The sequence below is a fragment of the Camellia sinensis genome, chromosome 2 (genome assembly GCF_055761805.1).
Source record: "Camellia sinensis isolate YWXY chromosome 2, ASM5576180v1, whole genome shotgun sequence".
Lineage (NCBI taxonomy): Eukaryota > Viridiplantae > Streptophyta > Magnoliopsida > Ericales > Theaceae > Camellia > Camellia sinensis.
This window is the reverse complement of record NC_138962.1, coordinates 79383773-79455861: the sequence shown is the minus strand read 5'-3', so window position 1 is coordinate 79455861 and position 72089 is coordinate 79383773. Positions and strand designations below refer to the sequence as shown.

The 72089-nt window shown below is 36.7% G+C and overlaps 3 protein-coding genes across 3 annotated transcripts; 2 read left to right on the top strand and 1 right to left on the bottom strand.

Moving 5' to 3' along the window:
- Window positions 1-6185: 6185 nt before the first annotated feature.
- Window positions 6186-10739, top strand: LOC145814625 (uncharacterized). The gene is made up of 6 exons (XM_082911528.1): window positions 6186-7233; window positions 8023-8434; window positions 8520-8825; window positions 8929-9017; window positions 9598-9846; window positions 10615-10739. The coding sequence occupies exons 1-6, from the start codon at window positions 6186-6188 to the stop codon at window positions 10737-10739; spliced, it is 2229 nt and encodes a 742-aa protein (XP_082767654.1).
- Window positions 10740-15515: 4776 nt separating this feature from the next.
- On the bottom strand, window positions 15516-22196 carry LOC145820138 (uncharacterized). Its single transcript, XM_082914893.1, has 8 exons — window positions 21985-22196; window positions 20831-21189; window positions 20112-20380; window positions 19872-19963; window positions 18823-18872; window positions 18430-18473; window positions 15845-15868; window positions 15516-15747 (listed from the first exon to the last, which is right to left on the bottom strand). The coding sequence occupies exons 3-8, from the start codon at window positions 20208-20210 to the stop codon at window positions 15604-15606; spliced, it is 453 nt and encodes a 150-aa protein (XP_082771019.1). The 5' UTR covers window positions 20211-20380; window positions 20831-21189; window positions 21985-22196; the 3' UTR covers window positions 15516-15603.
- Window positions 22197-40796: 18600 nt separating this feature from the next.
- Window positions 40797-41493, top strand: LOC114291222 (uncharacterized). Its single transcript, XM_082911515.1, has 2 exons — window positions 40797-41166; window positions 41297-41493. Exons 1-2 carry the CDS (start codon window positions 40797-40799, stop codon window positions 41491-41493), a joined length of 567 nt encoding a protein of 188 aa, XP_082767641.1.
- The last annotated feature ends 30596 nt before the right edge of the window (window positions 41494-72089 follow it).

Below are 72089 nucleotides of genomic sequence, written 5' to 3'. Positions count from 1 at the left end.
TTTAAAGAGATTGCAATAGAAACTGATTTGGAGTCAGACATATGAAATTTATTTAATAAATCTTCAAGATATTTTCCTTGAGAGATAAATATTTCTCCCTTTGACTGCTTCACTTGAATACCAAGAAAATATCTCATGAGTCCCAAATTAGTCATCTTGTACTCCTTCATCATGGCTTTTTTAAATTCTTCTACCATTGATGGTTTAGTTCTTGTATATATTAAATCGTCAACATATAGGCAAACTATGAGAAAGTCTTGCGTACCTCCTTTCTTGATGTATAGTGATGGTTCATTTTAGCTTCTTTGAAAACCATTTTGACAAAAATACTTGTCAATGTTGCTATTCCAGGCTTGGGGTGCTTGCTTTAGTCCATATAGTGACTTCCAAAGTCGGTAAACCTTGTCTTCTTTTCCTTTGATTATGTACCCTTGTGGTTGTTCAACATAAACTTCTTCTTCAAGCTCTTCATTGAGAAAAGTTGATTTGACATCTATCTGATATACTGGCAGCTCATTTTGTGCAGCCAAGGCAAGAATGGTTCTTATTGTCTCCATGCGAGCAACTGGAGCAAATGTTTCATTAAAGTCTACTCCAGGTTGTTGTGAGTAGCCTTTTGCAACTAAACAAGCCTTATGCTTCTAGATGGAGCCATCTTTTTTATATTTGGCCTTGTAGACCCATTTAAGTTCGATCACATCTTTGTCTTTGGGTAGGTCAACAAGATCCCAAGTGTAATTCTTTTCAATAGTTTCAATTTCTTCATCCATTGTCCTTCTTCAAATTTCTTCTTTCATAGCTTCTTCAAAAAACTGTGGCTCACAAGCAAAAAATGCTACATCGCAAGTTTCATATATTTATCTTAAGGAACGTACCTTTCTTGGTATTGTTTCAGATTCTTCATATGAAGAGCTTCTTGGAGAGTCATTTCTTGGCCTTGGGCTTGGAGTGTTATATGGGCTTTGGTTTGGACTTGCTTGGTGAGTTGAAGATCCTTTTCCTTCTATTGTTTTATTAAATTCAATTTCTTTCTGCTCTAGGATGGAGTAATCATCCCATTTCCATGCTGTCATTTCATCAAATATGACATCTCTAGAGATTACCAATTCGTTTTTCATTAGATTGAACAGACAATATCCTTTTGATTCGTCGCTATATCCAATGAATATATATTTCTCTCATTTCTCATCAAATTTTTCCCTTTTTTGGGAAGGAATTAAGGCATAAGCAAGGCAACCGAATACTTTGAAAAGATTTACCTGGGGCTTTTGTTTGTGCCATGCCTCATATAATGTTTTGCTTTGGACAACCTTCGTGGGAGATCAGTTTAGAATATAAATAGCAGTATTGACAGCTTCAGCCCAAAATTTGTTAGGAAGACCTTTGCCTTTTAGCATGCTTCGTGCCATCTCCATAATTTTCTGGTTCTTCCGTTCTGCAACTCCATTTTGTTGAGGAGAGTGTCGAACTGTGAGCTGTCTTTTAATCCTATTTTCTTTACAGTAATTCATGAATGGAGTATAAATGAATTCTTTGCCACAATGTGTCCTCAACATTTTGATTTCTTTGTCACTTTGCTTTTCCACCAAAGTTTTAAACTGCAGAAATACTGAGAAGGCTTTTGATTTGAAACAGATTTTTGAACTTGCTATGGACCACCATATACTAGGTGGCCTAGAGACAAATGGGATTGTCAACTCCCTTCGGCACCCAGTTGTGCACTAAGACACTTTTCTGAGGTTTTTACCAAATCGATGTTGTTTTGAAACAGATTTCCCAAATGCGAATTGTTTTGAACGTATTTCCCAAATCCAGGTTGTTCTTTGAAGTTTGTGTTTTAAGAACAATGTGGGTTTGAGAATCATGTTCAAAACAACTTGTATTTGTGAAAGTTGTTTAAAAATGGCATGGGTTTGGTAAATAACTCAAACTTGCCAATTGTTTGCATCACATGAATGTATGTTGGGCATCAATTAAAAATTGTGTCGATTCTCTTCATATTACAAGCAAATGTTGATACATCCCTTTCCCATGAAAAGTTTTATGGTTCATGACAACAAAAGAAAGGAATAATGGGACACAACTTTCTTATCAACAATTATGCTTAATCCAGTAACACGTACCAAAATCCAATGAGTCGTGTTGATTATGACAGAAAAACCAGCACTAGATTGGAACACCAGGAAGAGAATTGCAATAGGAGCTGCAAGGGGTCTTCTCTATTTACCTTGTTTTGTGTGTTAGTGAGAAGACCTGAAACCATCAGGACAAAGCCTCTACAATATAAGTAAGCTAAGGAGCTTAAAGTGACACTAGAGTTCCCTTCTGATGTGAGTTTTGGAGATTTAAGGTACCTTTTCTTTGCAAAAAATTTCCGTCTAATTTGCTTATAATTTTTTTTTTAATTTTTGCTCTGATGATTAAAATCCTATTTATGCTGTTCCCAGCATTTAGATCAACATATGTTTTGAATGTAATTAAACACTCAAATTTGAGAGCCCCAATTACAACTACATTATAAAAAAATGTTTAAGAGCCCCAATCATTTTTAAACATCTACAATTTTTACATACACTAGCATCACTTGGATGGGGTAGTCGCGGCCATCCTACTATAACCTGCTGCTCATTCAATACCCCATCTCATCCACTATGGATTTAGTAGTAGTATATGGAAAAATAAAAACAAAATAACAAAAAAACTAAACAGAGGATATAACTAAGGTTTGCATTCAAAGTAGTGGCAACCATTAAAAGCACTAGGAGTCTGGTCTCTCAGATTTTAGTAGCCCCTCCTGATGATGATAACTTTCATTCTGAAGGTAGAGACTGTTGGCCACGAAAGAGTCATTATGGGAGTGTGTCCATTTAATTAGCTTTAGTTGCATACTCTAATGCCTTTAATAATGTAGGCAGAAATAGTTTGAGAGAGAACCACAAACAATTTGCCTTAGGATCCTGTGAACTACCACACATCCCAAACCACATCTTGTTGATTACCCAACAATGCCCTCACATAAATGTATTGAACATATACTTCCTGTGCCATGAATCATTTGCGTACAAGGGTCTTCTTAATAAAATTCAAAATACAAATTGTTGTTGTGTCCCCAGGATTATCAGTTAACAAATCTTCTTCTCCCCTCAGCACGGGTTAACAATATAATGTCATGAACTAAAATTATGACAAAAGTGTAGTTTCTTGTCATTAATGCTAGTATGACTTGCAGAAATCAAACAGTAATTAATGACTGAACATATTGATATCAGAAACTTCTCTCTATCGTGACATAAAATAATTTTTTGTTATTTTTTCATGCAATTATTTTATGATTCAATCTTTAAAAATATTAAGAAGTTACATCCGTCATTTGTGATGAGCTCATGAGCCAGATAGTGGCATATTTTTTTGGCTGAAAAGTTAATCCGTCCAACAAAAAGTGTTCTGCTATATTTTTCTTTTGCATATTTTTTTGGCTGAAAAGTTAATCCGTCCAACAAAAAGTGTTCTGCTATATTTTTCTTTTTAACCTGATGGATTTGTATATGGAAGGAGGCATGTCCCTACACATTATTTTATGCTGTTGCTCGTTTTCATGTCATGTGTGACTTGGACAGTTCAAACTGAACTTTTCAATATTGAACTGTCAACATAACAATTCCAAATTTTAAACTAACCTTTTTGTACATTTTGAACTATCAGTAGCATCATCTTTCAATTTTATCATTGTTGAGAATTTTCTTTCTTGATCAGAAATTTGCTGCCTACATTTTTTTGTTGAAATCTGCCAGGTTGTGACGGAGATAATTTCCCAAGTGTTGTGCATGTATTGGCATGCTCATTAAACTAAATAATTTAATGAGCATGGAAGAAATTATGTTGCTAGATAACTGATGCCATGATTTTGTATTAAAATTTCCACTTACAAAAGATGATTTGAGCATTAAATTTTATACTCAACTTAGACTTTTATATGCAAGTTGTCAGCTCTTGCTAACAGCAATGCTGCTTTCTGATTTTAGGTGACTAATACACCATGGGGCGAAAGGGTATCATTTTTGTTCAATCCTACTACTGATCTAGTTGCAAAATCACAGCATATTAGCCCATTCATGGTAAGGTTAAGTGATTGGTTGGCTTGTATACTACTTGTTTCCTTCCTTTATTGCCATTTTGCTTTTACCTTTTGAGTAATTAACATGATGGTTCACAATATGAATTGTATATAATGTGGAATTAATATGATATACAGATATCTCTTTGCACTCATGTTATTTCAGTTTGTTTACAGGATTGCTTATGCACTTATGATTCATACTTCAATAACTTGGGCCCCCTTTTTGTAATCTTATTAATTCCCCCATCAAACTTAATAGCAATTTGAATTTGGGCATATCATGCTTTCTTTAATAAACACAATAAATAAATAAATAGTTACATTGCCAATCTTTTAGCTTTCAGCCACTTCTGTGCATTCACAGCGGCAGCAAAGTTTTTTTTATTTTATTTATTATTATAAAACTTATGTGCGAGGAAATCTTTTTATTTGACTAATATATAAAATAATATCATGAACATGTGAATGGATAACCTTGATGTGATTATATCAACATGCTCCTTTACAGCAGGAACAAATATTTCGTTGTAAAATGTAATTATATCAACATGCACCTGCCTTGTTTTCTATTTTCAAAATAATGTAATGCTTTTGAATAACCTTTGCTTGTGTGCTCTGTTTTGCTGGGTTTGTCTTTGCTCTGCTCAGTTGGTTTGCTGCTGTGGATGGGGTGGGTGTGGGTTGTTTGTTTATTGTTGATGTTTTGGTTGATGTTGGTCATGGTTGCTGGGTGAAGTTTAATAGGTCTATGGGGTGTTTGGTTTTTGGTTTATTCCAAATAATGGTAGTTTGGGGTTTTGATTCTTTGGGGGTTTTTTTTACTTGCCTTATTTTCTTGTTGGGTTTGGTTTCTCACCAACCCTTGGGATCGAGCTTGTAGATGATTGGGCTCTCTGCTTGGTGCCAATCTAGTTGGGATTGAGTAGTTTGAGATGATGCTTTGTGCTCTTTACATAAAGTTACAATTATATGTCTCCCTCTAAGATGCTTTGTGCTCTTTAGAAATTAGTATAATGTTTGTTAAATATAAATTAATCTTGCACCAAGACTAGCAAATGCCCCTATTAATTAATATAGAATTGAAGAATCATATTAAGGGTATATATTTGGAATACTACTTAGAAGGAACAATCAATCCTTGTAATTAAATTAATTATTTTGTAATATGAAAATAAATTTGTTCACACACTTTTTTAGTATATGAACAATCTAAAAATTTATTATAGTTAACATTTAGTTTCTCTTTACATAAAGTTACAATTATATGTCTCCCTCTAAGATGCTCTGTACTCTTTAGAAATTAGTATAATTTTTGTCAAATATAAATTAATCTTGCACCAAGACTAGCAAATGCCCCTATTAATTAATATAGAATTGAAGAATCATATTAGGGGTATATATTTGGAATACTACTTAGAAGGAACAATCAATCCTTGTAATTAAATTAATTATTTTGTAATATGAAAATAAATTTGTTCACACACATTTTTAGTATATGAACAATCTAAAAATTTATTATAGTTGACATTTAGTTTCTCTTTATATAAAGTTACAATTATATGTCTCCCTCTAAGATGCTCTGTGCTCTTTAGAAATTAGTATAATGTTTGTTAAATATAAATTAATCTTGCACCATGACTAGCAAATGCCCCTATTAATTAATAGAGAATTGAAGAATCATATTAAGGGTATATATTTGGAATACTACTTAGAAGGAACAATCAATCCATGTAATTAAATTAATTAATTTGTAATATGAAAATAAATTTGTTTACACACTTTTTTAGTATATGAACAATAATCCATATAATTATAGTTGACATTTAGTTTCTCTTTACATCAAGTTACAATTATATGTCTCCCTCTAAGATGACTTCACATAGAATTGTTCATGTATGTCACATTTGCTTATGAATGCATGCCAAGTTACTAGTGAAATTAGCCAACTACATGCAATTAACAAATAGGCAAAACATCCCGATCTGTTATTACTATTTCGTTCACTTCATTATTCCAAGTTGTCGTCCATTCCTAGGTTCATCTTTCATTGATGTGTACTGTTGCAATAATGGACAAGAGTTGGATGATGATAAAAGATAGACTAAAAAGTAAAGACTATCTTGAAGGTGTTCATTCATTTATTGAGTTCGCTACGAAGAATTTAGGGCCGCAGGATGAAATCCGTTGTCCTTATGTTGATTGCTTGAACGGCACAAAATTTAGTCGACACGTTGTACGGTTGCACTTGATTCGAAGAGGAATCGCATGTTCTTATCGAACTTGGGTGCACCATGGTGAACATGTTCCCATGTTTCGTGATCATCCTACTATGCGAAACGATGATACTGAAAGCAACAGATCTGGAATAACAACCAATCACGAAAATGTGGGTGAACTTCCTACCATGTTAGAAGAGATTTACATGAGTGGTCTCATGGATGATCATATCGACGAAGAATGTACTAGTTTGGAGAGGCACAATTTGTTGAAGTTCATGAAGTTGTTCGATAATGCTCAACGCAAAGTATATCCAGACTATGAAAAGTTCTCCATCTTGTCCTTCGTAATTAAGATGCTCCATGTGAAGGTGTACAATAAATGGAGCAACAAATCTTTCGATATGGTTATGCAAGTTTTCAAAGACATTCTACCAAAGTGTGATGAAACTGTTCCATGGATCCTTTATGAAGCGAAAAGGTTCTTACGTGAATTGGGTTTGGGATATAAGGCCATTCATGCATGCAAGAATGATTGTACTCTATTTTGTAAGGACAACGCCACGTTGGAGAATTGCCCTACATGTACAGAGTCTAGATACAAGTTGAACGACAAGACGGGTAAAAAAATTCCACACAAAATACTGAGGTACTTTCCTTTGATACCGGGGTTGAAGAGATTGTACATGTCAAAAAAAATAGCCGCACATATGAGATGGCACAAAGATAAGCGTGTGGATGATGGAGTCTTACGACATCTAGCTGATGGTGAGGCAAGGAAGGACTTTGATAGGTTGCATCCTACGTTCTCTGCGGATCCTCGGAATGTAAGGCTAGGGCTTGCCACGGATGGTTTCAATCCATTCGGAAATATGAGTACATCGTACAACATTGTGGCCCGTAATTTTAATGCCTTACAATCCACCCCCACGAAAGTGTATGAAAGATCCATTTGTCAATATGTCATTGCTTATTCCTGGATGATCCACACCTGGAAGAGATATTGATGTTTACTTGCAACCATTAGTAGAATAGTTAACTAATCTGTGGGGGCATGGTGTGCAAACATATGATGCCTCAAACGGCCAAATATTCACAATGCATGCAGCAGTCATATGGACCATCAATGACTTCCCTGCATATGGTTCCTTGTCTGGTTGGAGTACAAAAGGTTACTTGGCCTACCCTAACTGTAACATGGATGCTTCATCTCAGAGCTTGTGAAGTAAGATAGGGCATATGGGTGTTCGGCGGTACTTACCTAAGAACCATAATTGGCAAAGAAGTAAGCTATTCAACGGTGAAATTGATAATCTGTCCAATCCTGTAGCGTTATCGAGAGAACAAATACTTGAGCAAATTAGTTTGGGGACGTACAGGCTGTATGGAAAGCATCCAACCAACCAAAAAAGACAAAGGACTAAAAATCCAACTCCGAATTGGACAAAAAGAAGCATTTTGTTTGACCTACCCCATTGGAAAACACTTAAGCTTCGACATAACCTTGATGTCATGCACATAGAGAAGAATATATGTGACAACTATTGAGCGTAGATGGCAAGAACAAGGACACATACAAAGCATGTTTGGATCTGGAGGACATGTGAATACGAAAAGAGTTACACTTGATAAGGCATGCGAATGCCTCTTTCGAGAAGCCTCGGGCATTGTACACATTGTCCCCGACAGAGAGACAAGGGTTTTCTGATTTCTTGAAATCGATTAAGTATCCTGATGGCTATGCGGCAAATGTATCCAATTGTGTCACCGCAAATGGTAGTAAGTTAGTTGGCCTCAAGAGTCATGACTGTCATGTCCTTCTACAACGACTTCTTCCTATTGGGATGCGAGGATACCTTTCTACCGAGATTGGGACCACATTGTTTGAGTTGGGAACTTTTTTCAAACAGTTGTGCTCAAAGACATTGAGGGTGACTGATTTGGAGAAATTGCAAGAACAAATCGTACTTATACTTTGTAAGCTTGAGAAGATTTTTCCTCCTTCTTTTTTTGATGTCATGGTCCACTTGGAAATTCATTTGCCTTATGAGGCTTTGCTTGGAGGGCCTGTGCAATATCGATGGATGTATCCTATTGAGAGGTATAAGTACGATGGGGGTGTTTTTTTTCATTTAAATATAGTTCAATATGACCATACTAACGATCAGGATGATGTTTACATGTAGGATGCTCGAAGTTCTTAAAGGATTTGTGGGCAATAAAGCTCGGCCAGAAGGTTCCGTTGTGGAGGGCCACACATCGAAAGAGTGTACGACGTTTTGTTCAATGTATTTGGATGGAGTTGAAACGATGTTTAACCGGGAAGAAAAGAACTATGATGGGGGTGACAATGGCTCGGGGTTGGCGATTTTCACTCAAAATGTTCATCCTTTTGGTCAACTCCCAAGGGCAATTGATGTGTCCGTAGCTGGCCGCGAATTGGCTCATTGGTTTATCCTACACAATAGTTTGGAAGTGGACGAATATCTAGAGTATGATTCCTCATCATATATGCAACATTCATTTTCTACATGGTTTTTATTTTTTAAAGTCTCCATTATTCAAATTAATTATGAATTATGTTGTATTAACTAGGGAACACAAGCTCGTGTTGCAACAAAAATATGGAAGTTCATGCAACATTGCAACACTGCAACACGACAATGCAAAGAATTTCTTAAATGGTTCAAAGATCGCGTAAGCTTAAACTCGTTAGTGTATAGTTTGCATAGAACCTTACATTATTCCAAGTTTGAATTAACATCACATACTTTCTTGTGTAGATGAACCAATTCCGAAATCAAAAGTCACCCGAAGCAACCGATGAGATGTGGTCATTAGCCAATGGACCTAATTCCTTAGTGAACACATATGAGGGGTGCATTTCTAATGGCGTCCGATTCCATACTATCGACCGTGATAACCGTCATAAATGTCAAAATAGTGGGTTGGTAGTGGAAGGCGACCACCAAGGCCAATTGATAAAGTTCTACGGCTACCTTTGTAAAGTGTGCGAACTAACATATTTGTTTGGACATCGAGTTGTTTTGTTCCAATGTGAATAGTATAACACCGGTAGTAGTCAAACTTTGCGTGTCGAACCACATGTGACAACTGTTGATGGAAGAAGTCGATGGTATAAAGATGACTCATTTGTGTTCCCAAGCCAAGTTCAACAAGTTTTCTACGTTCATGATACGAAGTTAGGGCTGAATTGGTGAGTCGTAGAAAAGTTTCAACATCGACGAATTTGGGATGTGCCAGAGCTGGATGTGCCAGAATTTGATGAAGTGTTGCAAGAAGATGAAACCACTACTGTTGTACCAATTGAGCCTATTGATGATGATGTTGTTTTGTGTCGGGATGACATTGAACCTAAAATTATTTCAATGGAAGTTTCTCAGTCCAAAAAGCGTGTACAACCCATGGGTGTTATGGATGATGCTTTCATCTGTGATGACGATAATGAACTAACAATCGCCAGTGATGACGAAGAAGAAGATGAGATAGAAAGTGATTTTGATACAGATACGGACCTAGAGTTTTAACTCACTTTGTTGTGACATTACTTTATGTGTTCTCTAAAAGTACATTGTGAAAATCAAATTCATAGTAAAGTCATATTTTCCATTCAGTCTGCTTTCCCATTGGGCATATTTTCCCACAATCTATGGCAGATTTACTCATTTGCTCTGTCTCTGGTTGCTGACTTGGAGAGGTTGCTGCTGTTTTTTTCCACTTTGCCTGCTTGATGCTTGACTGCTATGCTTAGGTGGTAGCTAATGGTGTGATGGTTGATTGACTGAGTTGGGATGTTGTGTTGGTTGCTAATAAGAAGTTTGTTAGCCATGTTCTGTTGGTATTCATGCTTGACTTTTTCTTTTTAATGGTTGCTTAATTTGTTGGTAGTCATGCTGCTGTTCTTATTTTTTCTGTTGGTATTCATGGTTAATCTGCTGGTTAATCTGCTGGTTACTTAATTTGGGCATGTGTAATTTTTTTTTTACTTTTAAATTTTTATAAACTTGAAGTTAGGTCTTTCTTTTTGAATAATTCTATACATACTACCAATCTTACTTTATTAGAAACTACAAATACAAGAGCCCAACTGTGATTGGTTGTCCAAAAAAATAATGACATTTAAATATCCAATGATATTTGCACATTTATGTATGTGAGGTTTATGTAAATGTATGTAAATGAAAAATGTGAGGTTTATGTAAATGTAAGTGATGTATGTGACGTTGAGTACTCATGTATGTTTGTTATTTTTTTGTGTAGGTACCATGGTTCCTGGAATCAAGACGGGGCGACGGAAGAGAGAAACAAGTGCCAACGTATTATCAGCCTCTGAAGCATGTGCACCCAAGATTGGCACCCCGTTGACGTTCTCTGATGAGACGTAGCCAGGTGGCGTGGGTAAGAGCATTGAACTTAGTTGTTTACAAAAAAAAATATTTCCTTTTTTTTGGGGTGCATAAGTCAGGTCTTTAAGGCAATCAAAACCCCATAAACAGAAAGAAAAAAAGTCACCAAAAAAAAAATGATGTACTTAATAGTGCCCAACCCTTCAATTCATTTTGTTGGAGATATTGATTGGTAAGGACAGGATTAGTTGTGCATGCTCATCCAATTATCTCCACCTTCCACCCATGTGTATTAATATTAACATCAATGAGATCTGCAACCATATGTACTGAACAATTTGGGGATGGTTGGGAAATAATCCTGAAGGCAGAAAAGTACAGATCAACAGAACAACAGATGAAGAACAGTGTTGCAGCAGAGCATCAGATGAACAGCAGTGTTGCAGAATAACAGAATAGCAGATGAATAGCAGAACAGATCAACATAACAAAATGCTCTTGATAAACTCACAGAGGCCAGACAGCCAACTTCCTCGCTTCCTCCATGCATCTCCTCTGCCCACAAAAAACATCACAGATGATTGAGCAGAAGGCTGAGCAGAACAGATGAACTAATGAGTATTGCAGCAGAGCACCACTAAAATGCACCGTTTGATTTGGTTCAAATTGGATACAAAGTCATGAATGAAGTAACTGTTCCCAATTGAAGGAGACTTCAACCTAGGGTTGTACACTTATAATTAATAGTATTAGTTTGATAGTCACTTATAGTTACTTATTAGGTGTTTCCCTTTTCTTTTTTTTCTTTTTTTTTTTTTGTAATGAAGCATCAACCAATACTCTCACATATTTCATTAGCAATGCTTGTAATTTGTGACTTGCTTAACCTTTTCTACCAGGGCGAAAAAGGTCAACTCGTGTACGAGGACCTACATTAGGCAAAGGAGTGCAGAAAAAAATAGCACGAAAAAAAGGAGAGAAATTACATGTGTATGTCAATCGGGTGTTGAACGCAATAACAGGAGGGAATGCCACTCCAGCGATGAATGAGTTAGGATTGCAAATTAGACGGTTGTGCCCTCTTTAGAGCGTGAAGTCATGGAGAAAAATTGATCAAAGTACCAAAGATGCCGTCGTCCAAGGTGTGCTAGTATGAGATTCATCTTGCCATAATGTCTTTATTAAGTTATTTGTAATTGCTCAAATTAATTGATGTACTAATTCTCTTATTATGTTTGTAAGACAAGTTTGTTATCGACGATGATTTTGATAATGATGAACAAGCTCAAGAAATCCTCGATAGAAAGGCATATTTGCTATACAAGGACTGGAGGTATAATCTAAAGCAAGAGTTCCTCGAACTTGAGGAAAAGGGTGTTGATGAACCCTATAGTCATCCACCTAGTGGAGTGAGCTTGGAGGACATGAAATATCTGATTGATGTTGCTTGGAAAGACGAATCTCACTTGGTAACAAATTAATTAGAAACCCCATTCTTGAAATTAATTTGTGTTAATATGTAAAAATTCTTTACTAATTATTTTTTTTTTGATATATATTTTTTTTCTTGTTAGAAACACTCTAAAGCTGGTAAAGCAAATAGGGGTATGCTTCCATATAATCATACAAGTGGATCACGATCATTTCCTATAACAATGTCGCTTATAGTGAGAAATTGTTAATTTAGTAATGTAATGGATGATTGATTGTTCCTTTTTTTTTTTTTTGAATATTACTATGTACTACTTCATCAATGGAAAATTTTCAAACCAAATAGGCAAATGAGGATGGAGAAATAGATTTTCCTGAATTTTATAAGAAATCACACAAGTCCAAGAAGATGGGAGACTGGATTGACCCCAAATGTGGTGAGCTACATGTGAGTATTGAATGTTGAAACCAATTTTGTTGCATATCAATTACTAAAGTTGTTTTCAATTCCTTCAACCATCTTGACTTCATTGTTTTTTTGCCATGATAGGATGATATGGTGAATCTACAAGTCGTAGCTACCAATGTGGGGTTGCCATTTACCCACGAAGAACTTTCAAGGCAAGTGCTCGGGTAAAAAAAAAATTACTTGCGTGGATGTGGGATAGGCCCACAACCCTCTTCCACAGCTTCTAGTGCGGCACGAGCACGTGATAAACATATAGAGGCAATGAGAGAGGAACTGGAGGTTCTTCGTGAGGACCGTCAAAGAGATCACGAGGAGTTGCTGAAGAAGAAAGAGGAGCGCCAAAGAGATCACAAGGAGTTTCTCAAGGAGAAAGAGGAGCGCCAAAGAGATCGGGAGGACATTATGAGGGAAAGAAAGGAGCTGATGAAACAAGTCGAAGAAGAAAAAAAAAAGCACGGGAGGCACAACAAGTACAACTGAATCATCTGAACGACGTGGTGTCACGGCTCACAACCCTCTTGGAGGGTTCAGATGGTCATCCTACTATTCGGTAAACATACTTTTATTGGTAAGCTAATGCTAGTTCAACAAAAATATGGATCATATTGACATAGAATTGTTTTCTAAAGTTGCTATGCAATTTTTTTGTTGTTATGTGCTTGGAATAGGTTTTGAGGCATAATGTGAGTAGACTTAGTAGCAGACAACCTGGTGTTTCGATACATTACACAAAGGACCGTAATCTAATTTCCATAAGGTAACGACATAAAATTTTGCCGAAATATTTTATTAAAATTTCATGTTTCATATTTTGTTAAAATTTTGTTCAATAGATGACAAGGAACATGCATGGCATTCCTCTGAAATAGACCCCAAAAAAATGGAAAACATGTCCATTCCTGATCAAATACTGAAGCATCCCCCTAAATATTGAATGGATTTGTTTTGAGTTGTGTGTGGTCCTCTTTTCATATAGGAGGAAACAATTAATGTTCCACCTGGCACCACATGTTTCACACAATTATTTTAAGCCGGTGCAAATAATTTCTTGGCTAGTCCTTACAATTTTTCTCTTGGTCGAGTTACCATCAAACTGACGTGTTTTGGTCGAGTGTGACTGGCATTCTTATGTCATTGACATGGTGAGATTGTTGTGGAAGAAGATAAGATCATAAGAAGAAGGGAATAGAACACATGTCATTGCGATTTTAACTACACAACTAACTACTTAAACTAAAAACCTACTGCTTTATCAGCTCATTTAATAGCCGCATTACTGCTACCTAATAAACAATACGTGGGATGCCAAGTTACTAGCCAAGAAATCATACAAGAGTTTGATCATGAATCAACAGCTGCGTATGATTTGTAATTGAAGAATCATTAGCCTGTTATATATTTCAACTGTAATGTTATATACATAAATAGATTTCTCATCAAATAAATTTTATTACCATACTGAGTATTGGTATTCTTAGAGCTAAAAATTATCAACCAATTATCTTCTTGACACATCACCAGGTCTAACAAGTGAACTTGTATATTATTTTCTTTATCATATAAATGTAGCACGAATTCACGATAATAAATAGACACGAGACTCATGTTTTTATATCCAGTGATAAAAAAATTAAGTAAAAAAATTTGCTTATATATAACATTTTTTGTTCAAAGTTCAAAATAGGTTTTTTTTTTTTTTTTGACAGCATGTTAAAAATGGTTCAAATAAAGATGTTCCTCTAGTTGGGCCTGGACTGATTAGAACTCTCATTGCAGCAATAGGTACTTCGTTGTTGGGTCAATCAGTAGTCTTAGTGGCCTTTCGTTTGTCCAAATTGAAAAGGCTATTGAGATTCAAAGCGCCTCTTTTTTTAATAGGCTTTGCTTCACTCGTTATGTGGACTTCATTGTCCAATCCGGGCCGCTTGCTTAAACATGTTTGGGCTGGCCTTTCAAAACGTTGGGAGTTGGCGTGAAAAACGCCATAAACTTAGCCGAAAAAGGCCTTTGAGGGCCGAAAATTGAAAGCAGCCCCTGAACCGCTGTAGGCATGGCACGGGTAGCTTTCTCATGTCAAATAGGACCTGTGGGGACATATGGGACATAATTAGCATGCGTACGTTGGGAGTTGTCATGAAAAATGCCATAAACTCAGCCGAAAAAGGCCTTCGAGGGCTGAAAATTGGAAGCAACCCCCGAACCACTGTAGGGATGGCACGGGTGGGTTTCTCATGTCAAATAGGACCTGTGGGGATATACGAGACGTAATTACCACGCGTGCGTCGGGAGTTGGCGTGAAAAACGCCATAAACTTTGCTGAAAAAGGCCTTTTTGGGTCAAAAATTGAAAGCAGCCCCCGAACCACTGTAGGGATGGCACGGGTAGCTTCCTCATGTCAAATAGCACCTGTGGGGACATACGGGACGTAACACTGCAGGAAATTCAGCTTTTAGCGGCGTTTAAAAAACGCCGCTATAGGTGCCAAAAACGCCGTTAATTCTTTTTGTGGCGCTTAGCACCAAACGTCGAAGCTGCAGCCGTCGCTATAACATTAGGGCGCTTTAAAAACGTCGTTAAATGGTTATAGGCGGCGTTTTAAAAAACGCCGCTAAATGTGATACATAACGTTAAACTGACGTCATGACTGTTTTTAGCGACGTTTTAAAAACGTCGTCATTGCTTTTTTTTGGATTTTAAAAATATAACCGTTGACTGTATAGTGACATTTTCAAAAACGCCATTATATCTTTATTTTTTTAATTTATTTTTTTTAAATTGTGCTAATTCTATGTGGGTGAACCAAAAAATACCTGTAATAAAATTGAAAAATAATACTAATATGAATCAATAATTCCTGTTCCTATTCAAATGAACATTTGTCAAAAGATAAACCAATTATATGAAAAGCTGCCAAGTAGCAAATACAACATTAATTCACTTTTCTATTCAATTTAATATACAATTACCATTTAACTACAAAATAACATATCCACAAATTATGTTTTAACATTCGCCAAAAAATAACAGGAAAAACATTAAGACAAACCCCCTGAGTTTTGATTTAATTTGATGTCTTGTCCTTGATACTAAATTCACTGAACCCAGTTGATATAGCATAGAATCTGTAATCTTCACTGGTCTGGATGCCTGTATCAAAATATGGAAGCCAAATTAGGTAAAGTGCATAAATTAATAATGGTAGAAGTGTTACAGCTTAAAACATAAGATGTACATTACAACTCACCATCTGTTGAAGAAGGTTTTGTACCTGGAAGAACAATTTAAATAAATTAGTCATTTCTGAAGCTTTGAAATTGTAGAAAAAGTCAGAAAAAAAAATATTTTAACATGCTTCTTTCAGATAACTATTGTTATTCTTTGAGCCATCGTCAGTAGGAGACGAGGACGTAACCTTCAAAGACCCACATGAAATGGAAAAGCACTGTTCAAAAATGTTTTCAGTGTACATTAAGATGAACCCATCAATTGAAACACAAAATGAAAATAAATCCGAGGATGAGCTCCCAACATCTGAGATTGGATCCCCACCAACAAGAGACTGAACCTTATTCACTGGGGAGATAAAAATTGAAATTATTCCCATGCTTACACTGAAGCAACTTTGTGCACAAAAATCTTCAGAAACAACTCCAAACTGTTCATCAATCTGTGGATGATCAGCAAAAAATATATGCAGAAGCAAGCTTGTTAATGAGTTGAATGTTCTGCATATAACACTCCAAATAAGTTTTAGGAGTATAAGGACCCTACTGAAGAATTTGAAGCGACTGGTGACTAGCAATTTATTAGAACAATTCTTCGTCTGTTGAATACTTAATACTGCTCTATAACGAGCTATTCGCCGTGCCCATGCAATAGCCTCAGCAGGCAGCTTCTTTTCAATTTCAGAAACACTCCTCCATTGTTTTTTAACAGCTATTGCAAATATGTCATCCTCAGACATCTTAACAGAAGATCTTTTCATAATGTCGTCCACAGGATATCCAACTAATATAAGTAGATTCTCATAAGCATTGACATACTGTAACCACAAACACACAATACCAACCAATTTATACAATGACCATCTACGAGTAGAAATCAGAGAACTGATTCTGCTTGCAGCTATGTTCCATAGGTGACTACCGTTTCTAATAGAATTGGATTCAAAGGATGAGAGTGTATAAAACACTAAAATAATAGGAAGCTCTACCGGAGAAATTGAAAAACTTAATTCTGGAACATTAAGATTGAAGTCCATAAGCTGAAGATCTTTCAATTTGAGGCGAGTGAACAGATCCAATAAAAGTATAGGACAGCTGATGTGATCTCTTCTCTTCAGCCCAATCTGAAAACCTTTCAGATCAAGACTGAAAGAGCTCTCTTTCGAAGGAGCAAAAAGTGAACTGATAAGCCCTCCCAGAAAACACCAACCCTCAGCATACAGAGATTTTGCATTAAGCTCCTTAGTCTCACACAAACATCCAAAGGAATCATTTGAGACAGGAAACTGAACTAGCAGATGAATGTCATGCATCTGCAACTGACAACGTTTAAGTATAACATTAAGGAGAGAAGCCTTCTGATTTCTTGAGGGATTGATGTCTGATAACTTTTGCATAACTTCATGCAAAGAAACACCCTGAAACCCAATAAAGACTCTGTGACTACTACTGCATTTTGCGACCAAAAAAAAAAAACAAGCATGTTATAAGAAACCTAGTGTTGATTGTACTCAAACATGTATAAAGGTCTCATAGTCAATATTAGTTCAGTATTGAAGAATATTTAGACTTCGATTTGCATGCATTAATGCTCCAGCTAATTGAATGGAAGTCGATTATAGGCTAGAGAGCAGTATATCTTTTCTTTTTTTTTCTAAAAAAATCCACATCCTGTTTTAACATATAAAGGCAATTACATTTTATGACACCAGTGGTGGTTGTTTCCTCCTCCAATTTTCTTCCAGCATTGAATCACAAAGGTTCAATACGAACTGATATCACCATATTAACTTATTCGCACAATAGGAAGTCAACTCCATTGTAGTCTCTGGCCATTTTTTTTTAAGAGCTTTATAAGCATAAATGCTACCTATACCGTATGATTAACTTCACAAGACAGCCTATATAAATGCATCTTACTTTTTTAATTAATCTTATCTTTGTTACCAAAAAAAAAAAAAGGATAGAGAATTATCTACTTTGTGGTCCATTATTTGTTAGTTGTTTAAATGTTTATAACTTTCTCACATGATACAAGTAGCTCTCACATAATATATTTGTACCTTAAAGCTTATCTTTATTCCTTACCCATGAGAAGTTGCTTGTTCAATAATGGTAGAATCTGTAATCAAATTATCTTAAAATTAGCTAGAACCATTTGCAATCTCTAGTTCCACAAAGCAGATTTTGACTCTACTAGTACTACTCTATTCCAAATACATGTCTAAACCAAATAAATAACTACTGATCACTCAATAGATTGACAAATATTTGCATCAAACCATAATAGTTGACACTTGCAATAACATAAATGGTGTTCGTCGAACTAGTCCAATTCTTAAGGACACTTGCAAGATAAATCAAGAATGATTTAATTTCAATTATCAGGATGATCTGAACTTGGTAATTTTGGTCTAGCATATTAAAGAGGACACAATTAAACTTTTATCTTAATGCATGTGCATAACTCATCTATCAAATGCACAGAAAATGCCGGCACTAATGGTATACAAACAAATTGTCAACTTTAAATGGAATCTCACAGAAATGAAAAGCTGCTACACAGTATAAGACTGGAAGGTTTAGTGTTCAGATTGTATACTACCTGGAACCAATTGGGGTTCTCTGGGCTTTGCTGAGCAGCAAGAACTACAACAAAATTGGTAAGTACAGAAATCAGATCCTCAAGTTGTGATATTTCCTTACCTCCAAACTTTTTAATAATGGCATGCCGAGGAACTCCAGCTCTAAAAAGCATATATCTGAAATTGGTAAGTACACAACTATTTCCAATGAGAGATTGTAACAGAAAATTCAAGGTGTTCTCTCTGCTCTAGATATCAAATGGTGACAACAGCCTCCCGTGTTGCCACAAATGACTTGTACTAAACACAGAAATTTAACCAATATATGCACAGCCAATGCAGTATGTAACAAGATTTGAATAAGAATAGAATTCAAGCATCAATCTAAATTCACATGATAATGATAGACATACCCTGGTTCTGAAACATATACAAGGCCACAGTGGAAATGAAAATTTCTCGCCTGTCACCAAAAAAACAAGAGAAAACAAGTTAAGACATATTTACAACAATAAGCAGAGCAGGTTATCTTAACAGCAGATAAGCTACAACTAAAAAAACACTGGTATCCAACCGAAATTAAATAAAACATAATTATATTTTTTTTCCCTAGCATCAAATGAGAGAATATGAAATAACTAACATAGAATGATATGCCTGAATGTATTAGAAATGAGATCACCTTGAAAAATTGTGATGGAATCAAGAATACCCTTCCCACCAGGGTAGGGAAATCATGTGCACCAAAAGCTACAAATTTGTGCAGGTCATGTTGCCAAAATGCAATGGTGCTCCAATCATTCATTTATTGTAATGACAAGTGATGAAAACATTACACAAATATGTGCCTAGTTTTATGAGCTTAGAAACCATAAAATAAATGCAGTAGAAAAAATTAAATAGAAGGGATGAAATATATCTCTTTGTAATGGAAGAAAATAGATGAATAGGTAACATTTTCATATTAACGGAACATCTGAAGTTATAAAAGTAATGATAAAGATAAAAATTCAGATAAGTGTAACACTTGTTAGCATACAAAAGCAACTTGAGGTGAAATCCTCAAATCTTGGGCCTTCAAGTTTAATACCCAAGTCTTCAGGGCATCCACAATCAACCAAATACCAATTAGATTCATTTTTTGTAACTATATCAGGAGGTTTTATTATGCATGATGTACTTACTCTGCAGAAATTTATAAATACAATTTAAAGTCTATATTCACTATTAAGTGTTTCAGCATGTTTCTACCAGTTTCCAGGTTTGACAACACCTATACATAGGTACAATGAAATAGGATTCAGATAGCAGGATGAACAGAAAGTTGGAAAGAAATCAAGTTTTAAGCACTCTCCCTCTCTGAGTCTCTCTTTTGTTTTTGTTTACCATGTAACCGATCATTGTGCCTTGTGGTGAAGAAGCATAAAGTATCTCCAAAAAACTACAAAGCACTTAAACTAACCTGATATCTGGATCCTTCAAGGAGGTGATGATCTGTGATTGATACCTTTTAATAATGTCCTGAACATCTGAGACCATCAACATCCGGATCTCCTGCATCAGATCAATCCATAAATCATGCAACCGATGAAAACAACCAGATCAAACCTTCCAAATTCTGACATTTGCATACTACAACTTGGCATGCTTTGAACATAAGTTGCATCAATGAGATAAGAACTGTTGTGTTCCCGTAACTTACCAAACCAAGATATTGAATATTTGGCTCACGAACAGCAATGAATTTCCCAAGCAAGGCAACACACTGAGACATCATTTCTTTCTCAGCATCAAGATGCATGACCTGTGAAGGCGATTAGAACACATAAAACCACAAAGTTCTGTATTTGCAGTTTCTTGAGCAATGTTTGTTTTTGAATCAGCTGGAAGCTGGTGCACTTGGACTGCTACACTGGGGGCAACCTTGGAAACATTCACTGAACCTTTATTGGCTTGCTTGCTATTCTTTTTCTGAAAATCAGCATGATTAACAGAGGTCATGTAACGATTTTAGTAAAGAAAAATTAATAACATTTGTAGCAGAAAGTCCAAGCCATCCAGCAAATCTAACTATTAAATTCAGATATTTGAGTGGGAAAGTTCATGGTCACGATGAACTTTTGACTCTGTTCTAGTTATTGCTGTCAATGACCAGAAGTTCAATAACCAATTTAGTCTTCTCTATACTCAAAAATGCCGCTCAACTCAACTATCCCAATTTTTTGGTAATGCTTTTATATGCTCGGGCAATCAAAATATCTATCAACGATTCAACATTTCATTTTTTTTTTGTGCATTAAAGCAGCCATTTTTTATCTCTGTTAATGAGGAACAAACATACTTTCTTATTTAATTTTCTTTCAATTTACAACAATTTCTTACATTAATTATATAAATTCAGCAAAAGGGTAGTGTATAAACCGGAATTTTAGCTGCAATGAGGCAGTTTTTATAGGAATTTTCACAACAAACATTTGTGACATCCTTAAGCACTGCCCTCCTCTTATGCTGAACAGGTGCAGCAGCAGAAGCACTGCTATTCATCTCATCTAAAGCTGCTCTTTTTGAACTTGTCCGTAAAACCTGCTTTTGACCTTGCTGCTTCAGTGCTTCTGAAGGTGGAATCCCTCCAAATGCATGACAAGCAGCAGCTCGAGCTCGTGTCATTCTAACAGTAGGCTCCCCAACATTAGCAATAGCAAGATTTTCTTCCTTCATGTTTACTGGTCTTAGAGAAGAGCAAGGCAAGGGTTTCTAAATTCAGATAAGACTCATGAAACCTGCAACAAAATGCATATCGGGACAAAGTGAAATAAAGGACAAGCTGCTGAAGTGAGAAGGGGCTCCAGAATAGGGAACTCATAGGCTGCTAAAGAAATATCGTAAGCGAGTAAAAGTACAAAATAAAGCATAACAACCTAGAGCATCTAATTTTCCAGATAATCAAAGTAATGTTTGTCTTTAAAGACACCAAAACAGATGCACAACCATGTAGAACTGGTGTATAAAAAGCTACACACTGCTAGGGAGGTAAAGAAATGGTTCCAGAAAAGACTCTGAATCTAATATAATGAAATAAAAGGCAAATATCTTAAATTCAAAAATCAAGAGTGAAATAAAGCCATTAGAATCCAGTGCTGGAAAATATTGTTTTCAGCTCCTGAAACTGCTAAACATTGCAATTTGATGATTCTAAATGAAAATGATGATCTCCAATCAGTGATTTGCATACTCTCAAACGGCCAAGGAAAGGCCAGTGACGAAGGAACTTTACCCCAATCAAGACCTAGAAGAGACAAAGAAAGACATTTTCTGTTAAATGCAAGAAGAAATTACTAATCATTAGTCATTTTTTCGCAATCAATGGCACATGACAACTATTCCAATTTTAAAAATCATTACAAAACATTCTAGATCGATTCTGTACTCTACAGATTACACATTTCAGATGCAGGGAGAAAACATGAAATTAAGAACAGTATAACAAAGGATAACTCATTATAAAGGTACAATCAGGATGAGATCTAGAGAGAGAGAGATCTAGAGAGAGAGAGGGAGATAGTGGAGCTGGCTACCTCACCGGTGCAGATGACGGTGGCGATGGAGCTTCGAAATCGCTCTGAACAGCTGATTGATGTCGATCTGAATCTTCGAAATCACTTCGAAATCGCTCTAAACAACCGGTGGAGCTTGTGTTCTTTGAAGCTCTCTTCAAGAACAGAAGATTTATCTTTCAAGAGACGAAGCTTCTTCGTGGAGTCATCTCCACTGTCTTCTTCGTCGCAGAGAGAGAGAAGTCTGCATATAAGATAAGAGAGTATAAGAAAGAGAGGGCTCAGATTAAAAAATAAGGGTTTCAAAAACAGGGGCGCGTGTATGTACGGCATTCGGAGGCGGTTTTAAACGCCTTTAAATACAAAACGGTGCCGTTTTGGTTAAACAAATATGCGACGGTTATAAAACGTCGTTAAAAATAAAAAAAAAGTGACGTTTAATAAAACGCCGTTAATTAAACGCCGTTAAATCCCTAATTTCCTGTAGTGTAATTAGCGCGCGTGCATTGGGAGTTGGCGTGAAAAACGCCATAAACTTTGCTGAAAAAGGCCTTTTTGGGCAGAAAATTGAAAGCAGCCCCCGAACCACTCTAGGGATGGCACGGGTAGCTTCCTCATGTCAAATAGCATTTGTGGGGACATCCGGGATGTAATTAGCATGCGTACGTTGGGAGTTGGCGTGAAAAACGCCATAAATTTAGCCGAAAAAGGGCTTCAAGGGCCTAAAATTGAAAGCAGCCCCCAAACCACTGTCGAGATGGCACGGGTTGCTTCGTTGTGTCAAATAGCACCTATGGGGACAAACGGGACAAAAACAGCACGCGTACGTTGGGAGTTGGCGTGAAAAAGGCCATGAACTTAGCCGAAAAAGGCCTTTTGGGCCTGAAATTAAAATCAGCCCTCGAAGCACTTTATGGATGGCATGGGTAGCTTCCTCAGATCAAATAGAACCTGTGAGGATACACGGGACGTAATTAGCACGCTTACGTTGGGAGTAGGCGTGATAAACACCACAAACTTAGCCGAAAAATGCCTTTCGGGGCCAGAAATTCAAAACACCCCCCGAAGCACTCTATGGATGCCACTGGTACCTTCCTCATGTGAAATAGGACTTGTGGGGTTAGATGGGATGTAATTAGCATGTGTACGTTGGGAGTTGCCACGACAAACGCCATAAAGCTTATAAATATATGTTAAAGCTTATATATTACAGCTTATAAATATATATGTTCTATAAGCATCTCAATATATTTAGTTTTATGAAAAATATATATATATATATGTTTACACTTTAGACTAAACTTGACTTGGGGCTCATGCCTAACTTGGGAAATTTCTTTACACTGCATACTGAAGTTGAATAAACTCTCAACTCAACCGAACCCATCAGAATTGTAACCTATTTGTGACTTTCGATCATGATTGCCAAGATTTTGACAAAACCAACATATTTAAGTAGACTTTGTTCTATAAGCCAACGTAAATGTTACCCAGTACATACCTTTGCATTGAGTTTTCAAGTGCAGTAAGTTGTACTCTAATACAATATTGTACACAGTACATACCTTTCCATATTTTCAACCATATTGTCATTGTGGAGATTTAGATCTTAGATTTTCTGTAAGACCAAGTGAGCACCATGTTGGGGTTGGAGTGTGAAAGAGCGTGCACATATGATAGATAAAGCTGAAATGCGAAGTGTTGTAAACTGATAATAAAAATTTCATAATCCTCTCTCTATCTCATTTTATGTGTCCCAGTTTCAATAGTGAATTTTTTTTAACAAATACTTCCTAAATTCAAACTAACCCTAAATACAATTTCAATTACAATTGACATCCTTGCAATTTGTGTTCTGTAGATGGTTGTAACTTTTTGTTGAAAATTTTTTGTTACAATGGAACTAATGGGTGTAATTTTTGTTGTGTAGATGGTTTTTGGCATTGACATGTGGATCTTCTATTGTTTTGTCCGGAAGATAATTCACAATTTTGCAACTTTGGGAAGTTTTTGGTCATCCTCTACTTTTTGTGTGGAATTTGGATGAATCCTACATATAATTTTTGGCGGGGTACATAGTATTTTTGGAACTTGTATTAATTGCTCTGGTGATATATATAGATTACCTTTTGTCATGGTACATATTACCATGGTAATTTGTACCATGCCAAATGGTCATTACAATACATAGTATAGTAAAAATGTTATGTATAGAGGACATTGTTTTGGTAGGATATTTGGAATGTATGACGTTATTATTCGTAATTGGAATATATTAGTTGGTTTGTATATAAGTTTACATTGTAAGGTGTTCTTTTTTGTTTGATGGTTGTAAGTGAAACATGCATTACAGAATAGGTGATAATATATATATTGATTTGTTTGTATACCTATTACAGGTTGTGGTGAATACATACAGGTTGTGAATAAATTCATTAAAATGAAAAAAACAAAACAAAAATAAAAAATAATATTTTTGGTGACAAAACAATTGGTAGCCAAAAAAGGAAATAAATATTTTGGCGACTAAACATTTAGTAGCCAAAACAAAATGAAAAAAAGTTTTGGCGACAAATTGTTTAGTAGCAAAAAGTAAAAACACTTTTGGTGATTAAATAGTTAGTAGCCAAAACAAATTGAAAACAGTTTTGGCGACTAAATATTTAGTCGCCAATTAAATATGTCATACGCGACTAAAATCTGTAGTAGCTAAAGAATAATCAACCTTTCCGCGACTAAAAATTTAGTAGCTAAAAATAACACTTTTGGCGACTAATAATTTGGTCGCCGTAGATTTTTGATTTTTTGGCAACAAAAGATATAGTAGCTGAAAATGTTAGTTACATGATTTGATGCACCCTATGGGTGACTAAGATGTTAGTCGCCAATGTCACTCATTCGCGACTAAGCCACTTTTAGTCGCTAATACCCGATACTTTTTCCTACCAACATATTAGTCGCCATTTGTGTTGGACCTTTGGCGACTAAATTTGTTTCGGTCGCCACTACCTTCGCCGATAATGTACCCGCGACAAAGCCAGCGACTAAAATTTTTGGTCGGGGAATCGCTTCAGCGACTAAAACCAATGCTTTCACTACTAGAAAACAGGGCTTTTGAGTCGGCAGCGTGCCGTCGCAAATAGCGTATTTGCAGACGCAAAAACTTTTTGCGACGGCATTTCGACAGCAACTCAAGGGATGAAAATGGTGGGGTCGCAAAAAGTTTTTGAGTCGGCAATCTACCGACGCAAAAAGTTTCAATTTTTTGAGACGGTAGATTGCCGACTCAAAAAGTGGTTAAATGTTTTTAAAAAATTTAAAACATAATTTTCTCATTGAGGCTCCCAAGTTTTGAACACACTTCATTTGGATGATTTGACCCAAAGTCACCGCACTAAGTCCACTTCACCACCATACCTCTTTCAGATATTAAATGAGATATATATTATTTATAGTATATACACTCAATATTAATATAAAAGTATATGTATAAATAAATATATTTATTAAATATAATCAAGTAAATATATATATCTTGGCTATAATTTTTTTTTTTGCTACGGCATCAGTTGCCGACACAAAAAGGTATAATTTTTTGCGTCGGCACAAATTTGCCAACGCAAAAGGTCTATACTGACTCAAAAGGACTATCTTTTGCTTCGGTAAATTGAACCGACTCAAGTAATGCTATCAAATATTAATTTTTTGTGTCGGCCAACGGTGCCGACGCTAAAGGTTTGGTATTTGAGTCGGTAACTCTGTGCCGTCTCAAAAAGGCTACCTTTTGCGACGGTAAAATTTGCCGACTCAAAAAACCGACTCAAAAGGCCCTTCCTTTAGTAGTGTTTTGGCGACTAAAACATTAGTCGCCAAAAGTGTAGTTTCTTGTAGTGTAAGTTTAGATAAATTTTTGGATTCCTCGATGGCAGCAACAATATGCTCGAATTTTTGAGGTAAACTTCTTAAAACTTTTTCGACAATTCTCTTGTCATTAAGGTTGTCTCCACAACTTCTAATTTGGTTGACAATTCCAGCAACTCAAGAAAAAAAAAAACTCATTAATAGATTCAGTATCCTTCATTGCTAGATTGTCAAAATCTCTCCATAATGTTTGTAGTTTAATGGAGATGACCTTATCAAAACCTTGATATTCACACTTTAATATATCCAAAGATTCTTTAGATGTTTTTGCACCCATGATTTTAGGAAAGATAGATTCTCTTACCCCTCATTGTATGTTGAGAAGAGCACTTGCATCCTTTTTCTTGTTCGTCTTGTACTGCTTCCGACGTGCTTCTATCCAAGTTGCAAGTTCTTCATCATCTGCTGGTGCCTCAAAACCATCTTCAACTAGTTCCCACAAGTCTTGTGAGACACATAAAGTTTTCATTTGGATGCTCCAATATTCATAGTTCTCTCTCTCAAATCTAGGGATGAGAGTTTGTGCATAGTTGAAAGTGGAAGAGCTTGCTTCCATGCTAAAATAGTATTTGAAGGAAGAGGTTTGGAGGCTTTAGAATAGGTGAGGGGAACCTGGCTCTGATACCAAAATTGTTGGGGTGACAAGGTATATTTGATAAGAACTCAGGCAAGCTAGGAAGGGAATTATAGAAGAAAATAAGGTAGAAATGCAAATATAAGAAAACTTCTTTCTTATTATGTTGAGTACAAGTCAACATTCTTGCATACATACATTTACATAAGCTCATGGCTTTATATAGAGAACATCATCATCTTAACCTCTTCTAGAAAGGTTTGATATTTTCGAACGTCATTATTATACATTTCTAAATATTTCTATCATTATGAAATATTTACATAGATTATTTCAATCTACTACATATTTCTAGATAATTCTAAATAAATATTTTCATAAATTATTCATTAACTACTTTAGATTTTTCTAGATAAATATCTTTATAAATTATTCATTAACTACTCTAGATTTTTCTAGATAATTATCTTCATAAATTATTAACTACTCTAAACTTTTTTAGATTACAAATTATATTTTAACAAAATATAACTATCGTACACCACTCTCTCCATCACACTTTGATTTCAAATCGTATCAAATCCTAATACGCCCTCTTTCTTTCCCCCTTTCTCTCTCTTCATCCAAACCTAAAGTCACTGTAAATCCTCTCTCTCTCTCATGATTCCATGAAGAATTAGATCTCCATAACTTTATTTGCCATTAATGTCAGGGAATTCGGAGCCAGAACAACCCTCGAATCCCATCACCGTCAAGGCGGCGACGCCTAAACACAACAAGGAATCGTCTGGAAGGTCGGTGAGTTGAAGCTGAGGAAGATCCCTTCGATTCCATTTCGCAGAAGCAAGAGCGAAATGCTAGATCATAGTGACGACAATGAATCAAAATTCAAAGAATAGTCTATAATTCATGTTCGGCTTTCAGAACCTTGATCGTCATCGGATAAACCACCATTTCCACCGCAGCTGACTCGTCGATGACCTTCTACTGAAGCGTGGAAGATGTGACGATGGTGCTGACCGTGAGATCCAAATCATAAGTTCTTTCCTGTTGCATGTGTTATTCCCTGCAACGATCTTCTTCATTTTGCATCTGTGAATCTTGATCATCTCAGTAAAACTGTAATTTTTTTTTCTTTTTTCTATTTCTGTTTCATCTATTATGAGTTATGGAGATTATCATGGGGATTTGGAATGTATTAGTTTTATGTATATCATTTATAATTTGACTTCATGATTATAGTTTAACATGTCATTCTACATGACCTATCTTACAAAATGGTTAGACTATTTACATGTCACTGAAGCTCCTAGATATCGAATAATGGGATACAGTATGCTATTCACCACAATGGGGTACAAAAATTGAACAGATAGGTCAAAAATTTGAACAGATAAAACAAATTTGAAAAGATAAAAATATTTTGATGTATACGATCAAAATTTGAACAGATAAAGGAAAAAAATTGAACATATGGGAAAAAAATTAAATAGATAGATATAAATGTGAACAGATAAGGGGAAAAATGGAACAGATAGGGGAAAAATTGAACAGATAGATATTACTTTGTACAGATAGAAATAATTTCAACAGATAGTCAAAAATTAGAGACAAAATGTCCTCCAAAACCAACAAAAGAACTTCTCACAAAACTATTTCACAAAAGGTAGACTTCTCACCAACAAAAAGTATCTACTGAGCCTAATACCTTATACACTTTTCAGATTAGATTTATCACCAATTTTTTTTTTAATAATTACTAACAAAAATATATATCTAATGATTTATTATATTTCAAGTCTCAGAAAACTTATATAATTTATGTTTTATAAAGGGCACTTGTTCACACTTTGTGTGAGCCAATTTCACTAGTAAAAGGATATATTAGTATATAGTGTTGGTCTGTGGATTCTGATAAGTAGTGTTTAATCAACCTAAGATTTAATAGAGGGCTTGGAAGGAGGGGCTCCAAGGGAAGGGCCTTTCCCCAAACTAGGGATAGCCATTTTAATCTGATATGTGGGGGCCTGTCCATACTCCTCCGAATGTGACAAATTTTACTCGTCCCGACACTTATGTGGAGCGGGGGTGGATTATGTTTTGCTCACCCGCAACGGTGGTGGGGCAGAGGTGGGTATTGCTTCGCCTGATCAAAACCCGACCCGATATAATTAATAATATATAAATAAATAATATATGTATATATATAAAAAATATAATTAGATATAAGAAAATAATTTTAAAAGTCTCACTGTTTATATATATGCAAATAAAAAAAATTATTTAGTGTGTTAAGAATTTAAATGGTTCTTAATTTTTTTGACTATTTAAAATGTGGGGGAGGGGGTGGGGTTGAAAAATTCTACCCGTAACGAGGGTGGAGTTTGTCGACAGTGACAGGGGTGGGGAATGGCACACCCGTCCTGTAGCCATCCCTACCCCAAACCCTCTAAAAGGAGGGCCTCCTCCTAACCGCCGAATTTTTTTGTGTACTTTGGTAATTTCATAATTGCTTTCATGTTGCTCTAATTCTATATTTATAAATAGATGAATGAGGTGTTTCTTATAAGTTAGGAGAGTTGTATTATTTTCTGATCATAATGAAAATTGCAACAGTTGTGGATGTACCCCTATTCTGGGGTGAATCACATAAATCCTTGTATTTTTGTGTGTGTTTGATTTATTTGATTTTCTTATCTTTTTTGTTTACTATTTGGTGTATCTAAGATCTTAGTTAGAAAGATACATTTCTGTAACATATAAGACTCTCATTAAAGGAGAATCTTGAAAAGTAGGATGTATATAATTTTAATTTAAACATGAAAAAAAAAAACTTATCAATGAAGTTTTAAGAATGGTCATTTTCTTGATAAATCCTCATTCTAAGTATTTTATTTTATCTAATCTATATTCTTTTTGAGTATTCTATTATATCTTGTTTAATGTAATATAACCAACTTATCTTTTTTAATTTTTTTGCATATGTTTATATTTTGAAACTAATATATAACAATAGTCTCTCATTTTATGGAGAAAATATCTTCCTCATTTTAAAGAGAAAATCTTTCCATTATTCCATGGAGAAAATCTGTCCCTTAAGGAGAAAATCTCTCCCACATTTTATAAAAAAAAATTCAAATTATGAACTTTGAACCTTTTTATAATTTGAAAATTTTAAAAATAACGCAACAAAAAATCTAAATGAAAATCAAAATGCAATGTGAATGTTCACAGTAAACAACAAACATACAACTAACTTTTGAAAAAAAAAAAAACACATCTTGAAGTACAATGTGAATGTTTACAATAAATAACAAATATACAACTAACCTTCGAAAAAGTAAAATTCATATCAAAATATAATGTGAATGTTCACAATTTATAATTAACATACAAATAGCCTTAAAAAAAATAACTCATACTAATGTAAACATTTATACTGCAACGTGAAAATATAAAACAAAATTGAAAAAAGTGAAAATCGACTATTTCAATTGTTTAATGTTAACAAAAATAATTGTTCAACTAACAAAGTAACAAAAACAACAAGCATACAATTAACATTCGAAAAAATAAAACTTATACCAAAATACAATCTAAATGTTCACAATTTACAATTAATATATAACTGGTTTAAAAAAAAAAAAAAAACTCATACCAATGTAAACATTCATACTGCAATGTGAAAATATAAAATAAAATTAAAAAAGTGAAAATCGACTATTTTGATTGTTCAATGATAATAAAAAGTATTATTCAACCAACAAATATAGTAAAAAAACAACAAAATACGAATAACTTTCGAAAAAATTTCAAAAAATAAACTTATACCAAAATATAATGTGAATGTTCACAATTTACAATTAACATACAACTAACCTTAGAAAAGCTAAATTCATACCAATGTGAACATTCACATTGTAACATGAAACAAAACTGAAAGAAAAAAAATGACTATTTCAATGGTTTAATGGTAATAAAAAATGATTGTTCAAACAACTAGTATAGTAACAAATAACCAATGATATGTGAATATTAACATATTGTAAAATATATAAATATATCCATATATCCATATCTATGTTCCAACACTTATTTTTTAGATTTTCAAATAGTTTGAAATGTGAACATTCATACTGATTGACAAAAAAAATAGAAACAATGGTAGCAATAGAATTAAAAATCCAAAAAAAAAAAAAAAAAAAACTCAATCACTCTAAAAACAAAAAAATATCACCCACATCCTCATCTTCATCTTCGTTTTCATCTTTATCATTATCACTATCATTAACAATCTATGCAATTTCACTATTTCACCAATCCAAATCAAACCAACTTACCTTTGAAGAATATGTTTGTAACAAAATTGACTGGACATAAACAGAGTTTCGATTTACAATAATGAAGAAACATAGAGTTTCGAACACAGAGTAATAATGGACGAACATAGAACTTCAAACACAAAGTAACAATGGAGGAACACAAAATTTCACCGCAACAATAAAGGAACATAATATTATTTTACCACCATGTGTAAGCTAGAGTTTCTAAACCCCACCAAATATAGAGTTTCGAAACCTTAGCACAATGAAACAATACCACAAATGCGAATGAAAATTAATCAACAAGAAAAACGTGAATAATAGTAATTACCAAAATAGAGGTAGCAAAAAAAAGGAGATGTGTATATCATTCTTCTATGCAATACATATCAACAATAGATATAATGGTATAATAATTCGACAAACAATATAAATCATGAAAAAAAGAATCTCATGGAATAAAAGTATAATTACCCAGGGCTAACTAAGTTATAATTTTCTTTAATGGACTTATTGGATTAGAACACATCTAAATAGGATTTATTAATAAAAAACCCTTTTAAGAAGCAATTTTTATCATACAATTGTTTGGGTTGAAATTTTCAAAAATATTTTTCAATTTGTATTTTTTTCTTGTTTTGATTAATTTTTTAAATAAAATTTTAATCAACTATTTTTACTTTTTAGATACATTTAATCTATATAAATCTAAAAAGTATAAAATTTATACAAAAATCTTTTTAAAAAAAAGTCACTGAATATCACAAAATATAAAAATGTACTGAATTTTTGTATTTTTTTTTTTTTTTGTATTCAATGAATTTTTAAATTTTTTTGTTCACTTTTTAAGTGTATTTAGATAAAGTGAATCTAGAAAGCAAAAAAATAAAAAAAATTTGATAAAAAAATAAAAAATTGATAAAAAAATCTACTAAAAAAAATACGAATTTAAAACTTATAAAACTATTTTTGAAAACTTTAAATCAAATGTGCTGTTTTTTTTTCGGTTGGATAAGAGCCTTTTTCAAAATTTCAAATTGGACCTTTCAAAAAAATAGAATTGCGTTTGAAAGTTTGGGATTTTGTTTTGTTTTGTTTTGTTTTATTTTGTTTTTTCAAAATGGGACTTCTTTAAAAAAAATAATTGTACTGTATTCTTATTTTGAAATTTAGGGCATTTAAAAAATAATAATAATTTGTCTAAGACTATTTTTTCAGCCACTTTATACATGAGTTGGCCTTGATTTGGATAGAGGGTAGATGGTACGTAATACTAAAACCTCAAACAAATATATTGAAATTTATCTAAAAAAATAATGTATAGTACCGATTTATTTTAAATGTGACTTTCACTACTAGAAAACTGACATTTTGCTACAATATAATTTGCGACCATCTGATTAGCCGTCACAAATAATCAATTTACCCCCTTATTTTCTTCTATTTATTTTCCCCTTTTCTTTATACTTGCCCTAGCCCCTCCACAAACACCGATTGTTCTCTTTCTCTCGCTCTCTCTCTCTATCGGTCTCACGGTAATACGACTGGTATGAATCTCTCTCTCCCTCTCTCTCCCTCAATCTCGCTTTCTCTCTTTCTCTCAATCTCATGCTCTCTCTCCTTTGATCTTCTCAAATTAGCACCTCTACTACACATGTATATGTACCTCTATATATTATGTATATGTTGTGAATATCAATGTTTGAAATTGAATTTATTCTGTTGAGGTCCGAGCAAGAATCGAAGTAGATGTCCTCAACTTCCTCAAGATCTTGAACTCTTCGACTCCGACAATCTCATATTTCTTTGGTTTGAAATTTTGCTTCAAATCTCTACTCTCGAAATGTGTATATATATGTGTGTGTGTGTGTGTGTGTGTGTGTGTGCGTGTGTGCTTTTGTGTTAAGCATTGAGTCACTGTTGATTTTAATTTGATAAATTGGGGATTTTTGAGTGTGTTTTAGATCAATTGAAGATGGAATAATAGTTGAGGGTTTGTTGACTGATGTTTCGTGGATTTTTCTCTCTCACTCGTTTTGCACGAGGTCTTTGATGAGAGTTAACTAACACTGCTGAATCTTTCATTAGAGGTAATAATAGGATCATCATCATCTCTTTCTCATTTTCCTTCTTAATCAATCTCTTGAAAAGTACACATTGCCTCAACATATGTATCCTTCAATTTAGGCTATTAGGTTTTTGGCTATTCCATTGATGTTTATTTTCTTCAATTTAGTATAAATTAGGCTTGTGTGTTGTTGGTTGTGATGAATTGTTTATTGTTTATGTTGAATTAGTGCTTTGCTTTGTGTTTTGGATACCTAATTAGGCTCTTTTTTTTTCTTTCTTTATTTATTTATTTATTTTGTGTTTTGAATGTCTAATAAGGATGCCAATTTTAGGATTCTGTTTTCAGTGTGATTTGATTAGCAGAAGAGAATGGGATCTCTTATAAGCCAGATCAAATTGTATGAGTATGCTGTTTGATTACCATGTTTTGTGTTGTTAAATGAATATTTAACTTTTTATGAAGTCAATTGATAGGTGATAATGGCTTCAAAGTCCTTTTAAAGAAAAAAAAATATGCAGTAAAGTTGTTGACATCAAAAAATCAATACTAAGTCCTTATCTCTTTTTGCGTTAGTTATAAATGAATCCATTATAAATGAATCCATTACGAACATTCAAGAGGATATCGTATTATATTTGCGTTAGCTAATGAACTTCTTTTGTAATATGGAATGGTGACTTTTCAAATGTTTGATCTTCATTCAATGGAAATTTGCTATTTCTACAAGTCTATTGGCAGCTCTCATCTTTGTCTCTCTCCCACTCATTTCCATTATGGTTTGATGATAGAGGTATGTTCTTTTCCTATGTTACTTGGGTTATGTGTGAAATAAATTCTAAACGTACATAAATTTGGTTAATTTATATGATAAATCAATAAATGGTGGTTTGATTCACTGGTAATTGGCAGGGTTCTGAATTAGCATTGAAAGTTATCCGATCTACTAGTGGATTTTTCAGTTGTATGGACCCCTTTTGATGGCTTGGACATTCATTATGAGCTCCTGTGCTTGGAGGGATGCCATAGCCTCCAGGTTTGCAGTCCTCTGTTGGCTCTCTTGTGATATACTTAACAGGATAATGATGCTAAAATGTCACAGTAATTAATAATCATGGCATGTGCTCTGATTAGTTTTCTAGGAGAATGACTTCCAAGCCAGACCTTGATTGTACTTTTGTGACTTGAAGCTTGTTTTTATATCAAATATATCATTGTTTGTGATAGCACCTTTGGAAGTTTAGTGCTTGAGAGAATTGTTTCCCTGATTTTTCTCTGTTTTATATGTTTTTTTTCTCGCTTTTTTTGGTTTTGGTTCTACTTTCTACTACCATATGTCATTTGCCTGTCCATGGTTAGAAACATCCTTCACCCTTTTTAGTTTACCTTCATCTGACTGTTTTTGGAACCTGCATGTCATCTATAAAATTTTATGAGTGACTTTTTGTTCTCATATTGTTTCGATGTGGGACTCGCTGCCTGTGTCTTAGAGATTGATTTTTTGGATTTATATATTTTGTTATTAGTCTGGTTTTCTTCAATTGTTTCACATCTGCTTTCCATATTGAATTTGATACTAGGGAAGTTGTAATTGTAAGTGGGTTTGGAATATTTGTTTGTGTGCAAAGAAAATCACTTCAAATGATCCTCACAATTTTCATAGCATTGATATGCTCTTTTGACTCTGTAATTTTCTAATATGCTTTGTTGGGTTGTTGTTTAGACTCGAAGAATAATGGCCTTATGTTTATGAACTCGGACAAGTTTAGTGACTTCCAGATCAAAATTTGCGAGCGAAGAACCATGTTGGCAATCAAGACGAGGAAATTCTCTTCAGCAAATTGTTATTTTCACATTCTTTGGATTTTGGGCTTTTAATATGAAGACGGATTCTGTGTTTTAATATGAAATTGTGCAGTCCCAAATATGTTTTAAAGTCTAAAATGGCATAAAAGAACTTTTTCCAGCCTATTAGTTGTCATAACTTTTACATATGGCTCCAATTTTGAGACTCAAATGGAATGCCTGATTAAACTATAATGTTATACTGTTTGAATTCTTGTCATTGCTATTCCTAGAATGCTTAACGTTACACTGTTATGTTTCTTTTTCTTCTTTTTTTGTTTTTGTTTTTTTGCGACGGTAACAAGATGGTCGCCAAAAAATATGTTAGCATTTTTCTTTATTTTTTGCGGTGGCAAAATAGCGGTCGCGAATAATTTGCGACCGTTGCTTTGCCGTCGCAAAAAGTATTTGCCACCCCCACATTCGTGACCCCCATTTACCGTCGCATGGGCCATCGGTCTTTTGCAACTGTATTTTTATTATTTGCGACGGCTTGTAGCGGTCGCAAAAAGTGTTTTTTTTAGTAGTGTTTATCAGTCAAAAATTAAATCACTACAGAACATATTGTTTTGAATTAATTTTCATATGAGTTTTGAATACTTCTATTGTTAGATAGATGAACCTTTTGAATTTGTGAAATCATTTCAGTCTCTGTCAAGATTTAGAACCATGACCAAACTAGCTATATGAAAGATTACCATCTTTTGATGGTTGTAACAATCCTTATTACCCTAGCCTTATGATTACAAAGTTGAGACTTTGCTTGTAAGAAATTATTTGAGTCACAGTCAAGACTATGAGAACCATGATCAAATTATATGAAAGATCAGCATGTTTTGATGGGTGTAACACACATTTCTTAACATGATAGTCTCGCAAACTATATGTTAAGCAAATAAGGAAAATTTTATTCTGTAGTTTTGTAGAGAATCCTCCATCATGATCATGTGGTAGTTGAGGAATCAATCAAAAGACATCAATTTCAATCATAGATTTTCAAATTGAGAGATATTGAGAAAGATCAAGAATTCTCACTATGTCTTAAACTTGTACATCGAATATGAATTCAAGGGTTCCCGAATTGAGAATATCTTACTTTCACACAATTCATTTTGTTCTATTGGCCCTAAAAGATAAATTGAAGCAAATTGTTACTAATTTTGATGTTCTAATGGAGCACTAATGACATGGTAAGGAGAAACAGAAAAAAAAAAAGAAAAGAAAAAAAAAGGGACCAAAACATCACATCACAATGGGTGGGGCTCATTGCCAACTCATTAGAGCTGGCTTTAGAGCTCAAGAATTAGAGCTCCAAAGCATTTTTCTTGTCCTAAATTTAATTCTTCAATGTTATTTCTCTCAACTAATTGCACTTTCAAATATCTTTTAGCAGGTTAATTACATTTAGCATCCCTGCACCTTCATCAAAATCTCATTTTGGTCCATTTACTTTCAATTATAACAATCAACATTCGACTGGGTTGCAATATCATCTTTCCGTCTATCTTCTGTTAATAAAACTGACAGAACTTGTCATCTAAAACATATGTGACATTTTTTGGGTCTCGTCAGCATTCTTACACTATTACTAAAATCTCACTTTAATCTCTCAACTTTTAATTCTTGTTAGCCTTATGAACAACAAATGGACGGAATGGTGAGATTGTAACTTAATTTAAAGTGTAGGGGATTGATTTTTAGAATTGAAAGTAAAAGGATCAAAGTAAAATTTTGGTGAAAGTGTAGGGGTACTAAACTTAATTTATCCTCTTTTAGCATAAATTTGCTCAAATTCATCTTCTAGAAGGTTAATTACAATTTTGAAAAACTTTCGGGTATAATTTGTTCAAATTAATATTTTAGAGTATCAGTTGCACTTTTGAACGACTTTAAGTGGGTAAATTGTCAAAAATTCTTGTTTTAAACTTAAAATGATAGGTTCAAATTTAGCCACGTTATTGTGCATTCATTTTTCCTATATATATATATATATATATTTTATTTTGGTGTGTGTATTATTGCATTCAGAAAAATCAAGGTGAAACTACCAAATAAGCAGATGGTTGAAAGCACTACTTTTTGAGGTGTGAATGTTGGGTGTTCCACCAAATTTCTCCAAATTCATGCAATTTTTTAACATAATAAGATGGTCTCTCATTTTTTAATCGACATTCTGAAAACTGGTTCATATGTAAGAGCAGGCTAATCGTCTAAAATTTTGTCACTAAAATTATGATGATCATATTTTGGTGCACCCTGGTCTCAAATTTGAAGGAAAAAAAAAAAAAAAAAAAAACCTAGTGATTTAAGGCGATTAGAATCATTATAAACTTTAAGCATCTTTGATTAGAAGTTTTTGTATTCAGGTGTTTAAGAGAATATTGTAATTATCTCCAACTATTTCAATACTTAGAATTTTGAGCAGGAACTTAATAGATGTGTTATCTTTATCATTTTAGAGATAATAGATTGAACTATCATGGATTCATTTTTATTTTTTATGTTATTCAGATGTTTCCCATGTATGTCATGAGTGTTCTACATATTATTAACATTATTAGTTGCTAATCCAGTAAATTTGAATAATTTCAGCCACCTGTTCAGGGGACAGCTTTACTTTGAAATCAAATATGATCAACAATCAAGATCTGTATTTTCAACATCATATTCTTATTCATATGATCTCGAAGAAAATGATCTCATAATCTTTTCTATGCAATTCTGGTGAGATACGGATGAATTGGGGAGGCTGCTTCCTCTACTAAGGCTTTGATTCTTCATTTTGGATTCATCAAAGTTTTGTTTGCATTTTGATGTCTTCTTTGACCACGATTTGAAGCGAGCACACAATTAGTTCTTCCGCCATTATCACGGCTGATTTTGTTGACATGTTTTTGTATATCAAGTAGAGGATTATCTGGGCTGAGCCCGATAGGATTCCGATCGCATTTGGTACCTAAAATCACATAGGTTCAAAGTGATTTAAGTTTCAAAAGCAACTTAGGATTCCAATTGCATTTGAAATGTTTATTTTTTGTTTTTATTTTTTTATTTTTTTAAAAAAAACTTTAAAACTGGAAATGAAAATGTTTAGCACCAAACCTCAATTCCCCACTCCCCCTTTAGAATAGTATTGATGTTCTTGTTTTTTTTGTTTTTTTTTAATAAAAAAATGGCAACGTTTTTTGAAATTTTCTCCTTTAGAAAATAAAAAATTGACAATGTTACCGAACACTAGGTGAAAAGTCAGACCCAAACAAAAAAGGTCAAAATGAATGGTGGTTGGATTCCTGTGATCAAAAGGAGGGTGGTAGGAAATCAGGATGGTTTTTGCAAGAAGACAGAGGTGATTACCATTTTTGTGGACAACATCCCTGAGTCCATGGATGCTAAAGGATTATTCAGTCTTTTTAGAAAGTTTGGCGTGGTCAAGGATGCGTTCATACCAGGGAAGAAGAGAAGAGTTTTAGGTTCCAGATTTGGTTTTATGCGATACGATTGTGAGGTGTCGGCAGAGATGGCGATTGAGAAGGCTAATGGTTTGTGGTGTGATAACAAGGCGCTGAAAGTTAAAAAAGCAGAGTTTCAAAAACCTCATGCTCTGGGTCATCGACAGAAGGGGATGCTAAACAGAGGGGATGAAGGCAGAGCGATGCATCAGCGGCCTCAAAGGCAACAATGGTAGGATAATGGGGTTAAGCAGTCATATGCAGAAGCATTAGTGAGAGGAGGAGTACGTGACAGTGGGAAGGTGGTGATCGGAGCTTATGAAGAAGGAAACGGATGGCTTTACGAAAGTTTAGTGGTGAAGTTGAGTAGCTTCTTAGCTGTGGAAGTGTTCAAAGCAGAACTACATAATAGGAGAATGAGGGATGTCATTGTTAGGGACAATGGAGGAAGAATAGTAGTGCTAACTTTTAATTCTATTCAACAGATGAAGGAAGGGAAGGAACAAATAGACAAGTGGGGTAAGAAGTGGTGTGATTTAGTTGATGAGTGGGGGAAGAGCCAGTTTGAGGAGCAAGAGAGATGTGTCTAGTTAAATTGCTTTGGCATACCAATTAATCTCTGGAGTGTGACGACTTTTAGAAGCATTGGAAGCTATTGGGGGACTGTTGTTCAGTTCCAAGAGGATGTTACTAGCCCACAAAATTTTCACCATAGAAGAGTACGAGTAATCACAAGATGTATGGAGTTGATTAATTCGGTAGTCTTTTTGGAACTCAAAGGTAAATCTATACCAGTAAGGATCTGTGAAGAACTACCAAAGTGATTGTTTCCTACTTCCAGTGAAAGCCGAGTGAAGGAGATACTAGAGTTGAAATCTAAAGGTTGTGAGACTGTAGAGGTGGATCAGGTGTCTGGCAATGGTGAGACAGCGAGGTGTGATTACAGAGGTACTATAGCAAGGGAGAATGACGTGGTTGGTGAAGATGATGAGGTTATACTACAAGAAAAAACACATTTGGCGACTACATTTTTAGTCGCCAAAAGTCAATTTTTAGCCACCAAAAGTCGGTTTTTAAGTTTCCCTGACTAAATTTTTTAGTCGCCGGTTTGGTCGCTGGAAAACGGTCGGGAAAGATATTGGCGACTAAAAAACTTTTAGTCTCCAAAAAACAAGTCTTTACCAACCAAAACTTTGGTCGCCAATAGTCAATTATATTTTTTAAATTATACATTTACACCCTGCTCTTGTAGAGATTCGAATCATCAACCTCCCACACCATAAACCTTATACAACACACTCTTTCCACTACACATCCATAACATCATATGATTATATATGCAACATATATTATTTATATAGTACTTAGACCCATATTAATATCAAAGTATATATATAAACATAATTATTTTTTATTGAACATAATTTATGTAAAAATAAATTATTTAGTAGAAAAAAAAAAGGACATCACTTTTGGCGACTAAACATAATTTTAGTCGCCAATTCTATACTTTTGGCTACTAAAATTTTTTAGTCACAAATATTTACTTTTGGCTACTAATGCATTTTTAGTCGCCAAATGCTATACTTTAAGCGACGAAATGTCATTTTTTAGTCGCCAATAGTGCTTTTTCTTGTAGTGTTAGCAGGGTTCAGGAAACAGTGGCTGGTAGATCAGATGTGATACGTAGGGGTTATGATGGGAAGTATGCACCAACTGAAGCTATGGAGAGTATGGGAAAGGGTAAGGTAGGCACTGGGTCCAAAGAAGAGGGTATGAATTAGGGAGTCAATTCACAGCTATAATGATGACCAAAATTCAAAAATTGGATGGGGCTGTTGTCAATACTGGACTTGTAAGTGCAGTGAATGGGCCGAAGGGGGTCACATCAAATATAAATTTGGAAGTAATTCTTGAAGGCTTGCAGGTTGGGCCTCAGCCTAGCAGATTACAAGTTGGGTTAGGCTTGGATTTGAGTGACAGTGTGGCCCAAACACAACTCAGATCATCTGAGGCCCATGTCTCCCATTTATCACATTCCAGTATGGTTAAAAAAGTTGGGAAAAACTCAAAGAACATGGTAGCAGTTGGTATTAAAGGTAATTTATCACGGCAGAAGGGCATAGGGATAAAGAGAGGCTCCTGCTCTATAGGCGGCCATAGCAAACAAAGAAGCATGGTTGGAAGGCTTGGTTTTCAAAGAGGAACACTATTCAGAGCTTCAGCAGTAGCAGCTGCAGCTGCTACTTCTTTGTCTTCGTCTCAGAGTCATGCAACACAAAGGAGGAAAAATTTAATGGATGAAGCACAAGCAACAGTGAAGATTGGAAAACTGTTGGGTTTGCAATGTCAAGGTAAAGAGGATGAGCTAGTCAACAAGATAGTGGAACTTGAAGAAAATGATTTACAAAGAATTGCAGGTGAGGAAGGGGCAGTCAGACCTTAACAGTTTGTTAAATAGGGGACTAAGGAGAAAATATAAGTTTATTATGCAGATTTTATCTTGGAATGTTAGAGGGCTAAGAAGGTCACAAAAGAGGGGCAAAATAAAGAATTTGGTGAAGGATAGAAGAGTGGATGTCTTACTTGTACAAGAAACCAAAAGGAATTCAGTGGAGGAGCATTTTGTGAGATCCATGTAGCCTTTTGAAGAGATGGGTTATACGATGGTGGATTCAGAAGGAAGTGCAGGAGGGTTGTTGTGTATTTGGAGGCCACAAGTGTTTGAGCTAAAAGACTGCTGCAGTAGTAAGCACTTCATTCTACTCTCAGGTACCTTGGCTCAACATTTTGATTGTGTAATTGTTAATATATATGCTCCAAATGAGGTGTCTGGGAGGAAGAAGTTATGGAATTCCCTTGTGTGCTTACAACCCCATTTTCCAAATCCATGGTGTGTGGGTGGTGATTTTAATGAAATCAGATTATTGAGTGAGAGGAAAGGGTGTTCAAGAAGAGAGAGGGGGATGAAGGAGTTCAATGAGTTTGTGGAACAGTTGGAGCTGTCTGATTTGCCTATGTTAGGTAGAAAATTCACTTGGTGTAATGCATGGGAAGGGGATAGGTGGAGTAGGATAGATCATTTTTTTATTAGACTCCATTTGGCTAGAAAATTTTTCATTTAATCAATGGGGATTACCTAGAACAATTTCAGACCATTCTCCAATTTTGTTGAAGGAAGATGATAGGGATCGGGGTCCTAAGCCATTCAAATTCATTAATGCTTGGACACCGTATCCTATATTCTTGACTGAAATCAAGCACATTTGGGAGGTCACACAGGTTTCAGGATGGGCAGGGTACAGATTAATGAGGAAGCTATCCTCCTTAAGGGGTCACTTAAGGGTATGAAATAGGGAGGTGTTTGGCAATATTGATACTATGTTGAGGTCAGTAGAACAAGAACTACATGAATGGGATTTGAAGGCAAAAATTAGATCTCTGGATGTGCTGGAAACAACAAGAATGAGAGAGGTTAGAAGTCAGGTATGGAAGCTTAGTAGGGATAAGGAAAGAATATGGCATCAAAAGTCTATATTGTTGTGGGCTAGGTGTGGTGACAAAAATACTAGATTTTTCCATCTTATGGCACGTAGTAGGCAGAGAGTGAACTTGATAGATTCTGTGACAGTGGAGAGAGTGAGACATGAGGATCCAACTCAGGTGAAACAAGCAGTGCTTAGTCATTTCAGAAACCATTTTGCTGAAAGTTGGACTTCTAGGCCACAAATTTTTGGACCTTTTGTTACAATTTCTCCGGAGGCAGCAGTGGGTTTACAAGAAATGTTTACTGAAGAAGAGATATGGGCAGCTATTCAGGATTGTGATGGGAACAAGGCTCCTGGGCCAGATGGTTTTAACTTAGGTTGCATTAAAAAATGTTGCGGAATAATGAAAGGTGATATATTGATGTATGAGTTTTACACAAATGGGAAGCTGTCAAGGGGTGTTAACAGCTCTTTCATGGTGCTCATACCCAAGAAGGACAATCCCATAGGCTTGGGCGACTATAGACCCATCAGCTTGGTTACCTCAATGTACAAGATTTTGGCCAAGGTGCTATCTAGAAGATTAAAAAAGGTCTTTCCCTCTGTGATTAAATAAAGTGCAGTCGGCTTTTGTCAGTGGTAGATATATCTTAGATGGGGTGTTGATAGCAAATGAAGTTGTGGATTGGTGGAAAAAGTCTAAGAAGAAAGGCATTATCTTAAAATTGGATTTTGATATAGCCTATGATTCAATAAATTGGGAATTCTTGTTGGCAATGATGAGAAATTTTGGATTTGGTGTCAAATGGATTAGGTGGATGAAAGCTTGTATCTCTACAACTATGGTGTCAGTTCTTGTCAATGGTGCACCTACAGAGGAGTTCCAGCCACAAAAGGGGTTAAGGCAAGGGGATCCCCTTTCTCCATTCTTGTTCATTATTGCTGTAGAAGGGCTTAATTTGCTACTTGCTAAGGCTAAAGTACTGGGCTTATGTAGGGGTGCTACTGTTGGTTCCAATGATGTGAGTGTTTCACATCTCCAATTTGCTGATAATACTATTATATTCTGTGAAGGGGATATTGAGGATATTTCGAATATTAAGAGGGTGTTGAGATGTTTTGAAGTGATGACTGGGTTAAGAATTAATTATCATAAAAGTGTAGTGTGTGGTGTGGGCTTCCAAGAAGATCAATCCAAGGAGTTTGCTAGGGTTTTGAATTGCTTAACTAAGAAATTACCATTTTCTTTCCTTGGTCTCCTTTTAGGGGCTAATCCTAGGAAACAGAGTACTTGGGACCCAGTTGTGCAGAAGGTGAAGAAAAAGCTGGCCTCTTGGAAGAAGAAGCTTCTTTCCTATGCTGGGAGATTGACCTTGATCAAGTCAGTCCTTGCTATTTTGCCAATCTATTTTCTTTCTCTCTTTAGAATGCCTAAGGGTGTTGTTAAAGCCTTAGTCAAGTTGCAGTCATCTTTTTTGTGGGGAGGGAATGTTAATAAAAGGAAAGTGCACTTGGTCAAATGGAAGGAGATCACAAGAAGTAAAAGTCAAGGAGGTTTGGGTGTGAGAGACTTAGGAGAGGTGAGTGAATGCTTGCTATTGAAGCGGTGGTGGGGGTATGGTAATGAAGACTCAGCTCTGTGGAAAACTGTGGTTTGTTTAAGGTATGGTAGGAATAGAGGAGGTTGGCTTCAAGATCTGAACTTTTTAGGTGGGATGTCCATAGTCTGGTTGGACATTGTGAAATTGCTCTCAGAAAATCAGCAATTGGGGGATTTCTAAGGTGAGCATTTTAGAATTAAGGTTGGAAATGGAAGGAGAATCTTGTTTTGGCAGGATAAATGGCTTAACAATAGTGACCTAAAGATTCAATTCCCTAGGCTTTACAGTTTATCCACTGAGAAAGAGGAGTCCCTTCAGCGAATCAGTGCTAAGAAGAGTAATATGGAGCTGTGGCAGCTTAAATTTAGAAGCCAGTTATTTGTATGGGAAGTTGAGGAGCTACAGAGATTGATGGAGTTGTTGGATACGTCTACAGTGCTAAGGTTTGATTGTGTTGACTCTTGCTTTTGGTTGGCAAATAGTTCAGGCCTTTTTTCTGTCTCTTCTGTGAGAAGATGGTGGGATGATCAAATAGGGACTGGTCAGGTTGTACCTAAAGGGGTATAGGTCGGTTTAGCTCCGCCAAAAATACAGTTCGTTTGTTGGTTAGCTTGGAGAGGAAGAATAAAGACTGCAACCTTCCTTCGGAGGATTGGGGTGCTACCTGTTTCAGCAAATAATATGTGTATGTTTTGCCAAGCTGAGGTGGAATCCTTGAATCATGTGCTTATGTTTTGTCCACTGGTGTGGAAATGTTGGTCTCAAATGATAAGATGGAGTGGTCAGGTTTGGGCAATCCCTAGATCAGTTCAAGACTTGTTACAGTGGTGGTCTGCTGGTAAGAGTAAGCATTGGGTCTTTAGATTATGGGAGATAGTTCCAGCTGTTATGTTATGGTCAGTTTGGAGTTTGCGAAATAAATGTATGTTCAAAGGGGTACAACCCATTTTTGATGATTTTTGTGATAAGGTGAAGGTGCAGATTGCTCTGTGGGTAAAATGGAGTTTGGAGGTTGAGTATTCAGTTGATGATATTGTTTGCAATTTCGATCAGATCAGGTTGTCTGTTCAAACCCTTTGCAATTCTGCTTCAGGTCCTCTGCTGTAGGGTGCCTGATTCAGCTGCTTCAATGTGTGAATGGTCTGGTCTGGCTTGATTCTACTTCAGGTCCTCTGTTTTGCTGATTGTTGTTACTGCTGTGATGTGAATGGAGTCCAGTTGTTATTTTGTTTAGAAATTGCAGATATCTATTTGTATAGGTTGCTCTTCTGCTAGTTTGCATCTGATATGGTCTGCTGATTTATGTGTTGGTCTGGTTGCTGTTGTGGTAGGAGTCAATGTTGGATGCTTCAATGGGATGAAGGTCAATGTGTTAGGTGGTTATTTAGGCTGTATATTGATCTGCAGCGCTGCTCCAATTTGAAGTGATTTCTGATGTGTTGCTCCAATTTCTACTGCTGGTTTAGCCTGGTATACTCAGTTTTGGTGTTGAGGTATGGGGGTGAAATCTGATCTGATGGTGCTGGTGGCTTAGCTTTGTGTGCAAGGTGCAGGAAATGTGTTGCTGAGGGCAGAGGTGTAGTCATTTGGATGCATGGGAGCTATGCCAAGTGCTGTGTAGTCTGGGGTCTTGGTGACTTCTTTCAGTGAGGACTGTAACTGGTTTTTTGGGTGGTTTGCTGCTAGGTAGCTCCTTTCTGGTCTATATCTGAGTTTGTCTGCTGCTAGTGGCTGCTGTTGTCTATCTGTCATTTAGGTGTTGCTTATGCTTTGTTTTGTGTTGTTGGTTTCTCACAAACTTGGAGGTTGGAGATTTTTCTAGCTCCAAGCTCCTCTTTATTGATGTTTTGCCTTTCATATGTAATTTATATGTGGTTCATCAATAAAGATTTCTTTTATCGATAAAAACAAAAACTAGGTGAAAAGTCAATTAGTTACGATGATATAGGAATGTTAAACTAAAACAAGAGTGCCTGTTTTTTAGAACTCATTTAACTAAAATACTAGTGAAGCTCTATTTTTTCATAAGAATATGTTGACCTAATTACATCCATCCAATAATTTGATTCAAATTTGTGTGAGAGAGTGTTCGATAACCTCGTTCAACACTTAAAATTGAATGTATTAAGGGATAATCCATTAAATCTGTTTGATAATTATAATTGATATCACTTAAAATTTTAAATATCTCTTAAAATGTAGACTAAAATTTTTTTAAAAAAAATTAAGTCATATGAAAGTTACTTAATTCTGACTGAATTTATAAATACTATATATAAAACTCGATATATACTATTATAAACTCACTTCACTGTTACCACCACTACCACAACCACAACCGCCACCATCGTGCTACCGCTATCATTATCACTACCATTACTATCACTATCACCACCACCATGCCACCGCTACCACTACTACAGCTGCCACCGCTACTACTACCACTGCTATCACAACCAACACAATCATGTCACTACCATCACTACCACCATTGTTATTGCTACCACCACCACCACCTTTATCACCATTATCATTATTGCCATAAGTACCACAATTACTTGATTACCATTGCTACCGCTACTATCACCACCACCACCACCACCACTACCACTACCATGAACGCCACCGCCACTGCCACCGCCACCGCCACCATTACCATCGCCATCATACCATCACTCCCACCACCATCATAATATAAAAATTGAAATATATAATTTAAAAATAATAAATTTTAAATTTGATCTTACATATATATCAAACAATTTATATTTAGTTAAGTACTTAAATTTTCATCAAACAATTTTTCAGCTTAAAAAATTCAACATTCAACTTTCAATACTTAATTTTTAATTTTCAGTTTTCAGCTTTATCAAACACCACCTTACTTTGGCACTGAAATTATCTCAAGTTCTTATAAGAGTAAACAAATAGATAAAACTTACAATGACATAGGGGTCTCTGAGAAGTATATCAAATGTCAACCAGCAAATTTTTTTTTTTTTAATCGGCAAAAAAGAAGCTTTATTGATGGAAAAACATATCGAGTATGACAACTTACATCAATAAAGAAGAGGGTGCAAAAAGTATCACAGTGAAACATACAGATCCCAACTAGGTTGGCACCGAGATGCACATCAAATCATCTGCTAGCACACACTCGGAGCTCCAAGTTGGTGAGAAACCAACATGCAGAGCAAAACAAAACAAACCAAAAGCAATAAAGCAACAAAACACTCCTCTGCTGGAGCATTAGATAGACTTATTACAGGTTTGGTACTGCTCAACACGACTAGCCTAAGCACCAATGCTTCAGGACTAACAGCACAGCCCAGGAGCAGATCAAGCAACAGTAGCATGAAGTGAGCCTGAGAAAATTGAGCATCAGCAGCCTAAGTACAGCAGTGCGCCCACCCTCAGCCACAACCATCTCAGCAACCATGCTCACAAAACAACAAAGCAGCCATGCTCACCTTAACATATTAGAAGTCACTATGGATTGGGGTCCTAAATTGTTTAGAGTAATTAATGCTTGAAGTCTATACCCAAGTTTTCTAGCTTTTGTGGAGAGGGTATGGAAAGAGACTGAAGTTGAAGGATGGGCTGGGTTTGTACTTCAAAAGAAGCTTAAATTATTGAAGGTAGAATTAAAGAAATGGCATAAAGAGGTATTTGGGTGCGTAAATGTGCAGTTAAAGGAAGCAGAAAAGGAATTGCATCGTTTGGATCTATCTGCGGAGTCTAGAGATCTAGACAATTCAGAGAAAGTCAGAAGAGATGTAGTCAGAGATCAAGTATGGAGATTAAGCAGAATGATCGAGTGGTTGTGGTTGCAAAAATCAAGGCTCAATTGGAATTTGAAAGGGGATAGAAATACCAGATTTTTTCATGTGGTGGCCAAGAATAGGCAAAGTAGAAATGAGATCTCTACAATTTCTGTGGGGAATGTGCTGTATGAAGACCCTGCTCAGGTTAGGCAAGTAGTCTTTGACCACTTCAGTAAACAATTCACAGAGGACTGGAGATGTAGACCCAAGCTTGGTGATCAATTTAAATCTATTCTTGACTGCCCTGGATTTGAAAGATTGGAAGCTGTATTTTCAGAGGAAGAAATCAGGGTTGCTGTGAAGGACTGTGATGGCAATAAGGCCCCTGGGCTAGATGGCTTTAATTTGTCTTACTTCCAAAAATTTTAGAAACTATTGAAATCTGACTTGTTGTAGTTCTTTAAGGACTTTCATAGGAATGGTAAGTTGGTCTTGGGGCTTAATAGCTCTTTTATCTCTCTAATTCCTAAGGTTGAAAATCCTGTTGGACTTGGTGACTATAGACCTATAAGCCTTGTTGGTTCGGTATATAAAATCTTAGCAAAAGTTCTGGCAAGCAGACTAAAAGTAGTGCTTTCTCACATCATCAGTGATGCACAATCAGCTTTCATTGGTGGTAGAAACATCTTGGATGGTATTTTAATTGCTAATGAAATAGTGGATGGTTGGAGAAAAACCAAAAGGAGGGGTGTGATTATCAAGCTGGATTTTGAAAAGACCTTTGATTCTGTTAATTGGTGTTACTTATCATCTATGCTCTTGAATTTTGGGTTTGGAGCAAAATGGATTAGTTGGATTAAAGAATGTGTCTCCTTTGCCAAACTCTCTGTGTTAGTCAATGGGTCACTAACAGAGGAGTTTTCCCCTCAAAAGGGCTTCAGGCAAGGTGACCCTCTATCTCCATTCTTGTTCAACATAGCTGCTGAGGGCCTCAATATTCTTATGTCAAGAGCTCAGCAGCATGGTTTGATTAAAGGGGTGAAAGTGGGTTCTAGTGGAGTGTTGCTAACACATCTACAATTTGCCGATGATTCCATTTTGTTTTGCGAAGCTAGGGAAATGGAGGTGTGCAATATTAAGAGGGTCTTGAGGTGTTTTGAATTGATATCTGGGCTGAATATAAACTACCATAAGAGTCTGGTGTGGGGTTAATGTTCCTGAGGAGTCTTTATCCACATTTGCAGCAAGATTACATTGTCAACCCAAGGCTCTCCCTTTGAAGTATTTGGGGCTACCTTTGGGAGCTAACCCAAATAAGAAGTCAACTTGGAAGCCTGTTCTTGATAAAGTCAAAAGCAGACTTACAGGTTGGAAAAGGAAGCTGCTATCATTCTCAGGGAGACTCACTCTTCTAAAATCTGCGTCCTCTGTGCTGCCTATGTTTTATTTATCTTTATTTAAAATGCCTGTAGAGGTAGCTAGAGAATGTGAGAAGCTGCAGGCTATTTTCCTTTGGGAAGGGTCAGAATCAAGAAAACCAATTCACTTGGTTAAATGGGAAGATTTAACAAAGAATGTGAAGTAGGGGGGATTAGGTATTAGGAGAGTTAGGCTAGTTAATGATTGTATGCTACTAAAATGGTGGTGGAGATTTGGCTCAGAGAAAGATGCTTTGTGGAGAAAATTATCTGCAGCAAGTATAATTTGGATGAAAACAACTGGTATCCCTCTTCCTTCCCTAGCAGCAGGTTCTCTTGTGTATGGAAAGGCATCATATCTATACCAGAGAGGAGGAATAGTCTGATGGTGTTTTATCTTAATAATGTTCATATCAAGGAAGGGGATGGTAATAGAACCTTTTTCTGGAAGGACAAATGGTGCAACAATTCTTGCTTGAAAGATGAATTTCCAATTCTTTACAGATTGGTTTTGGAGAAGAAGGAAACCTTGAGATCAATGTATGACAGGAGGGTACATTCAGGGGCTTGGAACTTTCAATTCAGAAGAAGGTTGTATGAGTGGGAAGAGAGGGAGGTTTGTAGGCTCAACCTGCTCCTGGTTTCTGCACTTGATCCATGTTCCGTTCTGGAGGACAAAATAGTTTGGTTGGCTAAAGGATCTGGCCTATTCTCTGTCTCCTCTGTTTATAAAATTGAAATTGACTCCCTTAGTCCCTCTCTCATTTCTTGTAAGTTTGTTTGGAACTCATTTGCCCCTCCTAAGGTTCAATTTTTCTGTTGGCTGGCATGGAAAAACAGAGTTAAGTCAGCTAAATTTCTACAGAAAATTGGAGTGATTCAAGCTAATGCTCCAGCTCTGTGTGTTTTCTGTAAAGCTGAGCCTGAATCATCCATTCATGTCTTGCTGCATTGCTATTTTGCATGGAAGGTTTGGGCTGCTATGATGGATTGGTGGGAGTTGCAGGGGGCTCTTCTAGGTTCAATCGAAGGTATACGTAACTGGTGGGATTGTGTGAATTTGAACAGGAAAGAAAAATGGATATGGAAGGTCATTCCCTTGGCTGTCCTATGGTCTATGTGGAAGCTTAGAAATGGGTGCATTTTTGAATCTACTACGCCTCAGTTAGTGGACATGTGCGAGTTGACTAAAATCAGAGTTGCACTGTGGCTCAAACATAGATTCAAGGATTTTCATTTCTCTGTACAAGACTTTTTAACCAATCTGAGGCAAATAAGATTGAGTTTGGGGAGCAGATCTGTTTTGGGCTGCTGATATTGATGCTTTTCTATTTTGACCAGATCTGTTTTGGGATGCTGTTCTGGGATGGAGTTGGGGTTGTACATTTGTATTATGCAGGGTTGGATGGTTTTCTGTTCTTTGCTGGGTTGTTATGTTCAGGGCTGCTTGTATGGTGTTAAGGGAGTTTGGCTGTTTGTGTTCTATGCTTTCTTGTATGGTGTTCTATGCTTTCTTCTGGGACTTTCTGAACAGTTTGAGGCATATCAAATACTGCTTTGGGAGTAAATTTGTTATGGACTACTGTTAGGCTCTCTTGAGGCAACCTTAAGGCCTATTCATATGTTGCTCTGGGCTGCTGTCTTGTGTTTCAGGTTTTTTTCAATACAATATCAGGATGGGGTTGGTCTGCATCTGCCTTCAGGCTTTGTTCTGGGAATCTGGTGGTTGTTGGTCTGCATCTGCCTGTGATCTGCTCTTGGTTACAAGTTGTTGGTCTGCATCTGTATCTGATATGGTCTGCTGAATCACTTGCTGCTGGCCTTGGAAGTGTTCTGTTTGTGTGTGAGCTGAGTTCTTCTCCTTGTCTGCATTATGCCTATACTTTATATTTTTTTTCTTTTGCCTGTTTGGGTTTGGTTCCTCTCCAAACCCCTTCCTCTCCTTTATTTGATGTAATCTCATCTTGTATGGTTTGTTCATCAATAAAGGTTTCTTTTTGCTGTTTCAAAAAAAAAATGACAGAACAACAATATTAACAGAACATTAGCAACAGAAGATCATTAACAGGACAACAACACCACAGTAGATCAGTAATACACTTGAAACATGTTGGACAAACCAGCAGCATGAAGCACCTTGATCCACGTTGCTACCCTCACCCACCCCCAAAGGCAAGTCACCAACCCACCCACAACCATCTCAGCAGCACCAGACCAGAGATCATAACTGAGCAGCCTAAGTAAAACTGATCAGCCACACCCAGGACTAACGGCAGAGCCCATCAGCAGCCTCAGTATTCAGGGCCATCCTAGTGCAGAATCACAGCAGATCATGCTCACAAAACAACAAAGCAGCCATGCTCACCCTCTAGTTCTGATACAATGCTTGACTTGTGGCAGATTAAAGACCAAGTCATTAATAGAGTACTCCACCTGGATTGGCGACGCTTTGAGCCACATGGCTACTCTCACTCTTCGTCTTGTGAGTACTCCACCTGGATTGGCGATGCTTTTAGCAATATGACAAATGATATGGAAAATGACATGTATTCTACACTCTTCGTCTTCACTATATTTCTTTGTCCACCAACAGCTTGTATTCAGTAATGGGACAAATGATACGGAAAATGACATGTATTTTACACTCTTCGTCTTGACAATATTTCTCTGTCAATACCAACAACCTGCATTCAGTAATAGGACAAATGATATGGAAAATGACATGTATTCTACACTCTTCGTCTTCATTATATTTCTCTGTCAACCAACAACCTGCATTCAGTAATAGGACAAATGATACGGAAAATGACATGTATTCTACACTCTTCATCTTCGCTATATTTCTCTGTATACACAACATATATAATTGAAATAAAAGTTAGAAGCGGCATACCATGCATAGTTTTGGAAAGCTAATAATCCTAATTAAATAGAAGTATATATTATGGAAGAATAAAATACTTTATGCGATTCATGATAGTTGGTCCTTCCTTCCTGATACATATGGGCTTTAATTTTACAAATTTTACATGTATGTGAAAGAAAATATATACTATCATAATATATCTATTACACAAAGTATTGTCTCTTAAAAAAATAAAAATAAAAAATCTGATTGTTGTAGTAGTAAGGCCTCGTTTGGAGAGTAATCATTTTAGTTAAAAAGTCAAAAAGTTATTATAAATTGTCACATCACTTTCTTTACATTTTTATATACCTTTTCGTAAAAAGTCAAAAAATTATTAAAATAACTTATTTCCAAATAAGGCCTAAGACACTTGAGTGGGACAGATTTCAAAGTTAAAAGGGATATTGCTAAATTGGATCACACCTCTAATGAGGTGGCAAACAATACTAACCAATCAACTTTTTTCAAACTCTTCTCCCCTTTCAAAATTATTTGCTATCTCATTAAAGGTATAATTAGAGGTGATGAAATAGGAAAATATAGCAAATTCTTATTACTAAAACAAATGCCATGAATGCATACATAGTGCCATTTTGGAACATGGTAAAAAGTCACGTTTTTGGTGCCAAAAACGCCAGAAAAGCCATTTGGCAAGTGCCAAAAACGCAGCTGTAAAATTACAAATTAGGGCCTATGAAAAAAATTAAAAAAATAAATCTTTTATGTTGGGTAAGGGTATTTTGGTCATTTTAATTTGATTTGACACCATAAATAAATATTAAACTAAAAAGCAAAAAGCCAGCTTTTTACCAACTTTTCAAATCACTTCCAAAAAAGCCAAAAAACTTGGTAAAAAGCCAAAAGTCAGCTTTGTACCAACTTCCCAAAACAAGATATCAATGCAAAATTCATGATTTTTTCACTTAGGTCAAATATGTATGGAGGAGGGTGGAAACCGGTGCTATATGGCAAGGGTAAGCACTCGCAGAGCCATAATGGAGGCCGAGCTGGTATTCATACAATCTTTGTTGACAATATTCCCTCATCCTTGAGCTTGAAGGGGCTCAATGATCTGTTCATGAAGTTTGGAATTGTTCGAGATGTATTCATTCCAAATAAGTTAAGGAAGTCTACGCGGTCCAGGTTTGGTTTTGTCAGGTATGATTGTCCTGTAGCTGCTGAAGTGGCAATCCAAAAAGCTAATGGGTTGTGGTGCGATGATAAAGCCTTGAGAGTTAAGAGAGCAGAGTTTGAAAAGAAAGCATCAGGCGGCAGAGGACGTCAAGATGGGCAACCAGGGAATGGATCTGGAAAAGAGGAGGGTGGATCTTGGTGGCAAAGTGGACAAAAAGGTCAAACAAACATAGGCGATAGGTCATATGCAGAAGCAGTGCAGCTGGGGGCTAGCAAGGAAAGTGTGGGTCTTTTGGTGGTAGCCCATGAGGCAGGTAATGGATGGCTATACGATAGCCTTATTGTTAAGTTGAAAAGCTACTACTCATTTTCAAACTTCCAAAAAGCAGTCATGGAAAAAGGATCAGCAGAAATTCTGGTTAGGAGGGGGGGAGGAAGACTGGCAGTGGTGTCATTTAAATCATCTGATGATATGAAGGAAAATGCATCAATATTAAAAGATTGCTTGCAAGAATGGTGCGAATCAGTTTCAGAATGGAAGAGGTACGGGCACATAGAGCAAGAACGTGGAGTTTGGTTGAGCTGTTATGGAGTTCCACTTAATCTATGGAGTTCAGACACCTTTAAGAAGATTGGGGGATTGTGGGGTGAGGTAATCAGATTGGATGAGGAGACAATTAACCAGTTATCTTTCAAATGTGGCCGAATTAAAATTGTTACCTCTTGTATGGGGTATATAAATTCAGTTGTTCAGGTGAGGTGTTCTGGCAGAAGTTATCCAGTTAGAGTATGTGAGGAACAAGTTAGGGTATCTAAAGTTATTACAGAAGCTTATAAGTGCTCTCTTCATGAAAGATGTAGCTCAAACAATATGGAGAACATGTATGGCAGCAATGGAGAACGAGTAGCAGAGGAGGTGGCTGAGGTGGAAGAAGAGTTGCAACTTGCAGTGGCAGATATTGGTGAACAGACTGTCCAGCAGAGGAATGGCAGGGCAACTTTGCAGAAGGATGTTGGGACGTATGGTATACAAGGGTCAGGTGAGTGGGAGGTGGACGACTCATCTCAGTCGATAGTGGAAGAAACAATCAGTCCAAGTATGGGGAATGTAAATGAGGCAGCAGCATGCAAAAGTGGAAAAGATAATGTTATTGCAACGGTAAACAAGAGCGGGAGTAATGAGAGGGAGGGAGAGGAGGAGGAAATTGTGACTCCTGGATTTGTGAAAAGTATAAGTGGATCTGGACTGGAGAGGCCTGGGATTCGAATTCAAGTATTGCTAAAGGAGGCCCAAAATAATAAGGTTGGGTCTAGGCCCAACCCAGAGGGTGTGAGTGTGGGCTTAATGGATATAGGCCAGACTGTGGAACAGAATGTGGGTCAGAGAGTGATGAAACCTCAACATAGCAAGCTAGTAGGGAAGGAGAAAGCCCCTGCGCCCAGGTTGAAGGGAGAGAGTGGTAAGTTAGCTCGGAAAGAGGGGAAGGGCGGTCGAAGTGGCGGACCATCTGCTATAGGCGTGTGGCATAAAGGACCTGCATTCAGAGTTGCTGCGGCTGTTCTATCTCGGCCAAGTTCGGCTGGTGCGGCAGAGAAGGGTGATGACCAAGTCTTTCAGGAAGCACGGAAGACAGTGGAGGTGGGTAAATCTTTGGGCATCAGTTTTAAAGGGAAGGAAAAGGCAGTAGTTCACAGAATTATGGAGCTGGAAAAAGATGATGTGGAAAGGGCAGCTCAAAGGGATGAAACTGTCTTAGTTTAGACGGGTTTCATGGGTGATTTAGGTGTTTCCTCTGAGGTCTCCAATGAAGTTGCTGTTTTGGAATATTAGGGGGTTTGGTAGGCCGGAAAAGAGAAGAAGAATCAGATATTTACTTAAAGAGAGGAAAATTGATTTTGCCTTTTTTCAAGAGACTAAGAAAGAAGGTATGTCAGATGATTTGGTTCGATCGATTTGGCATGTGGATGAATTGGAATATATGTATGTTGATGCGGATGGTTCGGCTGGTGGGCTACTGTGCGTATGGAAGCCTTCAGTATTCTCATTATCTCAGTGTTGTGGATCAAGAAGGTTTCTCCTACTGTCAGGTACATTACTTCCAGATTTTAGGTGTGTTTTGGTTAATGTCTATGCGCCAAATGATGCAGTTAGTAGGAGGCAAGTGTGGAAAGTTATTACTAGTCTCAATCTAGGATTTCCAGAACCTTGGTGTGTAGGAGGGGATTTTAATGAAATTCAAAATTTAGGGGACAGAAAAGGGTGTATAAGAAGGGACAGAGGGATGGTAGAGTTTAATGAGTTTATTGAAGGGTTAGCCTTGTATGATGTCCCAATGCATGGTAGGCAATTCACTTGGAGTAATTCAGAAGATGGGTGTAGTTGGAGTAGAATTGACAGAGTTCTTCTAGCACCTGAGTGGTTGAGTAGGTTTAATTTTAAGCTGTGGGGCCTTCCAAGGGGCGTGTCTGACCATTGCCCATTGGTATTGATGGAGGACGAAAGGGATTGGGGGCCAAAGCCATTTAGGTTCTTAAATGCTTGGTTGTTACATCCTAAATTTCTAGATGTGGTCAAACAAATGTGGGAGGCATCAAATGTCTCTGGATGGGCGGGGTTTGTCATCGCTACAAAACTTAGATATCTCAAGTTGGAATTGAAAAAGTGGAATGATGAAGTGTTCGGCAATGTTTCCTACTCCCTCAAAAAAGCGGAGGTGGAGCTTCATGAGCTTGATCTGGTGGCTGAGGCTAGAGATTTGTCAGAGGCTGAGATTGTCAGACGAAGGGAGGTTAAAAAGGAGGTGTGGTCTCTTAGGAAGAGGGATGAGTGGCTTTGGCTTCAGAAATCTAGACTAGACTGGAACTTGAAGGGGGATAAGAATACAAGGTATTTTCATATCATTGCATCCTCTAGACAGAACCGAAATTTGTTGAATTCAATTACAGTGGAAGGGGCACTTGTAGAGGATCCCATTTTGGTGAAGCAGGAGGTGTTAAAGCACTTTAAAGGATTGTTTTCTGAAAATTGGAGGAATAGGCCAAAGTTGATGGGTCCATTTAAATCTATTGGTCAGGACCAAGTGGCTGGAATTCTGGAAGCAGATTTTTCTGAAGATGAGGTGTGCTATTAGGAATTGTGATGGGAATAAGTCTCCCGGTCCTGATGGGTTTAATCTGATGTTCTTTCAGAAGTGCTGGGTTTGTTTGAAGTCTGATGTCCTTCAATTTTTCAAAGAATTTTATGATAATGGGAAATTGGGGGCTGGTGTGAATAATTCTTTTATCACTTTGATCCCAAAAATTGAACGCCCTTCTAGTTTATCAGATTTTAGACCGATTAGTCTCATTGGGTCTATGTACAAGATTGTGGCTAAGGTTTTGTCTAATAGAATCAAGAAGGTGATGCCTAAGGTGGTTGGAGAGGTTCAATCAGCGTTCTTGGGAGGTAGAAACATTTTCGATGGTGTACTCATTGCGAATGAGGTTGTTGATTGGTGGAAGAGGAGTCGGCGAAAAGGGTTGATCCTCAAGCTGGATTTTCAGAAGGCATATGACTCTGTCAGTTGGGAGTGTCTTTTATCTATGATGGAAAACTTTGGGTTCGGGGCTAGGTGGAGAGGGTGGATCAAGGAGTGTTTATCATCGGCCAGAGTGTCTATGCTAGTGAATGGCTCCCCTACGGCTGAGTTCACTCCTGAAAAAGGTCTTAGGCAAGGTGATCCGTTGTCTCCATTCCTTTTCAATCTGGTAGCTGAAGGTCTGAATATGCTAATGGATCGAGCCAGATCTTTGGGGTTGGTTAAGGGAGCTGTAGTGGGCAAAGATAAAGTGGTGGTTTCACATCTCCAATTTGCAGATGATACAATAATATTCTGTGAAGCCAATTTGGCGGAGGTCATGGTAATTAAACGTATTCTGAGGTGTTTTGAACTGGTTTCAGGGTTGAAGATTAATTTTCATAAGAGTTCCCTTTGTGGAATTGGTGTGTCTGATGAAGAGGTGAAGGAGTTTGCCTCTAGACTTAACTGTGCAAGCCAGAAGCTTCCGCTGATGTATCTTGGTCTGCCTTTGGGGGCTAGTCCCAGGTTAAGGAAAACATGGAAACCAGTCATCGAAAAATGCAGAGTCAGATTAGCTTCTTGGAGGAGACGATTCCTATCCTTTGGTGGGAGGTTGGTACTTATAAAATCTGTGTTATCTAGCATGCCTACCTATTATTTATCTATTTTCAAGATCCCTGTATCTGTGGCTAAGGTTATCGAAAGGATTCAAGCAAATTTTCTTTGGGGAGGGTCTGATTTGAAGAGAAAAGTTCACCTAGTCAGCTGGCTGGAAGCAACCAAAAGTAAAGAAAATGGGGGGTTGGGCATTAGAAGAGTCAAGATGGCTAACGAGTGCTTGTTGATTAAATGGTGGTGGAGGTTTGGAGCTGAATCAAATACTTTGTGGAAAAGAGTCTTAAGTAGCAGGTATGGGTCAGTGGGTGGAAATTGGTTGCCTAATACTTCCTTCTCTGGTTCCTACTCAAAAATCTGGAGTGGTATTATTAATATAGGTCAATCTAACCCACAGCTTTTGAGTGTTTTCCTGGACAACAGTAGGGTGGTGGTGGGAAATGGGTTTAGAATTCAGTTTTGGACTGACTACTGGATGGGGGCTTGCTGTGTCAAGAATGAGTTTCCTAGGCTGTATAGCCTCTCAACTGAAAAGGAGGTGTCTTTGAGAGTGGTGTCACAAAGGAATGAAGCCTCACCTAGATGGATTTTCAAGTTTAGAAGAAGGTTATTGGGTTGGGAGAATGATGAGCTTAGAAGGTTGAGTACCTTCTTGGAGCAGAATTTGGTTGGCCTCTCGGATAGGGAGGATCGTCTTGGGTGGTTGGCATCTCCTTCTGCTGAGTTTTCGGTCTCATCTCTGTATTCTTTGGCTGTGCCTTCAGCTCGAGTAGTGGTAACAAAGTTAATCTGGAATAAATTTTCTCCCCCAAAGGTTCAATTTCTCGTTTGGCTAGCATGGAAGGGGAGACTAAAAACAGCTAGTTTTCTACAGAGGATTGGTGTGTTGGAGCCGGAAGCATCAGCCAAGTGTGCGTTTTGTCATGAAGGGCTTGAATCTGTATTCCATCTCCTTATTTGGTGCCCATTTGCTTGGAGAGTTTGGTGTGATCTGATGCAGTGGTGGGGATTGACTTGGGTTATTCCACAAACAGTGGAAGGGATTCTTAATTGGTGGAGGGGCTTCAAGTGGAGAAATAATCTGAATATGATCTGGCGAATTATACCATTTGCGGTTATGTGGTCGTTATGGAAATTCAGGAATGAGAAAGTTTTCTGTGAAAGTCAAATGCACTTGGAGGAGCTGTGTGAATTAATCAAGCTAAGGATTGCATTGTGGGCCAAATACTACACTCAAGACTGCTGTTACTCAGTGCAGCAGATTATCTGTAACATTCAGGAGATTCGGCTGGGAAATGGTTAGTATATGATAGAGGGGCTGGGTTATGTTAGGTTCTGTGTAGGCTTGGAGTGAGAGGATGCTTGGCTTAAGCTGCAGTTGTGTGGAATGTGATCTGCTGTTTGTTGGATTGTTCTGTTAGAAGGCATGCTGGCTGGAGTGTGGTGCAGCTGCAGCTGTGACTTGGTGGTGAGAGTCTTGTTTGTTTGTTTAATTTCTGAGGCCTTGAAGCAAGGTGCGTGGCAGATGCAGTTTTGGTGGTCTTTGGGGAAGCATGAATATAGGAAGCCTACTATTATGCTGAGTGTATCCAGGTTTCAAGCAGGACAGTATGATGCTGGTATGCTGTTGGTAGGATTGCTTCTCTGCTGCTGCTGGTATGGCTGAAGGGGTGGATGCAGTGTATCAGGATTCCCATTTGGATGTAGTCTATCAGAGTCCCCTAATTCTGCTCTGTCCTTGCTTTTTCTTTTCTTTTTCTATCTTCTCTGTTCCCTCTATTGGTTTCTCACCAATTTAGGGCCTTCTGCTTTCTTGTTCTTCTATCTTTGTTGATGTAAGTTTGTTCACCATACTTTCTTCATCAATAAAGTTGCCTTTTGTTGATCAAAAAAAAAAAAATGTATACGAAGCACCTTACAATATGTACGATAGTTCACTACAAAAAATTAAGATTTTAGATACCAAAATTTAGAGATAAAATTATTTTTTAAGAATCAAATATTTTTATTGTGAAAAGTGTCATCATTATATTTTTAGCAATGAAAATTGGACATTGGTGATGAGATATTATCATTTTAGGACCAAATTTTTTGTCTCAAAAAATAAACCAATTTGAGACCAAATTATTTTATTCCTAAAAGTCTATTTATTAGTGACATTTTCAAAATTTGGTCGCTAAAAGCCTTAGTTTTGACTTTTCGGAGATGACCGTTTAGCGACTATCCTTACGACGATAAAAATTGGTCCCTAAATATCTTTTATAACAAAATTTTTACTTTTGAAGACCAAAAAATTTAGTCTCTAAAACTCTTATATATTGTAGTGATTGTCATGCATTTAGCAATTTGTGCACAATTTTAAAACTAGGTTTCCTGTAACTATAATATGATGATAACCATAATTTTTTGTACAACAGTTCATTGATTACCTAATGTGACACACTCTCACAGTCATTAATATAATCATCTCGTGTAAATCTCATAAATATTCAATTAATATGACTACGTTGCATTACATAATGAATAAAGGAACTGTTGGGCCTTCGCGGGTCCATTACGGATCCATCTTGATAATTTGAATCATTCATATCGTAAAGTCTATTAATTAAAAAAATTAGTTTGATCAAACATTTATAGTCACATAATCAAATCACACTTATTATTAAAATAAAAAAGAAAAAAAGAAAAGGCGATAAGGGTAATTTTTAAGTATAGACCGTCAATTATTTTGAAGAAATGTAATATGATTAATATTATGCTTTTATTGTTGTCCGATCAATCTGATTTTTTCATTAACAATTTGCTCAAAATACTACAATATAAATAGCTTGAATCATTAACAATACCTACAGTAAAAAAAATTTGATAAATGTAGCATTACTATATAATATGGAATTTTGTAACAGCTCCTACTAAGTAGCAAGATACCAAATATTCTAATCATTCAAAATCTACAAGTAAGGTTATTTCTTTAGGAAACTACTACTATATCTTCTGGGGAATTTAAATATTTTTTCCAATTAAACTGTGTATAGGAATTTTCTGTATATTTTCAACTAAATTGTATCGTGTTTGAATTTTCAAGAATTTTAACACATAATCACTTGATATGTTGTCACTTAATATAACTATCAAGACACGTAGCATTTATGTGTGCGCCTACTTCTAGTGTGAACATATATAAAAATGAATGAAAAATGCAATTTGGTAAATTAGAAATTACCATAGTTGCTATATCCAATGCTATTATCAATCCTAGAAATCCTATGCTCAGAATTCCAACCAATATCAACGTTATCACCTGTAAAAAAAACCCACTAATTAATCTTACAAGTTACAACATCATAATTTTATAATTTTAGTTACTATTAACAAATTCTTAATGATGACAAATTAAGGGTGTGTTTGGGATTGACTTTTTTTTTTTTTTTGTGTGGCTTTTTTGTTTTTGTTTTTGTTTTTTTGTTTTTGGGTCTTTAGTAAACTTTTTTTTTTTTTTTTAATTTTCAAAAAGTTTTATGCTTTTAGATTCTTCTTGACTAGAGAAAGAAAAAAAGTAAAACAAAATAAACAAAAAAACAAAGTTTTTTTTTTTTAACTTTTCTTTGACTTTCAACTTTTTTAGTTTTTAGTTTTTTTTTTTTTTAAATTGCTTTTTTGATCATTCTACAATAGATGGATATAAATAAATAAATAAATAAATTGACACACTTGAAAAAAATTACTGAAGTAAAAAAAAATTAAAAAAAATATGATTTTTTTACCCTAAGTATGTTGGGCTCGATCAGTTGGACCTCTAAAACTTCTGCCATCCACACACAATAATAAAATGGAATAGATGCTTTCCCACCCACAATGGAATAGGTGCATTTAGTGATTCTATTTTTTCTTTTTTAAATGGTGCAACAAAATCTACATTCAAATGTGACACGATAATGTGACTTTTTTTGTGCCATGGGAACATGCTTTCTATTTTGGCCAAGGTTACTTTATCTCGAAATCTCTCTATCCCAGCCCAAAACAGCCACATTCAATGAATTATTGAAAATATCGGCATACCATAATCTCAAGACACAATTCATAAATAAATGTGAATGTTCTTGATTGGGACAAAGGGATAATGATATTTGAAAATAGAGAATCTCACTCCTTCTATTGTTTACCCCCAAGAAGTATAAATCCCCCCCCCCCCCCAAAAAAAAAAAAAAAAACACTCCCAAAAGATTAGTGTGTGTGTGTGTGTGTGAGAGAGAGAGAGAGAGAGTAATTAGGCATACCATTTTATTCTTGGGAGCATAGATTAGATAGAGAATGACATAGATGGACACCAAGGCCATTTACAGTAATAAGAAGCAAACCATTTGGGTCTGTAGCTCCATAAAATGTCCATAAACTCTTGCACAATAGTGTTGTTATGTATGGTAGCACATCATAGTTTTCCACCGACTTCTTCTTCTACACTTTCTGAAATGTTCTCCTAAACTTAAACACCCCCATTCATTATTTTCACACTATCATTTAATAACAACAACACACATTAATTGCTTTATGTTTATTGATATTTGCAATAGTTTAAGGTTTTTTATTCGAATCCCGCCTTTGAAAAACACCACATAGAAACTAGGAAATATAAATGTAATTGTTAATATCATAATAACATAGTATTTGCATTGCCAAAAGAAAAAAGAAAAAATGAAGCATAGTACTTTGCATTCCAAAAAATAATTTTATGAAAAAAATGGTATTTAATAATTAGAACAAATGCTACCAATTAGCAAGAAAACATGAGCGAGAGAGAGAGAGAGAGAGAGAGAGAGAGAGAGAGAGAGAGAGAGAGAGAGAGAGAGAGGGAGATCTGTGACCACTCGAAGGTAATGGAGGTTGGATTCCGATTGTGAAGCAGTGGTGAGGAGGTGGAGCACAGGGTAAAGAAGTAAAGCAGGGCCTCCATACTGTATTTGTGGACAATTTTCCAAGTTCTATGGATGCTAAATCCCTGTTCAAGCTCTTCATAAAGTTTAGCATAGTGAAAAATGTCTTTAATCCCTATAAAAAAAAGGAGAGTGTCAAAATCAGGATTTGGTTTTGTGAGGTTTGACTGTCATGTAGCATCAGATATTGCTATTCAAAAAGCAAATGATCTTTTGGTGGACGACAAGGCTCTCGAAGTCAAAAATGCTACTTATGACAGGAGCAATAGGGATGTGCACAGCAAGAGACGGCCCCAGAACTTCAGAGAAGCATTTGAACCAACCAAAAGCAGGGGTCACGTACCATATGTTAGCCACAGATCGTTCGCAGAGGTTTTAAAAAGAGGCACAGTCATTGAAGCTGGAAAAGCAAGTACGACCATCAAAGTAGATGAAGATGGTCATGGCTGGCTCTATGAAAGTGCTATAATCAGACTCAATTTGGAATACTCCACTAGGAACATCAAAGAGGCCCTGAATGAAAATGGGATAGTGCATGTTGTAGTCAGAAAGGGGAGAGGCCGTGATATAGTTTTGACTTTTAAATCCCAAGAAGAGTTGAAATAAAACATCCACAATATTAAGGAATGGTTTAAAGATTGGAGTCAGTTTGTGTTGGAATGAGAGCCAGGAGTCCAAATCCAACAGGAGAGATGTGTGTGGTTAAGGTGCCATGGCATACCCTTAAACCTCTGGAATAAGAACACACTCAACAACAGTGGAGGCTTGTGGGGATTAGTTCTTCACTTAGAGCGTGATGTTTGTCAACCAAAGTCCTTTTCCTACTCCAGAATCAAAGTGGTTACATCTTGCATGGAGTTCATCTCCACAACTATAAACCTGGAGTGCAAGGGTAAACTCCACCCTATCCTCGTGTATGAAGATCATCTTGGCAACCCAGTAGAGTCTACTAGAAAAACACACATTGGGAAGGATGATTGCAGCTCCAGCGTAGGCTTCTGCAAGGTGAAGGATTCTAATTTTATAGAGAAGTGTTACAAAGAGAAGGAAGATGATGTTGAGGTGGTGGCAAAGGGGTATGACTTATCTGGTGCTACAGTGGCTTGTTCCAATGAGGCGGCACAAAGGAAGGGACTCACACAGTGCTATAGTGGAGAAAATGTGGATACAGTTGTTGAGGACACTATGTGTGATGTGGGGCTCAGCAGTGCTAGTGTAGTAGGTGTGAAAGAAGTAATGATGGAGGAGCTAGTACCTTACCCAAAAAAGCTATGTTGTCCCCCAGAGGCGTGTTGAGCAAGTTTTATCACCTGGCTTTATCAAAAGTCTTAGTGGACCTAAAGATGGTCTTGGGCCTGGCATTAATATTGAGGTGGACTTGGCCCACTCACATGGTAAGCATTTACTTCAAGACCCTATTATCATGCCATCTGATCCACTTGATATCAGGCCTAGCAGTACTAACACATTGCCTAGGTGCCACCCTTTTGTGCTCTCTACCTTTGCTGGCCCATATGATAATGTTGGTTCAACTAGGTTGGGCATCCTGGGTTTACAGGAGCAAGGCCATGGTAGACCACCTGCTTTCACCCTTAATCCCCTGTGGAATGTCAAGAAATCAGGAAAAAAGAAGGCTCAGATGGAGGGCTTCTCCCGTTTTGCTAGGCTTTATGGTCACAAAGCTGCAGCAATTAGTAAACACACCTCCAGGTCTGTTATCTTCAGACTAGCAGTAGTTGCTCTTGCAAACTTAGATCTCTCTGAGGGTGACCCAAGTTCGAATAGCTATCTCCTTAAAGAAGCTAAAGCAACTATTAATTTGGGGGAAAAACTTGGTATAAATTTTAAGGGTAAAGAAGTTGCTGTGCTGGATAAGATTATTGACCTAGAGTTGAAGGATAAAGAGAGAATCAACAAGGATGGTAAGGTGAAACTGTAATAACAATAGCTGGGGGGACTTACAGTGTATCTATTTTTTTCTATGAAGCTTCTTTTTTGGAATGTTAGAGGTATTGGTAGGCCTGAAGAGGGGCAGAATCAAAAGACTTCTAAGAGATAGGCACATTGATATTGCATTCCTTCAAGAAACTAAGAAAGTAGTGGTTTCAGAGACTGCAGTTAGAGGGCTCTGGGGAAATAGGAAAATGGAGTTTATGTTTGTGGATCCTGATGACTCTACAAGAGGGCTTCTTTGTATCTGGGACCCAGAAGTTTTCCAACTCTCTGGCAGCTGCTATAACAGGAGGTTCATTCTCCTCTCAGGTACACTCTACAACTCTTTTGTTCGTGTTCTTCTTAATGTTTATGCACCTAATGATGTCAGCCACCAGTCCATCCTTTGGAATTCTCTAATCAAGCTCAAGGATTCATTCCCCAATCCCTAGTGCTTGGGAGGTGATCTCAACGAAATAAGGCACATGAGTGAGAGAGTAGGTTATTCCAGAAGGGATAAGGGAATGAATCAACTTAATGAATTTATAGACAAATGTGAATTGAATAACCTCCCCATTTTTTGGAGAACATACACTTGGTGTAATTCTCAGGAGGCTTAGAAATGGGGCAGAATAGATAAAATCATGTTTAGCCCAGAATAGTTGATCCACTTCAAAATGAAGCTTTGGGGCTACCTGGGCTAATATCATATCACTGCCCTCTATTGATAATGGAGGATGAAAGAGATAGGGGCTCCAAACAATTTCGGTTTATCAATGCTTGGACTTTGCACTCTAACTTTTCTAATCTTTTCATTTCTTGTTGGGAGAACTTTACTTTTACTGGTTGGGTAGGTCTTATACTCCAGCAAAAACTGAAGTACCTAAAGTTGGAATTAAAGAGATGGAATACTGAAGTGTTTGGCAATGTCTCAGCTAAACTCAAGGCTTCAAAGGAGGAATTGCATGCACTAGACATCACTGTAGAGGAAAGAGTACTGCTTTACTCAGAAAAGGCTAGAAGAAGAGAGGTTAGAGGTGAAGTATAGAAACTTTATAGAAGGGTGGAATGGCTATGGCATCAACAATCCAGACTGAACTGGTCACTGCATAAGGACAAAATACTAGATTCTTTCATGCTATTGTAAGCACCAGACAAAATAGGAACATGATCAATTCCATCTCAGTTCATGGCGTGTCTATGGAATATCCTAGTAGAGTTAAACATGAGGTTTCCTTCACTTCAGGAAACAATTCAAGGAAAGTTGGGTCAATAGGCCTGTTCTGGGAGGGGGATTCAGATCAATTGAGGACAACTCTATCTCTCACCATCTTGTATCAGGTTTCACTAAAGCAGAGTTATTGGTTGCCATTAAAGAGAGTAATAGTAACAAAGCTCCGAGCACATATGGGTTTAACCTGTTGTGCTATCAGAAATTTTGGAAAGTCATGAAGTAGGAGATCATGCAATTCTTTAAATATTTTCATAATCACAGCAGGCTCACTTATGGAATCAATAGCTCTTTCATTACACTCATTCCCAAGTTAGATAATCCCATTGATCTGACGGACTACAGACCTATTAGCCTGGTGGGCTCTCTCTACAAAATTTTAGCAAAAGTTCTAACACACAGATTGAAGTCAATGATGTCTTCACTTATTGGTGACACTCAAACTACTTTTGTAGGGGGAAGAAATGTCCTAGATGTGGTGTCTATTGCTAATGAAGTTGTTGATGGATGGAAGAAGGCCAAGCAACAAGGGTTGATTATCAAGTTGGACTTTGAGAAAGATTTTGATTCAATGAACTGGGGTTTTTTGTTCTCCATGATGACCAGCTTTGGTCTCGGGGCTAAATGGGTCTCTTGGATGAAATCTTGCATGTCTACACCCAAAATTTCCATCATCGTGAATGGATCACCAACTAACGAGTTCTCACTACAAAGAGGCCTCAAGCAAGGTGACCCATTGTCTCCATTCCTTTTCAATATAGTGGCTGAGGGGCTTGACATTCTCCTAAACAGAGCACTGAATCTTGGTAGCCTTAATGGTGTATTGGTTGCGGTTAATGAGGTTCTTATATCGCATCTTCAATTTGCTGATGATTCAATACTCTTCTGTGAGGCTGATATGGACCAGGTGATAATTATCAAAAGAAATCTTAGATGTTTTGAAGTTCTATCTAGTCTTAGAATCAATTACCATAAGAGTGTTGTATGTGGTGTTGGTATGGCTGATGTGTCCATGCTTGCCTTTGCAAAACTTTTGAATTGCAAGGTGCTAAGCTTGTCGTTGAAATTTTTGGGGCTGCCTTTAGGTGCTAACCCTAGTAGAAAATCAACCTGGAAACCTATGTTTGACAATATTAGACTTAGACTCTTAGGTTGGATGAGGAAAATGTTGTCCTTTGTAGGAAGGTTAACCTTGATCAAGTCAGTCCTCTCAAGTCTACGTGTGTACTATCTTTCCCTCTTTAAGATGCCTGAAGGCGTGGCTCATGAAGTTGAAAAAATTTAGGCTGCTTTCTTGTGGAGTAGAAATGACCTAAAAAGAAAAGTACATCTAGTGAAATGGCTAGAGGTTACAAAGAGTGCAGCTCAAGGGGGCCTGGGCATTAGAAGGATTAGGGATGTTAATGCATGTTTGCTTCTCAAATGGTGGTGGAAATTTGGAAATCAAACTAATGCACTTTGGAGGAAAGTCATCTGCAGTAAATACAAGATTGAGGTTGAGTCTTGGCATCCTCCTATGCAATCTTCTTACAAGCATTCCAGGGTATGGAAGGACATTATCTCCATGGGGGTTCATAGTTCGAACATTTTTCACTTCTTCTTGGATAGCTGCCAAATAAAGGTAGGGGATGGAAATTGAATCAGATTTTGGCAAGACAAGTGGTGTGGATCCACCTATCTCAAGGATGAGTTCCCTTCTCTCTTCAATCTTTATGCTGATTAGTTCGGATCTCTTTACTACTTTTATGCTAGGAAAACCAGCTCTAGTGATTGGAACTTTCTTTATAGAAAAGTGCTGTCTTCTTGGGAATTGGCTGCTAAAGCTAGGTTGATTGTTCTGTTATCCTATGCTCCTCAATTGAGCCAAGGCATGCTGACAGTCTAGTTGGCCATCTGTAGCCACAGGTTCAAGTGATTTCTCTGTGTCTTCTCTATACTCTCTTTGCAACTCTCTTCTTAGGCCTAATCTCAACATTAGCAAGTTTGTCTGGAGTAGTATCTTACCCCCACCCCCACCCCACCCCCCCCAAAGTCTTATTTTTTATGGTTGGCTTGGAAAAACAAAATTAAAATAGCGGTAGTTCTGCTCAAGCTCGGCATTCTTGGCAACAATGTCTTCCCCTTATGCATTTTCTGCAAATTAGCTCCTGAATCTACTTCTCATGTACTGCTACATTGCCCATTCTCCTGGAATATTTGGTCATCAGTGTTACATGATTGGGGGCTTCAATGATGTATTCCAGAATCTGTGGCAGGCTTATTCAATTGGTGGATGGGTGGTAAATTCAAGTGTCTACTCGTAAAAATTTGGAGAGCGATTCCACTTGTAGTTCTCTGGTCTCTCTGGAAGCATAAAAATGAGTGTATCTTTACTGATGCCCATCCTAATTCTACTGACTTGTGGGAACTCATCAAGAGCAGATTAGCTCTTTGGCTCAAAGCTTCTATTAAGGACTTCCCATTCTCAGTTGATGATGTTGTTCTCAATTGGAGGCAAATCAGGCTTTGCTATTGAGGTTACATTGTGCCTGGGTTCGTAGGAGCACCGCCAACAGCCTTCAATGGTTTGGTTTATCAGTAGCAGCTTTCACCTTCCTTTGGTTTGAGCAGCACTGGTCTCTCTGCTTTTCCTGTTGTTTTTGTTGTTTTGTTTTTGTTTTGCTTTCTTTGGCTGTTCTTGATTGGATTCTCTCCAATCATGGGTCAAGTGCTACCGTTTTGCACTTCCCTGCTTCGTTGATGTAAGTTTGCATGTTTCGTGAAAATCCCCTAGAATTTAGATTAGTCTCCTAAATACATTTCAAATTACAACGCAAACCTTGCATGTAACATAGGTTCAAATGGTATTAAAAACTTAAAATTACACAAGTAATACTACAATCATTATGTTTACATCTATGTAATTTGTTATCATTGTATCGGTGCCAAAAAAAAAAAAAAAAAGTAAATATGGTCATTTTAATGTTACTATCAAATTATATATGTAGCTATTTAATGACCCAAAAATTCCATCATGTACTGTTTCTAATTTTTCATTGTTCTTAGCATTTTTTTTAGAGCACTCTGGCCAAAGATCTATTTTTGAAACTCTTGAGCCAATAGGCTAAAGTTTAAATCTTTTTGAACATAGTGATATTATTTTTCCAAAAAGATACCTATATGTTCAAAGCTTTCCTATTTGTTTATTTGTTCAAATATCATCTATTTGTACACGTATCACATGTGGACAACTATTTGTTCAAATGTCTCACTATTTGTATATGTGTCACACATCTGTGGAATTATCTGTTCAAATGTCTTACTATTTGTAAACATGTCACCAATCTATTCACTTATTTATCTACCTCACTGCTACTAACTGTCATAGTTATCTACTGCCGACTTTTTGGATGACTTTCTAACGCGTGTCCTTATTACGATAAAGATTAAATCTTTGACTAATTAACATATGGCTGCATAGTAATGGACTTTTCACCAATTAACTTTTGTTTTAATGATTTTTTATTTTATTTTTTGGCTTTAATAAGTGAAATCCTATATATGTACACAAAAGCCTAAGAAGCAACCATCTCATTGAACTTGTTGATGGACCCAAACATGCTGAACACTATTTTAAACATTCAGTTGTTACCAAGGTAGAGTTCTAGAGTTGGACACCCAATAACAAAAACATTGAAGTTTAACACACATTGTCATGCCTTTTTGTCCAAGAGGAAAAAAATTATAAATTAAATTGAAAACTAAAAGCTATCCACTTCATGTCTGCATGAGTCTAATATTATACATAGTCATGCTTTTTTGTTGTTAATTTTGCATCATAGAAAATTATTCAATAATCTCAAAATATCATGTGGCATTTGTTAGGTAGCAAAAAAGGGTGAAACACTACTAACTCAGTTATGGAGCATGTACCAAGGAGGTAAAACCGAGGGAAGGGCCTATTGACTGTCACACGAGAGAGGAGTCAGCGGAAATTTTGATGGAGGAGTCAATGCATAGCCCAAAAAATCAGGTGCAAGTCTCTACACCTGGATTTACCAGAAACCTTAGTGGATCTAGAGATAGACTTGGGATGGCATCAATCTTGAAGTAGATTTGGCCCATGAGACATGACGGGTTAGTATTACTTTTGATGCTTTTACTTTCATAGTATTTCATCATATTCGTTTTTCCAGCCTCTCTATTACACTTGCTGGAGTTTGTTGTATTTGCTTATTAAAAATTGGTTTAAAGATATCGGTTTATTTTGTGGTTGAATGGAGTGCTGTGATAATACATGCCGTATTCTGTTTTCTATTTTCATTTTTCAAAAAACACAATTTGTTTGGTGTTACTATTTTGAAAAATTCATATAGAAGCCATGTTCAAGGCAAGATAAGAATTGCCACCAAATGTATGGAATCTGTGGGGATATATTTTCTAAGTACCAACACGTGGCAAGGTGACGCCGACGTGTCAGCCGAGGTGCCACGTGTCTTGGTCATTGTGCCGAGGTCATCTCGGCTAGGCCGAGGTTTCCTCCGAAGATATCGGAATCCGAGATAAGCGGATAAGGGGCAAGAGTCCTAGAATGAAGAGGGAACTCAACTTGGATAAGAACAAGAGTCCTAGATTGGGAGAAGACTTCAGTTTGGGTAAAGATAAGACTCTTAGAGAGTTAATCCTAATCCCACTAGGAGTCCCAGATTAACAGTAATCCTAAGTCCGTTAGGGCCAGGCTCCTTTTAGGACTAGGATTGTGTTGGCTATAAAAGAGAGGCACCCCCATGTGTCTAAGGTATGCTTTTGATACTCAAGCTTGTGAGTTTAGTACTTGATTATCTTTGAGAGATATACTGACTTGATCGTCGGAGTGCCCCCGGGTGGTCGAAACCACCGCGGGATTCTTATATTTTTGTTACAGGTCAGTTAGGGGCCATCTATTCTGCCAGTGCTCTCCAGCTGGTTACTAAGCGAGCAGTGTGGTCGGAAAATCACCCACACAATTTGGCGCCGTCTGTGGGAAAGAAAGAAGAATAGATGGCCAATGACGAACAAAAGGATCAGATTAGAGACAACGCTCCTGTTGGGAGTCGGAGACCTATCGATCTCGACGTTGAATGGGACAATAGCAACACAGAAACTCGTGACCAGAGTCACGGAGTGAAAGGAGCCGACCAGGAAGGTGAAGCACCAAAGACAACAGATCGAAGCAACAAAGAAGACCTCCGGGTATGGAGGGATGGATACCTGCGGAGGAACGAAGACCTTTCCAGAAGGGATGCAAAGACAGGGGGCATGAATGCTCCCAAGGAGATGACATTCAAGTATAGAAGAGCTCGGCCCAAGTGAGCAGATCCTAGATCCTGGATCCCGAATCCCAGAAGGCATGATCTCGGCCTAGATGAGTAGGTCCGAGAAGAGAAGAGTTCAACCTGAGAGAGCAAATCCAAGATTCCAGCAGACAAGACCTCGGCACTTGAGTCCGAGAAGAGAAGAGCACAATGAGCAGATCTCAGATCCCAGAAGATAAAAAGGAAACACACAAGATCAAACTAAAGTTGGCCAGAAGTATGCTAAGGCCGAGGAAGACATGCCGGGAACAAAGGCGTCGGAATAAGAAAAGAGAAACGGCTCGCCGATGCGAGGCCATGAATCAAACTCAGGTTGGAGCCTAGTAAGATCAATAGAGAAACCAAGGCCGATAACCTCGGCTTGAATTCAACCTCGGCGACAAGGTCGAAGCTACATGTATGATGAGAACCCAAGTGGATTTTAAGTTCACACTGGGGGCGTAGAAAACAAGAATGCGTTTACCACTTGTTGAAATTTGTGGACAATTTACAAGTTGGTTAAACGAAGATGATGTTTAACCGAAGTTAAAACGAAGATGATGCTTAACCGAAGTTAAGCCGAAGATGATGCTTGACCGAAGTTAAGCCGAAGATGATGTTTAACCGAAGTTAAACCGAGATGATGCTTAACCGAAGTTAAGCCAAGATGATGCTTAACCGAAGTTAAGCTAAAGATGATGCTTAACCGAAGTTAAGCCGAGATAATGCTTAACCGAAGTTAAGCCAAAGATGATGCTTAACCGAAGTTAAGCCGAGATGATACTTAACCGAAGTTAAGCCGAGATGATGCTTAACCGAAGTTAAGCCAAAGATGATGCTTAACCAAAGTTAAGCCGAAGATGATGTTTAATCGAAGTTAAACCGAGATGATGCTTAACCGAAGTTAAGCCAAAGATGATGCTTAACCGAAGTTAAGCCGAGATAATGCTTAACCAAAGTTAAGCCGAAGATGATGTTTAACCGAAGTTAAACCGAGATGATACTTGACTCAAGTTAAGCCGAAGATGATGCTTAACCGAAGTTAAGCCGAGATAATGCTTAACCGAAGTTAAGCCGAAGATGATGTTTAACCGAAGTTAAACCGAGATGATACTTGATCGAAGTTAAGCCGAGATTATTCCTTAATTCACTTGTTAAAATTTATAGCAATTTACAAGTTGGAATTAAGCTGATTCCTTATCTTCACTTGTTGAAATTTGTAGCAATTTACAAGTCGAAGTTAAGCCGAGATTATTCCTTAATTCACTTGTTGAAATTTGTAGCCATTTACAAGTTGGAGTTAAGCTGATTCCTTATCTTCACTTGTTGAAATTTGTAGCAATTTACAAGTTGAAGTTAAGCTGAGATGGTTCTTTATCTTCACTTCTTGAAATTTGTAGCAATTTACAAGTCGAAGTGAGGCCGAGGTTATTGCTAAACACTTGTAGCAATCTACAGGTTGGTTAAACCAGAGAAGATGCTTAACACTTGTTGAAATTTGTAGCAATTTACAAGATAATGTTAAGCCGACATGTGATCATCTGTTGAAATTTGCAGCAATTTACAGGTTAAGGTAAAAGCTAAGTATATTGTTTAAACACTTGTTAAAATTTGTAGCAATTTACAAGCAGATCATTGTTATAACTTGAGAAAAATTTACAGTATATGTTAATCCTTGTTGAAATTTGTAGCAATTTACAAGTAGGCTAGACCGAGATCACCGTTTAAACACTTATTAAAACTTGAGAAAAAGGTTGCAAAGTTAACATTGAGTAGTATATGTTTCACACTTGTTAGAATTTATAAAAAAGTTTGCAGGTCAGTATCTTGCCAAAGTAAAAGTTTTGTAGCTATTATACCCGAGGTATGTAACCCCGAGAAGGTTGCACAAAGAAGGCAAAGTATGAAAGGCATGCAAAATATTCTAAGTATAGAATCATGCAAGAGCAGTTAGAAGAAGATCGAGACAGAATTCATGATGATTGACACGCTCTCACCATACAACGTTATCTTGGGAAGGCCATAGTTGCATGCAATGGGGGGCAGTTCCCTC

Bases quoted from the DNA above. Each gene is read 5' to 3' on its own strand.
- LOC145814625 (XM_082911528.1), top strand. From the start codon at position 6,186: ATGGACAAGAGTTGGATGATGATAAAAGATAGACTAAAAAGTAAAGAC. The intron at 8,435-8,519 runs GTATAAGTACGA...GTTTACATGTAG, and splicing joins TGGATGTATCCTATTGAGAG to GATGCTCGAAGTTCTTAAAG. The intron at 9,847-10,614 runs GTGATTTTGATA...TTTTTTGTGTAG, and splicing joins AGAAGAAGATGAGATAGAAA to GTACCATGGTTCCTGGAATC.
- LOC145820138 (XM_082914893.1), bottom strand. From the start codon at position 20,210: ATGCATCTTGATGCTGAGAAAGAAATGATGTCTCAGTGTGTTGCCTTG. The intron at 18,873-19,871 runs GTTAGTTTAAGT...TTTTGGTGACAG, and splicing joins TTGAAGGATCCAGATATCAG to GCGAGAAATTTTCATTTCCA. The intron at 18,474-18,822 runs GTATGTCTATCA...ATTTTGTTGTAG, and splicing joins GTATATGTTTCAGAACCAGG to TTCTTGCTGCTCAGCAAAGC.
- LOC114291222 (XM_082911515.1), top strand. From the start codon at position 40,797: ATGGGTTATACGATGGTGGATTCAGAAGGAAGTGCAGGAGGGTTGTTG. The intron at 41,167-41,296 runs GTAGAAAATTCA...GAACAATTTCAG, and splicing joins GTCTGATTTGCCTATGTTAG to ACCATTCTCCAATTTTGTTG.